The 72,089-nt window shown below is 41.0% G+C and overlaps 2 pseudogenes; both read left to right on the top strand.

The window, feature by feature from the left end:
- Nucleotides 1-7,081: 7,081 nt before the first annotated feature.
- On the top strand, nt 7,082-12,574 carry LOC134597962 (ATP synthase subunit beta, mitochondrial-like; annotated as a pseudogene).
- Nucleotides 12,575-35,042: 22,468 nt separating this feature from the next.
- On the top strand, nt 35,043-35,954 carry LOC134589291 (RNA-binding protein EWS-like; annotated as a pseudogene).
- Nucleotides 35,955-72,089: the final 36,135 nt, after the last annotated feature.

Below are 72,089 nucleotides of genomic sequence, written 5' to 3' on the forward strand. Positions count from 1 at the left end.
CGGGCGAACCGCCATAGACTTCAATAGGCAGGCGACTTTTAAAACCCACAGGAACTCTTTTTGGCCACAATAGTGATGGAAAAGTTGTTTCAAGGGGACTAACACCTGGACTGTGGCATGATGGGGGGGGGGATCCATGGCAAAACTCCCATGGAAAATTACATAGATGATGCAGAGTCTGGTTTTAATCCATAAAGGGCATAAATAACATAACATTCCTAAATTGTTTGAAATAACGTGCTTTAAAACATCAGTCCATTTGCACAACCGCAAACTCCCCATTTGCACAAGGTTGGATACCAAGCTAGCCATGTCCCATTCCTTGTCCTCACTGATGTCATTGAAGGTCTCTTCCTCCACCCAGCCACGTACAACACCAAGGGTCCCCGAAAGGTGACAACAAGCCCCCTGGGACGCCTGCTGTGTTTGGTCTTCCACCTCCTCAAAGCCACCTTCCTCCTCTGACTCCTCTTCTTCAGACTCCTCTCTCTGCGTTGCCTCTCTCTGCGTTATTATAAGGTGTGTTAAGTAGTACTATTCCTATCAGTTTAATCCCTGTTACGTCCCCTATCAGGGGACGTGTATAGGGCATTGATTTTAGGAACCGGGAGATGGAAAAAGATTCTTGGTCGGTCCTCCTACTTCAAATTTGGGCCACTGCACGTGCAATCTAATGTGCCACCAGATAGGAGTGGTGTGTTAAGTAGTACTATTCTTATCAGTTTAATCCCTGTTACATCCCCTATCAGGGGACGTGTATATGGCATCGATTTTAGGAACCGGGAGATGGAAAAAGATGCTTGGTTGGTCCTCCTACTTCAAATTTGGGGCACTGCGCGTGTAATCTAATGTGTCACCAGATAGGAGTGGCGTGTTAAGTAGTACTATTCTTATCAGTTTAATCCCTGTTACAGCCTCCTCATCAGGCCTTTTTTAGTCGAATGTATTGCCCACTGTCAGTCCCTTCGGGATCCATCCCTCATTCATCTTAATAAAGTTGAAGTAATCTAGACTTTTTTGACCTAGGCGACTTCTCTTCTCAGTGACAATACCTCCTGCTGCACTGAAGGTCCTTTCTGACAGGACACTTGAAGCGGGGCAGGCCAGAAGTTCTACTGCAAATTGGGATAGCTCAGGCCACAGGTCAAGCCTGCACACCCAGTAGTCAAGGGGTTCATTGCTCCTCAGAGTGTCGATATCTGCAGTAAAGGTGTGGTAGTCTGCTACCTGTCTGTCGAGTCATTCTCTGAGGGTGGACTCCGAAGGGCTGTGGTGATGCGTACGACTTAAAAAGCTCTGCATGTCCTCCATCAACAACACATCTGTAAAGCGTCCTGTCCTTGCCGGCGTGGTCGTGGGAGGAGGAGGATTACTTTCACCTCTTCCCCTGTTAGATTCCCGTTGTGCTCTGACATCACCCTTATACGCTGTGTAAAGCATACTTTTTAATTTATTTTGGAACTACTGCATCCTTTCCGACTTGCGGTAATTCGGTATCATTTCAGGCACTTTCTGCTTATACCGGGGGTCTAGTAGCGTGGACACCCAGGGCAGGTCGTTCTCCTTCAGCCTTTTTATACGATGGTGTCAGGGTACCTGTGGTCTCTACCTCCAAAAGAGGTAGAGACTTAGCTGTTCCACCATCCAGACGGTCTGATGACTCCCTTCCCCGAGGTCTATCCGGTCATGCAAGGCCGGCCGCGAGGGAGTGACTGCCTTTTACACCATCTAGGCAGGAAGTCATCATCAGGACACTCCCCCGGATCGACCTGTCAGTCAATTGCTGCAGGACCAATCAGGACGTCTCGGAGGTGTGGTTACTGCTCTGAACAGGGTATTTAACAGAGCTTCTTTCATTAGCTCATTGCCCTGTCGTGTTTCTAGCTTGTTCTAGTCACTCAGTGCTTGTGTATTCTATTATCCCTTTTGGTTTTGACCCGGCTTGTTTACCTTACTCTGCTTATCTCTGTTACCCTTGATTTGGCTTGTCTCTCGCTTACCTGTCTTCTGTTACCCTCGACCTCGGCTTGTCTTTGACCATTCTATACTGTACTACTTACGTTAGTCCGGCCATTCTAAGGTCCGGTATACGTATCTGGCTACTGTTTGTACTCTGCGTGTTGGATCCCTGTCCCGATCCTGACATTACGACAGGGCCAATGGATCCTGCAAGTACAAACAGTCAGCTGGCTTCTCCTGATCCTAGGTTTGAAGCCATGGATCACAGAATGGATCAGATGGCGCTTGCACTACAGGCTCTATTATCTCATGCCAATAACCCACCAGAGGAGATACGTAATACCCCTGTTTCTCCTGTCAGTTTAGGTCTAGAGGTAGCCACAGTGGGTGCTTCTTCTCGCATTACCCCCCCAGTACGCTATGGTGGGGCTCCTGAGAAGTGTCGTGGTTTTTTAAACCAAATTAGTATCCACTTTGAATTGCAACCCCGCTCTTATCCTACAGATAGGGCAAAGGTAGGATTTATTATCACCCTACTTATTGAGAAAGCTCTGAGATGGGCCAACCCACTATGGGAGAACGATAACCCATTAGTGTATAACTATAACGCATTTGTAGCTGCTTTTAGAAGAACATTTGATCCTCCAGGTAGAAAGGTTAATGCAGCCAGATTACTGTTGCGCCTGAGACAGGAGAACCGAACACTGGTGGATTATGCACTAGAGTTCAGGTCTCTGGCGTCAGAAGTCAAGTGGAATGAGCAGGCGTATATGGATGTATTTTTGAATGGCCTATCTGAAGTAATCCTTGATGAGGTTGCTACCAGAGAACTCCCTGAGAATTTAGAAGATTTAATTTCGTTCATCTCTCATATAGATGAACGTTTAAGAGAGAGACAGAACACTCGAGAGAGGAACCGGAGACCTTCTTTTAGGTTAGCCCCCGCTTTTCCAAGTCCTGGCTCCACGGTATCTTTGCTTCCTGAACCTATGCAGATAGGTTATACCCGCCTCTCTGAGGAGGAAAGACAGTACAGGAGAAGAGAGGGTTTGTGTATGTATTGTGGAGCCAAGGGTCATTTACTCTCGAACTGTCCTAACCGTCCGGGAAACGCTCGCACCTAAGTCTCTCTAGAGGACAAGCCTTGGGTGTTTCTATTTTGTCCTCTACTCCTAATTATAAAGATCACAGGCTTCTGCTACCAGTTTCCTTAACTTGGGAGAAGGAAGTAGTAAGGGCTATGGCATTGATAGATTCCGGTGCTGCTGAGAATTTTATCGACCAAGCCTTTGCTATTAAGAACAATTTCCCATCCCAGCTAAGGGAGACACCCTTGGCCGTTGAGGCCATAGATGGTAGACCACTACTAGACCCTGTTATCTTTCGTGAAACCATACCCATTAGTTTAAATGTTGGTATCCTACACGTGGAGAATTTATCTCTTTTGCTCATTTCATCCCCTTCCGTTCCCATAGTTCTGGGGTACCCATGGTTGAAGAAACATAACCCTATTATCGATTGGGAGTTAGGGGAGATACTCTCGTGGGGCCAGGGTTGCCAGGATAGGTGTTTATGCAAGGTTTCTCCATTAGCTAATGTTAACATACCTGAGACTCCTATTCAGTCCACAGAAAGACAGATACCAGACCTTTACCTAGACTTAAAGGCAGTATTTGACAAGAAGAATGCCGATTCTTTGCCGCCACACAGGCCATTTGATTGTAAAATTAAGCTTCTACCTGGGACTATGCCTCCGAGGGGCCATGTATATCCTTTGTCTGTTCAGGAAAACTTGGTTCTAGAGGAGTATATTCGGGAGAATTTAGAAAAGGGATTCATTAGGAGGTCTTCTTCCCCGGCCGGGGCTGGGTTCTTTTTCGTTAAGAAAAAGGATGGCACGCTGAGACCTTGAATCGATTACCGAGGCTTGAATAAAATAACTGTCAGAAATGCCTATCCTATTCCACTTATTACCGAGTTATTTGATCGTCTTAAGGGCTCCAAAATCTTCACCAAGTTAGATCTCAGAGGGGCATATAATTTGGTGAGAGTCCAGCAGGGAAACGAGTGGATGACGGCGTTCAATACTCGGTACGGTCACTATGAATACACAGTTATGCCGTTTGGACTTTGCAATGCTCCTGCAGTATTTCAGGATCTGATTAATGAGGTACTTAGGGAGTTTCAACATGATTGTGTCATTGTCTACCTAGACGACATACTGATACACTCTAGGGAGATTGAAACTCACCATAGACAGGTCAGAGCGGTATTACAGAAACTTCTGCAACATGGTCTATACTGTAAATTGGAAAAATGCAGCTTTGATCAGTCTCAGATAGATTTTCTTGGTTACGTGATTTCTGGGGAAGGTTTTAAGATGGACCCTGACAAACTCCAGTCTATTTTAGATTGGCCATTACCTAAGGGACTCAAGACTATTCAGAGGTTTATTGGTTTCTCCAATTATTATAGGCGCTTCATTAAGGGTTACTCGTCTATTATTGCGCCCATTACCAATATGACCAAACAGGGGGCAGAAACTAAGACGTGGTCTCCTGAAGCTCTCGCTGCTTTCAAGAGGCTCAAAGAACTTTTTGCTTCTGCTCCAATATTAGTCCATCCTGATACGACTTTGCCGTTTCTACTCGAGGTCGATGCCTCTGAGACAGGAGTAGGTGCGGTTCTGTCACAAAGATTAGCGGTAGATAAACCATTACACCCGTGTGGTTTTTTTTCCAGGAAACTTTCTGGGGCTGAGAGCAGATATGACATCGGAGACAGGGAACTGTTAGCAGTCATTAAAGCCTTAAAGGAGTGGAGACATTTGTTGGAGGGGACCCTACACCCTATTACGATTTTGACAGACCACAAAAACTTGTCATATATTGGGGAGGCTAAGCGCTTATCCTCTAGACAAGCTCGTTGGTCCTTATTCCTGACTCACTTCAATTATGTACTGACTTACAGACCTGGTTCTAAAAACTCTAAAGCCGATGCATTATCTCGCCAATATGAACCTTCTACTGTACCTGAACCAGTTCTTTCTTCTATAGTTCCGAAGTGCAATATCATTGCTAATACGAATCTCAGGATTCATTCTCCATTACTGGCCGAGATCATTAAGTTGCAACATCTCGCACCTAAACAGACCCCTGCGGGTCGTCATTTCGTTCCTCCTGCTTTTCAACTGGAACTTTTACAGTGTTTACATAATAGCAAGATGGCGGGACATCCTGGTATTCGCAAAACTTACGCCTTGATCTCTAAGGACTTCTGGTGGTCTACTTTACGGAGGGATGTTGAGGAGTTCATCACTGCATGTGAAGTTTGTACTAAAACCCAACAACCCCATACGCTTCCATGTGGACTCCTGCAACCCTTGGAGGTTCCAGAGAAACCATGGTCCTGTTTGGCCATGGACTTTATTGTCGATCTACCTATCTCTAAAAGACAGACTGTTATCCTCACCGTGGTTGACAGGTTTACTAGGATGGCACACTTCATTCCCCTGCCTAAACTTCCGTCTTCTCCCGAATTGGCAGAGATATTCGCCAAGGAGATTTTTCGCCTACATGGGATACCCTCTCAAATTGTATCGGACAGAGGCTCCCAATTTGTTTCCCGCTTTTGGAGGTCCTTCTGCTCTCAACTTGGTATTAAATTACACTTTTCTTCTGCCTATCATCCTCAGTCTAACGGAGCTGCTGAACGTACCAACCAGAAAATTGAACAATATTTACGATGCTTTGTTTCTGAACACCAGGATGATTGGGTCGGTTTGATTCCTTGGGCGGAGTTTGCACACAACAATCTCGTTTGCGATTCTACTCATTCAAGCCCCTTCTTCATGAATTATGGTTTTCATCCGTCTATTCTTCCTTCGGATTCTCCTTCCCAGGGGGTGCCGTCGGTTGATGTTCATGTTGCCAATTTGAGGAAGTTGTGGGATCAAACTCGACAAATCCTTGTGCACAACTCTATGTTGGTCAAGAAACACGCTGATAAACGTAGAAGGGCGGCTCCGGTCTTTGTTCCAGGTGATAGGGTATGGCTGAGCACGAGGAACATCCGTTTAAAAGTGCCCTCCATGAAGTTCGCTCCTCGTTATATTGGACCCTACAGGGTGCTGACCCGTATCAATCCGGTTGCGTATCGTTTAGCTCTTCCTAATACCTTACGCATTCCGAACTCGTTTCACGTTTCATTGCTGAAACCACTCATATGTAACAGATTTTCCTCCACAATAGCCCCTCCTCGCTCCGTTCAGGTGGAGGGTCAGGAGGAGTATGAGGTCAACTCTATTATTGATTCTCGAATCTCCCGGGGGAGAGTACAATATCTGGTTGATTGGAAGGGATATGGTCCTGAGGAGAGGAGTTGGGTACCTCAGGAGGATGTTCATGCTCCCCGTCTCCGCAGGGCGTATCACTCTCGCTTCCCATCTCGTCCCGGTTCATTCCGCCCGGTGGGCGTATCTGAGAGGGGGGGTACTGTCAGGGTACCTGTGGTCTCTACCTCCAAAAGAGGTAGAGACTTAGCTGTTCCACCATCCAGACGGTCTGATGACTCCCTTCCCCGCGGTCTATCCGGTCATGCAAGGCCGGCCGCGAGGGAGTGACTGCCTTTTACACCATCTAGGCAGGAAGTCATCATCAGGACACTCCCCCGGATCGACCTGTCAGTCAATTGCTGCAGGACCAATCAGGACGTCTCGGAGGTGTGGTTACTGCTCTGAACAGGGTATTTAACAGAGCTTCTTTCATTAGCTCATTGCCCTGTCGTGGTTCTAGCTTGTTCTAGTCACTCAGTGCTTGTGTATTCTATTATCCCTTTTGGTTTTGACCCGGCTTGTTTACCTTACTCTGCTTATCTCTGTTACCCTTGATTCGGCTTGTCTCTCGCTTACCTGTCTTCTGTTACCCTCGACCTCGGCTTGTCTTTGACCATTCTATACTGTACTACTTACGTTAGTCCGGCCATTCTAAGGTCCGGTATACGTATCTGGCTACTGTTTGTACTCTGCGTGTTGGATCCCTGTCCCGATCCTGACAGATGGTCCCTCAACAGGCACGACAGCATGAAAGACCCCATTTGCACAAGGTTGGATGCCGAGTTAATCATGTCCAGTTCCTCGTCCTTAGTGATCTCACTGAAGGTATGTTCTTCCCCCCAGCCACGTACAACACCACGGGTACCAGATAGGTGACAACGAGCACCCTGGGATGCCTGTTGTTGTTGGTCTTCCTCCTCCTCCTCAAAGCCACATTCCTCCTCTGACTCCTCTTCCTCACAATCCTCTTCCAGCCTTGCCGCAGGTCCAGCAAGCGATGCTGATAAGGCTGTTTCTGGTGGTGATGGTGACCACAACTCTTCCTCTTCCTCTTCATGCTCATCTATGGCCTGATCCAGCACTCTTCGCAGGGCATGCTCCAGAAAGAAAACAAATGGTATGATGTCGCTGATGGTGCCTTCGGTGCGACTGACTAGGTTTGTCACCTCCTCAAAAGGACGCATGAGCCTACAGGCATTGCGCATGAGCGTTTAGTAACGTGGCAAAAAAATTCCCAGCTCCACAGAGGCTGTCCTAGCACCCCGGTCATACAAATAGTCGTTAACGGCTTTTTCTTGTTGGAGCAGGCGGTTGAACATTAGGAGTGTTGAATTCCAACGTGTCGGACTGTCGCAAATCAAGCGCCTCACTGGCATGTTGCTTCGCCGCTGATTATCTGCAAAGTGCGCCATGGCCATGTAGGAACGCCTGAAATGGCCACACACCTTCCTGGCCTGCTTCAGGATGTCCTGTAAGCCTGTGTACTTATGCACAAAGCGTTTTACGATCAGATTACACACATGTGCCATGCACGTGTCAACTTGCCCAAATTCAATGCCGCCAACAAATTTCCTCCGTTGTCACAAACCACTATGCCGATCTCCAGTTGATGCAGAGTCAGCCACTGATCCACCTGTGCGTTCAGGGCGGACAGGAGTGCTGGTCCGGTGTGACTCTCTGCTTTCAGGCAAATCAACCTCAAGACGGCGTGACACTGCCGTATCCGGGATGTGGAATAGAACCTGGGGAGCTGGGGGGTGCCGTTGATGTGGAGCAAGATGCAGCAGCAGAAAAGGACTCAGCTGAGGAGGTTATGGAAGATGATGGAGTAGGAGGAGTAGAGGAGGTGGCAGCAGGCCTGCCTGCAAGTCGTGGCGGTGTCACCAACTCCTCTGCAAGCCACACATTCCATGCTTGGCAGCCGTCAGCAGGTTTACCCAATGCGCAGTGTAGGTGATATACCTGCCCTGACCATGCTTTGCAGACCAGGTATCAGTGGTCAGATGGACCCTTGCCCCAACACTGTGTGCCAGACATGCCATTACTTCCATTTGCACAATCCAGTACAGGTTGGGGATTGCCTTTTGTGCAAAGAAATTTCGGCCGGGTACCTTCCACTGCGGTGTCCCAATAGCTACAAATTTTTGGAACGCCTCAGACTCCACCAGCTTGTATGGTAAAAGCTGGCGGGCTAAGAGTTCAGACAAGCCAGCTGTCAGATACCGGGCAAGGGGGTGACTTTGTGACATTGGCTTCTTACGCTCAAACATGTCCTTGACAGACACCTGACTGTGGGCAGATGAGCAGGAACTGCTAAAGTAGAGAGACGGAGTGGCGGATGGTTGAGAGGGGGCAAGGTGGACAGCAGTGGTTGACGTGGCTGAAGATGCTGGACCAGGAGGAGGATGGCGGCTTTGAGTTTGTGTGCTGCTTGTACTCATGTGTTGATCCCATAGGCATTTGTGATGTGCGATCATGTGTCTTCGCAAAGCAGTTGTACCTATGTGGGTGTTGGACTTCCCACGACTCAGTTTCTTTTCGCACAGGTTGCAAATGGTATCGCTGTTGTCAGAGGCAGACACACAAAAAAAATGCCACACTGCTGAGCTCTGCAATGACGGCATTCTGGTGGTGGCCACTGCATGCGTTGATTGGCGTGCTGTCTGGCTGACCCCGGGTGCCGATGCATGCTGTCTGACAGTTCCACTAGCTCCTTGCGACGACCTCCCCCTGCTTCCAACTCGTCTCCACCTCCTCTCTGTCTCCCCATCTGAACTTTCCCCCTGTTCTTCTTCTCTTCTAGCGGGCACCCACGTGACATCCATGGACGCATCGTCATCATCAACCGCTTCACTTGTATCTGACAACTCAGCAAAAGAAGGAACAGCGGGTACAACATCATCATCATCACACCGTACGTCCATGTGTGTAATGCTGCCTGACTGAGACATATCCCTGTTATCTACATCCTCTGGCAATAATGGTTGCGCATCACTCATTTCTTCCAACTGATGTGTAAATAACTTCTCTGACAGATCAAGTGAAGCGGCTGTGGTACTAGTGTTGGTGGTGAGCGAGTGGTAACTTGAGAGGTGCCCGAAGCTAAGCTGGAGGAGGATGGTGCGTCAAGGTTCCAAGCGGAAGCTGTAGAAGATTGGGTGTCCTGTGTTAGCCAGTCAAGTATGTCTTCAGAACTTTTCGAGTTCAGGGTACGTGGCCTCTGAACACTGGGCATTATTCTAGGGCCAAAGGGAATCACAGCACCACGACCACGACGACCCCTGTGGGGTGGCCTGCCTCTGCCTGTCATTTTTTTTTCGATTAGTGGTACTATGCGTGCAAGCTACTGTGACAACAGATATGAGTGGCACTCTGCACTGGCAGAAGTGGGCAGAGTAGACGCTGTAGGCCTGACACACACGCTTGCAGACAACTAACTGCTATTCAATCTATTAGAGTCAAAATTGATTTTTTTTTAAATGTACACTACTGTTACATCAAATATGAGTTGCACTGGTGTGACACTGTGCCCTGGCAGGCCCTGAAGCGCACACGTGTGAAGGAAACTGACTACTATTATTTCACAGCGAAATGTATTATTATTTTTTTTATGTACACTACTGTTACACCAGATATGAGTTGCACTGGTGTGACACTGTGCCCTGGCAGGCCCTGAAACACACACGTGTGAAGGAAACTGACTGCTATTATTTTACAGTCAAAAAAGTGTTGTTTTTTTTAAATGTACACTACTGTTACACCAGATATGAGTTGCACTGGTGTGTCACTGTGCCCCGGCAGGCCCTGAAACGCACACGTGTGAAGGAAACTGACTGCTATTATTTCACAGTCAAAAAGTTTTTTTTTTTTTAAATGTACACTACTGTTACATCAGATATGAGTTGCACTGGTGTGACACTGTGCCCTGGCAGGCCCTGAAACGCACACGTGTGAAGGAAACTGACTGCTATTATTTCTCAGTCAAATTTCTAGGTTTTTTTTTTTTAATGTACACTACTGTTACACCAGATATGAGTTGCACTGGTGTGACACTGTGCCCCGGCAGGCCCTGAAACGCACACGTGTGAAGGAAACTGACTGCTATTATTTCACAGTCAAAAAAGTGTTGTTTTTTTTAAATGTACACTACTGTTACATCAGATATGAGTTGCACTGGTGTGACACTGTGCCTTGGCAGGCCCTGAAATGCACACGCGTGAAGGAAACTGACTGCTATTATTTCACAGTCAAATTTCTAGTTTTTTTTTAATGTACACTACTGTTACACCAGATATGAGTTGATATGAGTTGCAAAAAAAAAAAAAAAAAGCAGACTGATGTTCTAGCCCTAAAAAGGGCTTTTTGGGGTGCTGTCCTTACAGCAGAGATCAGATGAGTCCTTCAGGACTGTAGTGGACACTGAATACACTAGCCTAGCTATCGATTTCCCTATTAAATCAGCAGCAGCTACACTGTCCCTCCTCTCACTAAGAATGCAGCTTCCGAATGAATCTAAAATGGATGCTGTCCAGGAGGTGGGAAGATCTGGGAGGGAGAGTCTGCTGCTGATTGGCTGGAATGTGTCTGCTGACTGTGAGGTACAGGGTCAAAGTTTACTCAATGAATAGGGGGCAGACCAAACATCGCATATGTTCGCCCGCCATGGAGAACGCGAACAAGCTATGTTCGCCAGCGAACTATTCGGGATATCTCTATTATGAAACTGATTGTTTCCTTCTTATATATGCAAAGTGGTTCTATTTCAGCAGAGTCTATCACTTCTATATAAGGCTCTTCCTATTTGTTTTTCACCTTTATAATGCCTTCAGTTTTGGGCATGTCCTGTTTCTCTTTCTATAGATCTATAGATATATAATCACAAACATTCTCTCTGCTTTGTTCTCTTTACTTGCTCAATGAAAGAGAATTAATTCATAAGGCACAAGAATAGGAAGAATAATTGTCTAAGGTTATTCTATACATAGAGTCGGGAACTGAAGAATCTAATTAAGGCATGTCAAAATATAATAGATGGAGAAAATAATATAACAACTATTTACTGAAACATTTCTAATATATTTTTATTGACATTTTCAAGAAAATGTATACTTAAAATAGCATGCAAAGCAACAGGAAATTATGTCAATAATTTACATCATAAAATCAAATCTGAAATAGCTTGCACAATAAAGATCGTATATTCTGGTCGCAGAACCTGCTCAGGAGCTCCCCACTAGCATTGCACTCTCTTAGAGACTATGCAAAACAGTCACAGCTTCCAAGCTTGGCACAGCCATACGATGCATTGGTGGCAGTAATTGGTGCTGTTTTGAATGTTTAGCTAACCATCCTAAATGCTCTGGAAGTCCAGACTGGTATTGGAAGTTGCTCAACATTTGGGTGAGAACATTGTACATACAATTGCTATGAATGGTGCAGAAGGCTTGGTGAGAGGGCAGGAGAAGGTAATTTATGCTGGCTCGCCAATCAGAATTTAAGTTGGTCCTTAAACACTTGGAAGAATCATTGATTTCAATGGTGAACCAATTGATGAAAGAGGCCCTGTTACTACAAAAACAATTTGCTGCAATCCACGCAGAGGCTCTAGGGTTTGAGGAAATTAAGGTTACTGGCATTAAAGTGGTAAATCTATTGTCCCCATATGCTACAGGAGGGAAAACTGGACAGATTGGTGGTTCTGGTGTGGATGAAACTGTACTGATTATGGAACTGATCAACAAGGTCAATGGTTATTTAGTGTTTGCTGGAGTTGGAGAGCAAGCCTCTAAAGGAAATTACTTGTACCATTAAACTATTGAGTCAGGTGTCATGAACCTGAAGGACATGACTTTAACCCCTTAAGGACCAAACTTCTGGAATAAAAGGGAATCATGACATGCCACACATGTCATGTGTCCTTAAGGGGTTAAAGGAAGCACCACTATATAGACAGATGAATCAGCTATCAGGTGCCAGAGCTTGTGTAGCTTTGACTTATGCAGTACAAAAGATTCTGCAGGATTACAAGTCCTTACAAGATATTACTGCTTGAATTGTCAGAAGAAGAAACTAACTGTAGCAAGAGCCTGTGAGACTCAACATTTAATGTCTCAGCCATACCAGAATGTGGAAGTGTGTACTGGACATGCTGCTAAACTGGTCCCACTGAAAGATACCTTCATGGGATTCATACAGATCCTTCATAGAGAGTTTGATCACTCTCCAGAGCAGGCATTCTACACGATTGGACCTTTTAAAGAAGCAGTAGCAAAGGCTGAGTAAACTGCAAAAAAAGCACTATAACAGACAAATTTTCCTGTTCCAAAAAGCACTCTCCCAACTTTCATCATAAATGTTACAACTTAAGCCTGCTTTGGTATTGGATCATGTTGGCTATGTGAATTTAAAATATCCAAAAAAACATCTCAGTAAAAAATAAAAAAATAAAAAATTGTTTATTCTGCCATCTGGACATGTGCTCAAAGATAGATCACAATGGTCAAAACAATAGTTCAAGATGAACAAAATGTTTTTTTTTTTTTTTTTTTTTACATTTCTCCACATATACTGGTTAAGGAAAGATAAAAAAGTTAAGAGAAAAAGTTGTGACGGTAGTAATCTGTATCACCGTCTAGTATTCCCTTTTTCCCAATAGCAGATAACCACAATAATCCACAGGGTAAAATAACTCTGGTATCGCAAAATAATCCACACATGAGCCAAAGCTTAATTCTGGAACAAGACTGATTTACTGGGATACAGGGCACACAATTTATACAATACAAAACTCCTCCCCTGTGCCAGGCTAGATAATTGGGTTTGAGCAACATGCAAAACTCAATTATCTACTGGCCAGAAAAATTACAGTTTTTACATTTTTTAAAAACAAATGCTTTCTACATAACATATCAATGTAAATCTTACATCCCTGGGTAGCTGACGGTTTGGGGAGCAACACACTCAAAATTCACAAAAATCAGTTTGGTAGTTTTCGTGTCGCGTCGTGTGGAAGTTTGACCGGCTCACCGCGTGTTGGTATCCGATTCAGAGTTCCACAAAATTGGGGCCAGGAGCCGGTCTCCGTTTGGGTCAATTTACACAAAAACTTCCATGGTTAGAATCCAGAGAGTTAGTGGAAAGTGCTCCTCTCATTCGGTACTTTGAACTTCCCGAACGCCATTCGTGTACAGTTTGTGGAAATAGGTCAGACGGGACTTCCATGGAGGACCGGGATGTGCTGGAGGGCCATGCCGAAAATAGTTACAGGCGTTTGATGCCTAAGTCCCACTGACCGTGTTCGGGAGTTTTAAGATGGCCGCCATCCATTGTTCTCACCACGGGTTCGGGTCCTGAAATGGTGGTCACCCAGAAGCACTCAATTAGCTTGCGGTTTTGTGTAATAACATGGGATTCTACATTCTATTTACTACCCAGGGTGGTCCTCATTCGGTAAAATAGCTATTTTACCGAACAAGGGATTATAACGAATTGAAAATACTGAATAAACCAGCAATAAAGACAATACATTTAACGAATAAAATATCAGGGAGGGAACGAATGAAATGAAATAGATTGTAGTCAATGATAGTTTATTGTATACTGCGCCCAGAGTTATATGTACATACAGCTATAATACGTAGCGGCTGGTTGAAAACCTCAGAAAAAAACAGACAATAATAGTGCAATACAATTTTTTCAGGGTAGGAAGATATTCAATATATTTCTGTAGGAGAGCCACTCACATTTGGAGGAGCTATGCAAGAGCTCTACTTTGTAGCGCCTGGACGGTATAATCCCCGTCTAAGGATATGGGCTGGTATAGATGATGTTGGTCTTCCAAATGCAAATACGGATGTAGGTGGTATATGCAAAAATAAAGAGCAGAGAGAAAATTTGATAGTGTAGTATGTACTGTGAGTTTAAATGCAAGAAGGTAATTTACTTACAATCTTTAGAGCAAATCCCTGCTGTAGTTGTTTCAGCATAGGTGGTATTATCCCCACTTAGGGATGTAGTGGAATCAGGTAGCAATCAGGATATAGAACTGGATACAAAAAGAAGGTGTTCTATAAAAAATAACTATTTATTATAATAAGTATCAAAGATACACTAGTAAAATAATAGGGTACAAAAAAGTCCTCAAAAGAGTCCCACTTGACGCGTTTGGCGCGTTTTATCAAAAGTGTGTAACAGTCCTGCAATTGTCCAATATATATAAATGTTCAGCTTGATTGGAGATCGCTACCTGGTACTTCCTATTTCCGGTTTCGCTAAGCGCACCGGAAGTGATGCGGCAGGGTGAAGGGTAAGTGTAGATGGCGCGTCCATATGTTCCACGATGGACCGCACGCATCATACCTGGAAATGACGTGGCTTAATCCGATCATTGGAAGTCATGTGCAATGTGCTGGAATGCACGTATCGTCAATCAAGGCGTACGTTGCGTTCCAAGCACAGAAACTTGGCAAATAACATATATATATATCAGCCAGCTATCAGTAAATCTGACAATAGGATTAATACATATGCATAATTGTAATAACTATATTAGTCAAATTGTGTAATGATTTAATATAAAGTTAGATCAAATAGATAGGCTTAATAACCATTTTTGGATTCTAAAATTCCAATAATCTATGATGATTTAATATAGGGTTGAATAGGTGGGCTAAATAACCATCTTTAGAAGTATACTTCAAAATATATTAAAGTTATATTATAAATATAATTTAAGACATAGCAATACTATAGTAAGGGCTTAAGAAATCATCATACTTAAAATTATTTAATTATTTATATGTCTATTGTCATAAACAATTAGTAATAATAGATCTCATAGTGATCTAAAATTTGTATAAATATAATTGGAGAATATATAGATAGAAAATGCATAGAATATATAAAAATATATAACCCAACATAGAAAAATAATATAAATGTATAAAAACAATCTAAGGAGGATCTAGATAAAAGTGGAGGGGGGAGACAATAGGCCTTAAAAATTAACTGAAAAATAGTAACTATAAAAAGACAAAAAAATGAGAGTATAATAAATCAGAATACAAAAAAAAGGGGGAAAAGAAAAAAAATTAAATAAATCAAAATCAATATTGAGGCCATTAGGGTGTAGAGTGTCTAGATAATATACCCATTTCATCTCAGTCTTCCCTTTTAGTTTTACCATATCTCCTCCTCTCCAATGTTTATCAATAGTGGCAATACCTGTAAACGTAAGTAATTTAGAATTATTATCATGTGTACAGAAATGTGAGGAAACAGAGTGGTTAGCGAAACCTTTCTCAATATTTCTGCAATGTTCCGCTATCCTCATCTTAAAGGGAAACTCCAGTGCCAGGAAAACAATCCGTTTTCCTGGCACTGGAGGGTCCCTCTCCCTCCCACCCCCCAATCCCCAGTTGCTGAAGGGGTGAAAACCCCTTCAGTGACTTACCAGGGGCAGCGACAGGTCCCACGTCGCTGCTTCCTCCTCCCCCGCCGCTCCTCCTTCTGGTTACGTCGGCCGGTGGGCGAGACTGATCTCGCCCGCCGGCCGAGGAGACCTAATGCGCATGCGCGGCAATGCCGCGCATGCGCATTAGCGCACCCCATAGGAAAGCATTGAAAATGAATTTCAATGCTTCCCTATGGGGAATAGAGCGACGCTGGAGGTCCTCACACAGCGTGAGGACGTCCAGCGACGCTCTAGCACAGAAAACCTGTGCTATGAAGCAGGAAGTGTCCTCTAGTGGCTGTCTAATAGACAGCCACTAGGGGAGGACTTAACCCTGCAAGGTAAATATTGCAGTTTTAAAAAAACTGCAATAATTACACTTGCAGGGTTAAGGGTAGTGGGAGTTGGCACCCAGACCACTCCAATGAGCTGAAGTGGTCTGGGTGCCTGGAGTGTCCCTTTAAGGGGTCTAATAGTTCTGCCAACATATTGGAGTCCGCAAGGACATTCCAATAGATAGATAACCTTTTTACTATTGCACGTAATAACATCTTTGATACTGTATGACTTGCCCGTATTGTTAGATTTAAAACCAGTTGTTAATTTGGGTGTTGGCTTAGTTTTTCTACATGCTATACAGCAGTTACATTTATAAAGCCCTTTTTTTTTCCTTCATCAAATTAAAATAAAATAACATCTTTTTTGCTTCTGTAACACGAGGTCTGTGAATCCCCTTACTGTATACAGCAGCCCTCACTTATATATTGTGTCAGAGAGCGCCTATTTCTCTCTGTTTCCATAATAGTGTATTGATTAATGGAAAGATAGCGTCACAGATATTTTTTAGCTTTGGTAAACCTACATCATATAATACACAAATTGCGATAGAGAATATGAAACATGTAAACAAAATGCCCAAATAGACAGCATCAATTCCCGTCAACTTCTTACTGTACCAAGTGAAGCAGGGAAGACTGAAAAGTCTAACTGTTGGTTTTCAAATGTCTCACCCATATATATGGCTGAAGGTATGGATGAGGTTTTCTCTCTTTTCTCTATAGTGTTAATACCACCATCTAGCCCCACTGCCCTCCCCTCCTTGCCTTCCTAAAAGCAGTAAAATCTTACTTGTGTTCAAGTCTGCAGCTGCTGGCTCTGCCCCTGTCTGCCTCTGATCTGTCCTTGTCTGCTGACATCATCAGAAGTGGTGGTCTGAGCCAATCCTAGTGCTTCCCCATAGGATTGGCTTAGACTGTCAATGGGGCAGATCAGGGGCAGAGCCAGCACAAGTCAAAAACAGCCCTGGCCAATCAGCTTCTCCTCATAGAGATTAATTGAATCAATGCATCTCTATGAGGGAAGTTCAGGAGGTGGAGACACTGAATTGCAGCTACAACTACAAAGGATAAGAAGAAACTATACTGATACAGAAACATTTGAAGAACAAGTTACTCTGGTTTTAAATAATTTTTTGCAGAAAAAATACCCGAATGAGTTACTTGAAAAAGCATTTGAGAAAGTTAAAAAACTAGAGCAGCAAGATAAATTTTTTTACACAAAGTGATTTCAATAATATGTGTGTGGATTCTAGTTCAGTACCTTTGGTTTTTGATTTTAATAATGTAGTAAGAAGGTAAAATCTATCATTAATAAGCACTGGCACCTTCTTAAAAAAAGATAAGGAACTATCAAAGATAATTCCAGAAAAAACTTGTGTTACATTTAGAGGAGCACCAAGCCTCAAACGAATCTTAACTTTTAACCACCCTAAAGCCAAAATTCCTAGTACTTTTTAAAATACTAATAAAAAAGGTTTTTAATTCTGTGGAAAATGTGCAGGCTGCAAATGCAGTAAAAATAAGACTTTGATAGGTATCAATAAATGTAAAATAAAATACAAAGACGAGGATTTTTTTATAAATGAGTTTAAAACATGTTTTAGCAAAAAATATTATTTATCTTTTAATCTGTCCGTACGGATTACAATACATTGGCCGTACTATTCGTCCTCTTTATAAAAGAATTTATGAACATGTTAATAATATCAAAAAAGGCTTTGAACAGCATAGTGTTTCAGCACATTTTAAAAGATATCATAATAAAGATCCAAGTCGTTTAACTTTTTTAGGTATTCAGATGGTAAAAAAATCATGGCGAGGTGGTAATTATATTTTAGATATGGGGAAAGAAGAAAGGAAATGAGTCCAAAAGCTGAAAACCTTGGAACCCAAGGGACTCAATATTGAATTTGATTGATACCATTTGTTATAGTTATATTTTATGAGGTTCCCTTTTGGATTTTTATTAGTATCATTTATAGCTATATTATATATTTTGTATCCATCTTTTTTTTATATGGTACTAATGTGTTCGATTTTCCTTCCTTCTTAGTAGGAGTGTACTATTTTCCATGCTATTTTTTTGTATTTTTTTTTTTTAATTTCCATTTATACTGTCTATAACTTCTAATTCACTCTTATGTGCATTTTAAATAGATGATTATGTTGATAATACACATATATTTTTTTTATATTTGCAAAGAGACATTTGGGTACCATTTCCTAAAATTGATGCCATATACATGTCCCCTGATAGGGGACGTAACAGGGATTAAACTGATAAGAATAGTACTACTTAACACACCACTCCTATCTGGTGGCGCATTAGATTACACGCACACATTAGATTACACGCGCACACCACTGATAAGAATAGTACTACTTAACACACCAATCCTATCTGGTGGCACATTAGATTGCCCGCGCAGTGCCCCAAATTTAAAGTAGGAGGACCAACCAAGCATCTTTTTCCATCTCCCGATTCCTAAAATCGATGCCATATACACGTCCCCTGATAGGGGACGTAACAGGGATTAAGCTGATAGGAATAGTACTACTTAACACACCTTATAATAACGCAGAGAGAGGAGTCTGAAGAAGAGGAGTCAGAGGAGGAAAGTGGCTTTGAGGAGGTGGAAGACCAAACACAGCAGGCCTCCCAGGGGGTTTGTTGTCACCTTTCGGGGACCCTTGGTGTTGTACATGACTGGGTAGAGGAAGAGACCTTCAATGACATCAGTGAGGACAAGGAACGGGACATGGCTAGCTTGGTATCCAACCTTGTGAAAATGGGGAGTTTGCGGTTGTGCAAATGGACTGTTTGCGGTGCGTTAAACGGGGAGTTTGGTCTGTCACTGTGAAGCGGGCGATCAGGGAGGTAAATAGAGGGAACACTCCAGCTTCTGGGTGGCCAATTAACGGAGCCGGCCGGCTTCCCACGGCTCTGGGGAGTCTGAAAAATGGCTGTTTGTTTGGTAGATAGCATCTACCGAACAGCTGTGCAGAAATCGAAAAATAAATCTTTCTGCACAGTAAAATTAACCCTTCAGCTGCCGGTCCATAATCCAAAGGCAGCAGGCCGGCAACCAGGCTCCTCCAATGCAATGGTCTTGTCACATGCACTAAGACTAATTAATATGTTGGGTATTAATGAACTATTTATTTACTTACTTTTAAATTATCTGTACATGTTTTCGATATACATTGTTTTTAAAAGAGAGACATTTAGGCAATGTGCCTTTTATCTTATCTGCATAAGGACTTATAACAAGTTTTAAGCCAGGCCCAATCAGTATGTCATTTTAAGTTATCATGCCCATGGAGGTGGGTATAAATTCAGATGGACGGCAAACCCAAGACGTGATCTGAGGAAGCCAGCAAGGTGAAACTCGTCATCACACAATTCGACGCACAACGTTAGTTCGTTTTATATGAATGTCAAACTCCCGGAAGTGTATCAATTACCCAAGTTTACACAGAGTTACACTATTACCCCCTCCCACCTCCTTTTTTTTTTTTTTTTCATTTTTCCTAATTATGTTTTGAGCTGCACTACCTGTCTCTGGAAAGGTATATTGCCTAATCCCTTTCCTCAAGGTATTAAGGAGTAAGTGCTCTTTTTTTCTTACCACAGAGTGCACAATGGTTGGATACTCCACAATGTCTTTGTGAAAATATTGTATATATTGCATAATCTGCACTAATATAGCATCTTATATAGTGCACTTGATATTACACTTTCACTATTGGTTTGCACTTTATGTATATACTCATGTATATATTTTTACGTATTTTAAAGGCACAGTGCACTTATTTTCTATATAATTTCCCATTTAGTGTTTTATTCGAGCTGTTTTCACTTGTATTAGTGCTGCTTACCTTTTGAATACTCTGAATGTTTTTAAAATAAGTTTCTTTCACTTTAAAATTGTGTTCACAGCTCCTTCTTTACTTTTTTTTTTTTTTTGCATTTTGTAGTGCTGATTACTCTGCAGTACTGCCCAAGGAAGCTCCTCCATCAGTCATCTGAGGAGTGGCAAGAGGAGTCGGTCTCTAGTCGGTCCTCTCACACCTCACCCCTCTGTCATTCCTTACATTGGCTCCCTGTATCCTATAGGAGTCAATTCAAAGTGCTAACCCATACATTTAAAGCACTGAACAATTCTAGCCCCTCTTATATCTTTTCACTGATCCATAGGTATGCCCCTCCTCGTACCCTCCGCTCTGCCCGTGACCACCTCCTGACCGCTGCTCGCACCCGTACGGCCAACTCGCGCTTGCAGGACCTCTCGCGGGCGGCTCCACTCCTATGGAATAGCTTGCCTACTGCCATCAGACTCTCCTCTAGTCTTCAATCATTTAAGAAGGGCCTTAAAACCCATCTCTTCAGGAAAGCCTATGGCCTCCCAGAGTAATCTCTACCTTACATACCTGTCTCTTGCTCTCTCCTATGGAACAGTGCTTTTCTCTTTCCTCCAGGTCTGCTTCACTCCTACTTGATATTTCCTGTTCTAATGTTTCTAATACCCCACCTCCTATAGTCTGTAAGCTCATTTGAGCAGGGTCCTCTTCAACCTATTGTTCCTGTAAGTTTTCTTGTAATTGTCATATTTATTGTTACATCCCCCCTCTCAAAATATTGTAAAGCGCTATGGAATCTGTTGGCGCTATATAAATGGCAATAATAATAATAATAATAATAATAATAATAATGAGTCATCACTACGCTGTAATATAAACACTGCATTTTCTCTGAAAAGACAGTGTTTACAGCAAAAAGCCTGAAGGGAATGATTCTACTCACCAGAACAAATACAATAAGCTGTAGTTGTTCTGGTGAATATAATGTCCCTTCTATATATATTCTTCATTTAAAAAAAATCTATTTTCTTTCAAAACTTTTTGAAAGGATTATTATATTAAAAATAGTTTTGAGGTGACAGTTGTACCATAATGTTCTCCTGCAGATTTGTAGTATATTATGTGACTTTATTAGCAGAGAGATACATTTGAAATGAATATTTTAGGATATATTTTTGACACATATTAAAGAAGACCAAATCAGTATCCAGTGTATTGTTGCATCTGTTTTTATTTCGAGTTGGGGACTTTAAAAAAAATTCCTTCAATCCGTGTGTGATTTATTAACTGCATATGTTCACGAGATGTTTTACTAATGCTAAAGTCAAACAATTAATTTCATAGTCATCATAGAGTGAGGGAGAGAGAGAGAGAGGGAACTTATGACAAGTCTTATATGACTCATCAACCATTCACAGACCGGCATCTCAAATTTATTGCAATATGCCATTAGTAAAGTGGAACTCTGCAATTTATCATCAGCCTTGATTTATTCCACTTGAATGTTTCTTTATTTATTTATTTTCCCTGTAAGTTATAATTCTGTTTAATAAGCTTCAGCACGTGGTTGATTTAACGTTGCTTCAGTCTGGGGAAATAAACAGCTGTTATGATTTCCTCTAGACAGTATAGACAGAGTTTGTTTGAGTATTCATTACACATCTGTGAGAAGGAAAATATTCTATATTTTACATACCGGTAGATGAAATGTCATCCTGTTTGTCTGTATATCAGGAACTATTGACTATACTAAAAGTGAATAGTGTACACGTACATTTAAATCTAAACATTGTGATGAACCGTGTACTAGTTTATTCTTCTTTCTGATCCTTGGTGGGATTTTGTAAAGATATTTAGGGTATACTATTCCCTATCGATATATTGTTATTTCGTCTTGAGAACTGATTGCACAAATACAACTAGCCTGTAATGATATAGCTGTAGTTGATTGCTAGAGTGTTTTATTTTATTGATTTTAGAAGTTTTATTCACTAAACCAGGGACTGTCAGAAATTGACATGTAGCTGCAAATTGTAGACAAAAATAGCTGGGCTGGAAAATTGCTTGGTTAGAGAACTTTTTATAATTTGACTCTTTCGGACTAAAATTTGCAATTCTACGGTCAGTGCACAACTGCCAGTTTAGTGAGTAACCTTGTGTTTTATAAAATTAGCCCTAATCTTAACTAATACAAGCTGATTACAACCTCAGGCACATATTCAATATTGTTTTAAGGCAGGAGAGTTGATTAGCTGCCTCAAATGAAATGTAGAGACAGGAAAGGAGAAGCAGGGGAACAGGATTTGGTTAATTGTATTTTCAAAGAGATGCTGTCATAAAGAATATCATCATTATCTAAGCTTACATTTTAGCTTTAGTAAAACAGTTTTTAGATCAAAACAGATGTCAGGTTAACTGAAAGTGTAACTTCCTCAGTGTTGTTTTCTTTATAAATTGCTGAGATGCCTTTCACTCTTCTGAGAAAAAATATTCAAATCTTATCCGGCAACATTGATGTAAACAATAGAAAACCTAGTTCTAATCACCCGCAAACTTTGCATATCGACTGCCTGTTCGTAACCAGGGCTCTAACTTACTCACCCACTTCATCCACTTCAGTAAGCAACGCCAAAGAAAAAGTGGTTTGCATCTCCATTGCCTGCACAGATAACTAACCATGCTCTCTTAAATAATGGTCTTTCAATAAAAGAACTGTCCAATAAAAATAAATAAATACAAAATAAAATAAAATATCTGTCTGTCTAGTTTAACTGGAGTATTCCCAAAAACATTTAGATGATCACTTCCCCATTTCAGCACAATTAAAATTGCAATCACACCTTTACTCTAGTGCTGGGTGATTACTGATGATTACTGATTACTGATCATTACTGATGACTTGTGCCCAATCAGAGACATTGGGACACACAGTGCATGCACGTCAATCGCCACAATCTTTTAACAAAGCTTTGCATGCTCTATGAGAAGCTCTCACTTTCACTTTCCACTATAATCAAAGCAAGCGAGGCAGGAAAGTTTTGTGGAGGGGAAATACAACAGTACAGATTTCAGGGACAGGTGGCTAAACCCTAACGTGGGTCCTTTTGGGTTTGAGCTGTATGAAACATGTTATTGTCTGTTGTTACTAGGCATGTGCATGGGAAAATTTTAAGTTTCGGTTCAGCATTCTGAAATTCGGGACTTCGGCACTTCGACACTTCGGAACTTCGGCAACTTCGGAACTTCGGCACTTCGACACTTCGGAACTTCGGAACTTCGACACTTTGGAACTTCGGATCTTCGGCACTTTGACACTTCGGAAATTCGGTAATTTCGGAACTTCAGCATTTCGGAACTTCGGCAACTACGGGACTTCGGAACGTCTCTTGCAGCCGCTTGGTAGATAACTCCCTAATTCCCACGATATTAGGGAGTTATCTACCAAAAGGCTGAAAGACCTAAATTGGTCTTTCAGCCAAATCTACTAATACTAAGTAAAAATTACTTAGTATTAGTAAATTGTGCCCCTACTCGATATACCGCGAGTAGGGGCATGACTATTAAACAGTGAGCACCGAGCCACCACCTTTTAAACTAAGTCCCCCCCGTTACTTAATCCAACAATCAGAGAGTTATGAGTCAAATTACACAGCGTGGGGAAATTCCAAAGAACTTTCCCATGCTGTGTAAAATGACACAGAGCACTCTGATTGGTGGATTTCAAACCAACCAATCAGAGTGCTGTGACAGATAAATGTAAAGACTTACCTGTCAGTCTCTTCATTTACCTGTCCGAGCACTCTGATTGGATGGCTTAAACCCACCAATCAGAGTGCTCTGAGCCTAATTGCAGGGCGGGGCAAGGCTTTATAAGCCTTCCCCCGCCCTGCAGAGCTCAGTCTGTGCGTCGTTAGTGCGTCGATTATTATGGCTTTTTATTTGGCCTTTTTTGGGGCTGAAAAAAGAAGATTTTAGAAGAAAGAAAACATCAAATGGTAAGTTTTTTTTTCAGGTACTTAGATAAATGGTCCCCCTTTCATTATTTTCAGGGTGAGGGGGGTAGGTAGGGGTTAATTTTTGGGGGGAGGGTGTGACTAGGGGTTTGGTGACCCCTAGTCGCCCGGGGGAGGGGGGTTATTTTTATTATTTAGGGCCCCCAACCACCGCTCAGGGGTGGGGGTCAGGGGGAGGACATTAGGTTCCCCCCTAATTAGTATTTTAGGGCCCCCACCCACCGCTCAGGGGTGGGGGCCAGGGGTGAGGACATTAGGTCCTCCCCCCTCATTCTAATTCTGGGCCCCAACCCACCGCTCAGGGGTGGCGGACATTACGTCCCCCCCTAATTAGTATTTTAGGGCCCCCACCCACCGCTCAGGGGTGGGGGCCAGGGAGGAGGACATTAGGTCCTCCCCCTCATTCTAATTTATGGCTCCACACACCGCTCAGGGGTGGGGTCCATGGGGGAGGACATTAGGTCCCCACCCTAATTAGTATTTTAGAGCCACCACCCAACGCTCAGGAATGGGGGCCAAGGGGGAGGACATTAGGTCCCCCCTAATTAGTATTTTAGGGCCCCCACCCACCGCTCAGGGGTGGGGGCCAGGGGGGAGGACATTAGGTCCCCCCCCAAATTAGTATTTTAGGGCCCCCAACCACCGCTCAGGGGTGGGGGCCAGGGGGGAGGAGATTAGGTCCCCCCTAATTAGTATTTTAGGCGCCCCCACCCACGCTCAGGGGTGGGGGCCAAGGGAGAGGACATTAGGTCCCCCCTTAATTAGTATTTTAGGGCCCCTACCCACCGCTCAGGGGTGGGGGCCAGGGGGACAGGGGTGGGGGACAGGCTGCTCACTGTTTAATAGACATGCCCCTACTCGTGGTATAGCGAGTAGGGGCATACTTTACTAATACTAAGTAATCTTTACTTAGTATTAGTAAATTTGGCTGAAAGACCAATTCAGGTCTTTCAGCCTTTTAGTAGAGAGCTCCCTAACACCGTGGGAATTAGGGAGTTACTTATTCATTCCTGTCATTGCACTGACTGGCCAAGTAACTTACATTTTATATGAATGTATGTTACTTGATTGTTGTAAGTGTTGCAAATGCTTACAGTTGAATCCTGGCTATGATTGTATACTTTTTATTTAAAATAGTATACAGTGTAACATTCTTCTTCGTCCACTGGGTAAGTATATTAGTACTTGGGCAATACTGTGCTTCGGAACTTCATCAATTCGGCACTTCGGAACTTCGGCAACTTCAGAACTTCGGCACTTAAGCACTTTGGCACTTCAACACTTCGGTAATTCGGTAATTTTGGAACTTCGGAACCTCGGTAATTTGGCACTTCGGCTATTCGGCACTTCGGCTATTCGGACATTTGGAAGTACCCGAATGTCCGAATTGTTCGAAATTCGTCCAAATTCATATACGGCCCGAAACTAATTGCACATGTCTAATTGTTACGGTTCTCCTCCACTAGGGAAATATCAAGAGCGTGGAGATGCACTTGTACATTTCCGTGAAGGTGCAATAAATAGATATAAAACATGTTGAATATTATTTTAGTTTTTCTTGTTGTGAAACCATCTTACACTCATACACACTTAACATTACTTTGAGTTTTATTGGTGTGGACTTGTGTGACACACACGTACCGTATTTCACCACATAATAGCCGCCACTGCATAATAGTCGTACCCTGGTTTTTCAGTCCAAAAATTGGTTCAAATTAAATTTATCACGTAATAGTTTCATACTTGACCATTGCTGTTTTTGTTGTGACACATTCCTATTCTTGAAAACTGATGACGAGCATCCTGCTGATCTTATACTGAAGTGAGGGTGTATTACCTATCAGTTTATTGTATATTATTTATTTAATGCATTAATAATTGACAGGAGGACATGTATCAGGATCAGAGATTATGTAATTACGTTATTAGCAGCTATAATGGTATCAGCAACTGTTAAAAAACAAAGCTTTGCATATATGATATTGCAAAAAATAAAGCTTCACATAATGACCACAAACAGCATAATGGTCGCATCCCCATTTTTAAGGAAAGGAATTAGGCATAAAATCTGCGACCATTATGCAGTGAAATATGGTATTTTTTTTATTCTTTATTTATATCGTGCAAGTGATAACAACAGAGCTTTGTAGGCCACGACAGCACTTCCAAGCAGAGAAATAACATGTTTAAGAATCATAGTCATGGCATTCAGGTAGAGAGCACATTTTTGTATTGTAAAATGCAGGAGAAAGTCTAATCTGGTAGAAAAGGTGTAGGTTGTAGTGTGCTCTGATAGACATTTTGAGTACACAAGTTTTAGAGGAGGAAATGGAAGTAGAGAAAAAGGGTAGGCTCCGCAGACTGACTATTCATGCAACAATAAGTATGTTCATGCTAGGCATGGCCATAAACATAATCTACTGAATGAGTTTAGATATTGGCTCAACATTAGCTTAACACATAAGAGTTGTAGAGATTTTGTTAGGTGGCAGCAAGATTATGAGTGTCTCAAGATGCATATGCCTATCATGGCAGCAAAAGGATTAAGACAAAAATGAATGGCAACATATCATTAAACATACAGTCAGTCAGGTAAGCCAAGGTTTCTGGTAAAGTCCACTGGTGCCCTGCAAGGTGGGTCATCTGGTCTGGCAGCCTGATATCTTTGGGGTATCCCCGCAGGCAGATCCGCTGTGTGGTCCGGTCATACCTCCCGCTGGTGATTAGAAGCCCCTCCGTGCCGTGTGTTCTGGGTACCATGCCCCTGCTGGTTTCTCGTGGTCATCAGTGGGGATCTTGTACTTGCTGATCTTAGGGGCCAGGAAGGTAGTCGCGGCAGCCAAGCCTCCCCATGAGTAGGTAGACAGGGACTTGTGGGTCGTAGGTAGGAGGCATTCTCAGCAAGCTGTTGTTCCTGCCTGCGGGCCAGCAAGGCTGTGTTGCGCGGTTTTGGTCGCATTGACGCCATTTTGTTACCCGGGCGCATGATGTACAGTGCAAGGTAGGCTGAATGATAGGCCAGTGTAAGGCGTTTTTCCCTCTGGTGGGGACCGGGATTACCCCCCCCCCCCCCGGTCCATGGGGGGAAGCGGGGACCCGCGAGGTGCATCGCAAGGCCGCTGCACGGCAGCCAGGTTTGCAAACAGGGCGGCGGCTGTCCACCCCGCTCTTTACCCACATAGGCCACAGACCCCGAAGCCTCATATCGCCCACAGGGGCTCCAAAACTCCCAATCTCGGGGACCGCGGTGGCTCCGGCAGCTGCCCAGATATCTGTGACAACTTGTGGTCGCTGTTATTGCCGTGTTGCTTGGGTTTTGTACCATAGGACGGTCGGGCGGTCGGGCCCAGCCCCAAAATATGGTATTTAAAACATTATTATGAAGTTATTTTGTCATCAGCCTTGATTTATTCATTTATTACACACCACACATTATTGTGAGTTTTATTGATGTGCGTTTAATTAATATGAGGCTCAATATGAAATAATAAAGAAATGAATAAGTTGTCAACACCAGACCTCATCAACTGCTAGTCATATTTATTTACTGCTTCTCCTGTTCTTCCTTATATTGGTTACTTTTTCTCACTTGATCTGTGAACCAAACAGTGGGAAAATGCTTCTATCAGTGTACTGCAAAAATATACAAATTTTCCCACCCTTTTGGTTCGTCTGAGTAGTTTCTGAATTGTGTTTTCAGCAGCAAAATGTTGCCAACTTGAACTGACATATGGATGACATTTGGGCATTCAAAAAAGTTTACATTTTTGGGAGAGAGGTTTGACCTAACCAATTTTTCTCGCCATGCAAAAGTCTACAAATTACTGTCCTGCTCACCTCCATGAAACACACAATCACTTTGCTGCTCAAGCAGATATCTCCAATGTCACTTTCCATAGCATATCTTTCCAAACTCATGTACCCCTCCCCCACCTCCCCCCAATATACATTCTTCAGCTCACAAATAGGGCCCACAGCTTTTAGGGATTGCTGCAAAGACATCACTAAAGATAGTCTATGTGAGCAGTGTCTCTAAGTGCTTGTACAGCCAGGTTCTGGAGAAATCTTAATTAAAGGACCACTATAGGCACCCAGACCACTTCAGCTTAATGAAGTGGTCTGGGTGCCAGGTCCAGCTAGATTTAACCCACTTTGCTGTAAACATAGCAGTTTCAGAAAAACTGCTATGTTTACCTATGGGTTAATCCAGCCTCTAGTGGCTGTCTCATTGACAACCGCTTGAGGCACTTCCGCGCTTCTCACTGTGATTTTTATTGAGAATGCTTTCCTATGGACTGGCTGAATGCGCGCGCGGCATGCGCTTTCAGCCGATGACGTCAGAAGAGGGAGGAGAGTCCCCAGCGCCGGAAAAAAGGTAGCCGATGACGTCAGAAGAGGGAGGAGAGCCCAGCGCTGGAAAAAAGGTAAGGGATTAACCACTTCCTCCCCCTTCAGCGCCACAGGAGATGGACCCTGAGGGTGGGGGCACCCTCAGTGCACTATAGTGCCAGGAAAACGAGTTTGTTTTCTTGGCACTATAGTGGTCCTTTAACAGTTTGCTTTTTCTTTGTATGGGATGGATTTTGACATTTCTCTCCAAGTGCTGCCTCTAGACAATATAGACAGAGTTTGTTTGAGTATTCATACCAATAATAAGGATCATCCTTATCCATACTTGATGTGTGTGACTTTGTTCAAGAAAGCAGTAGAGACCAAAACATAATTAGCCTTTTTGTGAGGCTTTGTTAACCTTGCTAAAATTATATTCCACAAAAAAACTGCTCTTATTTTCCGATGAGCAGACACATTTTTCAAGAGCTATGAACATCAAATACTTCGTTGTAAAAACGGAAAGGGTTTGCAAAACTCTTGCAGATTCACAAAATAGTATATTTCAGCTAAATTAAATACCGAATGCTGTTTTCACAGGTGTGAAATAATGCCTCCCCAGTTTTCAGCACTCCTACTAAAGAATGAGACGTGATTATATTGGGAGGGGCTGCTGAGATGTCTGCTGCATAGGCTGTGATAATGCAATACCTTGCACAAATGTGAAGATAAATATACACTGCACTTCAATAAGCACTGTGGGGAAAATAGTAGTTTGTGTCTAACACAGTCAAGCAACATGCAGGCAGTTAAATAAAATCTGTTGATGAATGCGTTCGCTCTGGTGTCACATGGGTATTTCTTACTGATAAGAGGAGGAGATGCTGTATTGTCATTCCATTTCAACTTTTAATTGTGTTAACTGTTCAACTACCAGAGGAACTAAATTCAGCAAAAAATTATGTGAATATTGTTCATGTCGTATATATTTATATCCAATAAAAGTTTAACAAACTGATGGCAACCATTCAGTGTTTGCAAAGGGATATGAACATGGTCTGCTATAGCCACATGCCCAACCTCACCATCCATGAACTCAAAAGTGGTTCTGTTCTATGTTGTTGGCATGAAATGATGCAAACCACTAGTCAATTTTAAAAGGTATCTACATAACGTAAGTGTGTGGGATGTTGAATGGATTTTGTATCTGTCACCCATGCTTATGATGGTTCATTAACATTTCTACCTATGACCTAGGTATTCGAGTGCCACCTTCAGGCAAAGTGTCCCCTCTTGTTTGCTTTTCCTTTGTGTCTGTTGTGTACACCATTTTGATTTTGCTTGTTATGCTCCCAACTAGCTCGTTCTTAATAACTTCAGCTTAGTGCCTATATTGACACTTGGCTTATCATCCTTCTGACTTCCAGACATGAATGTGTAGTTGGATTTTGTTTTCGTTTATGGCTTCAGGTGCTATAGATTTTTTTTACCATCTCAATGCTTTTCAATTGAACCTGATCATCTCAATCATCAGTAAGAACATTTACTATCATTTCTCTCTTTTTCAATACTTCTTCCTTGTATATTTTGTTGTGCATAAGCCTTCAGTTTAAAATAAGCTCACTCCTCTCAATCCAGAAAAAACCTGGTCTAGGAGAATTATACTTGAACTTAAAATAGTATAAATATATATATATATATATATATATATATATATATATATATATATATAGTATAGAATATATTTTCATGGTCTTGCTAGTGTAAGAATTAATTATATTTACCAGATCCATGGCAAACTCATCCAGCATAGCAATCATAGCATATGTTAGAGGCATGCCTTTCCATCAGGCTATCTAAGTTTTGATGTATTGTTCTGTTTTTATAATGTAAAACACACCTCAAATCTATGGAAAAGCAAAACAAGATATAACCAGAGGCGTACCTAGAAACCACGGGGCCCCGGTGTGAAAATTGTCCTAAGGCCCCCCATACATCTACCTCCAACCCCATATTTCACCACCCCCCATATGTCCCCATCCCCACAAGTCCCCGCCCCCCCACACATGCAGACAAACATATACACATGCAGACACATACATACACACACACACACATACACACACACACACAGAGACCCATACATACAGACATACATACAGACACACATATACACACACACACAGAAATGTAGAGACACACACATACAGACACAGACATACAAACACACACATACACTAGCAGACACACAAATACACTTTACACACACTCACAGACATATACACACATACACTCACAAACACACACTCAGACACACACTCACAGACACACACACATACATTCAGGAACACATACACTCAGACACACACACATACACTCACAGTAACACACACATTCACACACACACACACACACACACATACACACACACATACACTCACAGACACACACACATTCAGACACATACACATCCTCTCACAGACACACATGACGTCATATTCCGGCTCCCGGCATCAGCACCGACGTGTGAGGGAGCAGAGCAGGGAGAACAGAGATCCCTCGCCGTCTCTGCCAGGAACACAGCCACAAAATTAATATATATTTATTTAATATTTAGAACATAAATATATAAATATAGGTTCTTTTTTTTTTTTTTTTTTACTGCTCCTCCTTTTTTCCCTCTATTGGTCACTTCTTAATCTGTGAATAAATGTCCCATTTAGTGGCTGTCCCTTAATCAATCTTTTATTCTACTCCATTGACAGAAAACTGTATCACAATACAAACAAAATGTCTAATTCATTTTTTGTGTTGTTTAACAATTTGGACAAATCAGTTTGTTTGAAACTGAATGCAAATGTCTATATAGATCAGGGGTAGGCACCCTCTGGCACTACAGATATTGTGGACTGCACCTCCCATTATGCTCTTACAGTCAAAGAAACATTAATGTTTTTTCTCTGTCAAATCCCTACCAAGTTCTTTTCATAAAAGATAGCATACAAAATATTTGAAATATGGAATTGATAAGTAGAACATAAATGTGGAGTAATGTTAGATATTGCTGTTCGGAAAAAACACAACTATGCAATTAATTTTTTTTCATTTTTCATTCATCCTGGATTCAAATAGCTGAGAGCTAAAACATTTCAGGAGATTATATAATATACTTTTGCTTTGTGTTGCAAAATTAACATTAGCATGGATATAGAATTTGTTGGGAGTAAAGGGGTTAAACAGGATATTATTATTATTTTTTTTTATTATTATCATAGCTCTGCCACATGTAATAAAAAAATCAAATTTGAAACCAAGAGTTTGTTCTTTTCATGTAACAGGGAAGGAGTACAAGGTGAGTGATTAAATTACCCACACTGGTAATACAATCAATATGCTCCCATTCCCTCATAGCCTAAAATATTGGAACCTTAGCCACACAAGCATAAAATATCAAGAAAATAAAAATATAAATAGATTTAAGTTAAAATATAGACAAACACTGTGTTCAGCACTTTATGCCCCAGGACGCTCATGTTTATGGGTAAGTTCATAAGTACTGTAAAAGCAGGGAATGAATAGTTTAAAGTCTTTAGGATAAACCAAACAGGAATAGATACAATTACACTTGGAAAAAATATCCCCAATGGTTTAAAATGACAATCTTTAACATTCTGACTTTTCATAAAATATTAATGCATTAATTAATGTGTAATAACCTTTTATTCTCTTGTAAATACATCAAGTCATATGTTAACAGGTCCAAATATATGAGAGCCTTTTACAACCCTAGTTTTATATAGGTATATAATTTACATGTCGACTTAAACTAGTGTATGAACAATGCATTTATTTTGTATTATATCTATGTATTATATTAAGGTTTTATATCAGGGCCGGACTGGGGATTCCAAAGCAGCCCTGGAAAAAAAATCTATGCCAGCCCCATAAGTCATTGCGCCATATATTGTCGCATGTAATATGTAAGGCTATGTCTTGCCACCCTAGATGATTGATATATATATATATATATTGCCTTTTCTAATATAAAATATTGGTCCTTTCAGAGTAAAAGTTTTAATTATACGGTAAGCATACTCACATGCAGACACAGACAATCTCAACAATCTCACTGATATACATAAGGTCATTGACATAAAAACACAAGCCCACCCAGTAGCAGGCACACACACACACACACAAGCAAGCCCAATCACTAGCAGGCGCTCACACACACACAGCTTAATGTAGTGGTTCTGGTGTCTATAGCCTGTCCCTGCAGGCTTTTCAATGTAAACACTGACTTTTTTTTGTGTTTACATTGCTTCCTAGTGACAGACACTCAGATGGTCACTAGAGGTGCTTCCTGTGTCAGTGCGGATTGGCTGAAATCATCAAGCTTGAAGCTAGAGGCAGGGCCAGTCGAGGGGAGACCAGCACGACGTGGGGGGAAATAAAGGTGAGTAAAAAAAAACCACATACACACACACACATACCATGACAGACACACACCATGACACAGACAGACCATGACACAGACACACACACACCGTGACACAGACAGAAACACACACACACACCATGACACAGACAGACACATACATACACACCATGACAGAGACACACACCTTGACACACACACCATAACACAGACAGACCGTGACACACACACCGTGACACAGACACACATTACATGACACAGACAGACACACACACCATGACACACACACACACCACGACACAGAGAGACCGTGACACAGACACACACACACCGTGACATAGGCAGACACACATTACATGACACAGACAGACACACACACACATACAATGCCACAGACAGACCGTGACACAGACAGACACACATTACATGACAGACACACACATACAATGACACAGACACACATTGCATGACAGACAGACACACCATGACACAGACAGACACACACACACACACACACCATGACACAGACAGACACACCATGACAGACAGAGACACACACACACCATGACACAGACAGACACACACACACCATGCCACAGACAGACACACCATGACAGACAGACACACCATGACAGACAGAGACACACACACAATGACACAGACAGACACACACCATGACACAGACAGACACACACCATGACAGACAGACACACACACAATGACACAGACACACACACATACACTCACACTGATACACATAATTGCTACCTGTGGTGGCCGCATGGGGAGCTCAGTCTGATGGCGGCCGCGGGGGGGGCGGGGCTTGCTCTTATGGCGGCCGCAGAGGGGAGCTGGCTGTTCTATCTCTGCTCCCCCACCCCAGCGCTCAGCTTAATGACGTCATATTCTGGCCCCGGTCTTATTAAGCTGAGCGCTGGGGCGGGGGAGCAGAGACAGAACAGCCAGCTCCCCTCTGCTGCCGCAGGCCAATGGCCCACTGGGAAATTTCCCGGTATCCTGGTGGGCCAGTCCGGCCCTGTTTTATATGTGTACATGCTTCACCTATGCTGAGCATCTGCTCACCTTATTGCCTAGCTCAGATGACTACATTTAGCCCCAATCTCCTAAAGTATTTCAGGTTCCTATTGTGTTTGGCAGCTCCTCATATGTTGGGATTTCCTTTTTATTTGTCACCCCCTTTTGTCCTTCAGCACCTTCTGGTGAATGTATGTAATTTCACCACACCATATCCTATGTTGAATTATTCCCTCACCTTGCCTCTGTGCCTTTTGTCATTCAACCTCTTCAGACGCAATTATTTTCTCACTTCTCAGGCACATTTCTGCTATCAGATCCTCATCAGACATTTCATTACTTAGCACACCAACTTTTTACTCCATCCTTTTGAATGAACACATACCACTATGCCAAAAACTAGTGTCATGTTAATACTGTTTCTTAAAGGGAAACTGTCACAACCCAGGATTTTTAATAGTATGTTTACTTATCCCCTATATTTTAAAAATATGTATTTGTGAGGTATAAAAATAAATTTTAATTAAGAAAAATCACATCCTTTTATTCTTTAACTTGGGGCTTCCATTTTAACTCCCTGCCAATCATGATGACAACGTTTGCACCTAGTTGTCATCATAGAGAAACTATAAAGAGAAGAGGAGAAATGAAACAATGTTTCTATTTTCTATCTTCATTTGCAGTGGTGTTATTTGCTAAATCTTTGATTTACATTAAAGGACCACTATAGGCACCCAGACCACTTCAGCTTAATGATGTGGTCTGGGTGCCAGGACTAGCTAGGTTTAACCCTTTTTTCTATAAACATAGCAGTTTCAGAGAAACTGCTATGTTTATAATAGGGTTAATCCAGCCTCTAGTGGCTCTCTCATTGACAGCCGCTAGAGTCGCTTCCGCGCTTCTCACTGTGATTTTCACAGTGAGAAGACGCCAGCGTCTATAGGAAAGCATTGAGAATGCCTAGGAGACAAAGGGATGGTCTCTTTTCCCGCGATTTGGACTGGCTGAATGCGCGCGTGGCACCTGCCGCACATGCTCATTCAGCCGATGATGTCGCTATGGAGGAGGAGAGGAGGAGGAGAGTCCCCCGCCCGGCGCTGGAGAAAGAGGTAAGTTTAACCCCTTCCTCCCCCTAGAGCCTGGCGGGAGGGGGACCCTGAGGGTGGGGGAACCCTTAGGGCACTATAGTGCCTGGAAAACTAGTATGTTTTCCTGGCACTATAGTGGTCCTTTAAATAGAAAATAGAGCCATCATCCTCTCCACTGCCCTTGTGGAGAGCGAGCTGGTTTCAGTAAGCCTGGTAGACTTATGGATGACGGACCAGGCCTTAACTTAGGACCCCTTATGGAGCCTAAAGAAGACCCAGAGAAAAACACAATCTGTGTGCAAGGCCTGAATGAAAATGTGACAGTCAGTGAAAGAAAATACTTCTTTGCACTGTGGCAAAGTCAGGATAAACAAGAGAAATGGCCTTCCACTTGTGACCATCTTTACAGACAAAGAGAATAGAAAGGCAAAGAGAGATGAAACAGTTCCTTTTGAAGATACACCTTCAGCTATGACTGCTGTAGAATTATGTTATGGAAAAAACGTTTAAGGTAATAAACTGAAGTCACTGGGTCGCAAAAAAACATCTTTGCTGAGTATGAGAGGTGGCATGCTTTTGTGTGATGGCCGTGGACAACCGCCACTTATATGGGGAGGTCCCATGGGGTGAATGGGAGGCAGAGGAGGTGAATGCGGAGGATTTATGCCAAGAAGTTCTAGAGGGCCGTTTGGAAGTCCAGTTGGTGGTACAGATGTACAAAACAGAGCTTGAGACTGGCAGTGTCAAAACCCTGACTGTGGAAAACAAAACTTTGATTGGAGAACAGAATGCAAACAATGAAAGGCTCAAAAACCTGAGGGCTACATTCCTCCTCCATTTCAATCACCAGGTAGTGAAAGAGCAAGGGGGGGACCAGACATTAAAGATGGTTGTGGAATAAAGGACCGTGAAGGACATGTGATGTTTACAGTTGTTTGGGGGAGGCGACAGGTGTTTCAAAGACCATGGTATGGATAGAGATTTTTGGTGCAGGAAAGAGAAGTGGTCCTCCTGGGCCCCCAAGATACCAAATGGAGCCAATTGGAGGAGGCAGAGGTGGTGGCAGCAGACTTGGTGGACCTGGTAAAATGGAAGATGGTGAGCACTGACAGGAGTGCAGAGAGAGACTCTAATAGAAGTTCAAAGCCTCATTTATTACCAGGGCTGGACTGGCCCACCGGATACCCGGAAATTTCCCAGTGGACCGCGGCACCTGGGGCCGGGCAGACAGTCCTAACAATCAGGCATATGAAATTTAAATGATTTTCCCCTTGGACTGTGCCAGCCTGAGTCAGTCTGAGGGAGGAGCTGGGGGCTGGTGCGGCTACTATTACGCTGCTGGCCGGCCGGAGGGAGATCTGTCAGTCTCCCAGCACAATTTACAGCAATTCAGGCTGAATGCTCCATCCCTGCTCTTAAGCCCTACCCCCTGAACACAAGCCCCTCTCCCGGTGGCTCTATAGATCATCTTCCATGAGGGTAGCAATGAAATCAGCCTTAGGTCGGGTACTGGCTACTTGCCCTCGGGCTGCCAATATCTCCTGTAGCGGTGGCCTCTTTATTTTTGCATAGTCCATTGACTGGTTTGGCTAACAAGCGCTGGTTAAGTCCGGTTGGGAAGTACCATCCCACTCACTGCTGCCACTAGTTGTAGCGGACCATGGTAACCCGGCCGGTTACCTTTGCTAATTTCTTCCTTCTTCCCTTCTTCCTTCAGCCACTCAGGAATCACTTATAGTACTATAAAGATAACCATCCCCCCCCCCCCCCAGTAACTGAATGACACACAGTTCTGGAGGTACAACACAAGTTTATTGAGCCAAACACAGATTTTAAGCATAGCCCCATGCAAGGGGTCTTTGGCTCACACCAACAGGGGTTGTATCCCAGGATTCTCTACACCAGGTAGCCCAAGCATGGGAATGGGGGGTTGCTGTCCCTTTGCCTCCCAAATATGGAAACCCTGCCACTCAGTCGAGGAGTTTCCCACCCAGGATGACAGGGGGGTCTTCATCCCAGGAGCCTCTGTGCCTGGGATCCAAATCGCAGGAAAAGAGACCATCCCTTTGTCTCCTAGGCACAGGATGACAACCAAACCAGTCAGTGCCCCAAAAGTGTCCCCATCAACCCCACGCGACATCACACTGGCATATTCTCCAGGCAATTTCCGTTCACGAGATTCCTGTGCTGAAACCTGCAAGGGAAGCATCTCCTTTTGGGGTATAAATGCTCCCCCTGGTTGGCGTTCGTCTATACTAAATGGCGGCCACCCAGGGGTGCACTCATCAATTACTTCCCTTGCGGTTTCACGTCTACTAGTGAGGGATTTTGTTTGTGTGCCTGCTAGTGAGTGAGCTTCTGTGTGTGTTTGCTAATAAGGGAGCTTCTGTGTGTGCGTGTCTGCTAGTGAGGGAGCTTCTGTGTGTGTGCGCCTGTTAGCGAGTGAGTTTGTGTGTGTGTGTGTGTGCCTGCTAGTGAGTGAGCTTGTGTGTCTGCTAGTGAGTGAGCTTGTATGTGTGTCAGCGAGTTTGTCTACGATCATGCGTGTGTTAGTGAGCTTGTTAGTAGAGAACATGTGTGTGTCAGTAAGCTTGTCTGTAGTGAGAATGTGTGTGTAGTAAGCTTGTCTGTAGTAAGCATGTGTGTGACTGTGAGCTTGTCTGTAGTTAGCATGTGTGTGTCAGTGAGCTTGTCTCTAGTTAGCATGTGTGTTTGTGAGCTTGTCTGTAGTGAATCTGTGTGTTTGTTAGCTCTTCTGTAGGGAGCATGTGTGTGTCAATGGGCTTGTCTGTAGGGAGAGTATGTGCGTCAGTGAACTTGTCTGTAGTGAGCGTGTGTGTGTGACAGTGAACTTGTCTGTAGTAAGCTTGTGTGTGTGTATCAGTTTGTCTGTACTACATTTGAATGTGTGTACCAGTAAGCTTGTCTCTATGTGTCATTGAGATTGTCTGTCAGTAAGCCTATTTGTGTGGATCAGTGAGCTTGTGTTTTTATGTCAATGAGCTAATGTATATCAATGGGATTGTCTGTGAGCCTGTGTATCAATGAGCTTGTGTGTCAGTGAGATTGTCTGTGTCTGCATGTGAGTATGCTTTACTGTATAATTTAATTACTCTAAAAGGACTATAGAAAAATATTTTTTTTTGCAGCCTCCTTTCCCTGTTTTTTTGTTGTTGGTGTTTTTCTTGTTTTTCTTAACTTGAGGGTCCACCACAAAGTTGTTTGTTCTGTTTTTAGATGTTTTCTCTGAAGGTCTAAAGGTATTGCTGCAGTCGCTTTGTAAGCATGAGGAGTATATTGTTGGTAAACATTTCACCAGGAGAGGAGTATGTGTAAAGCACTGTCGTTACTAAGCACTCCCCCTGTATTTGCCCCTTTTTTGGAGGTCGCCACATGTGCCCTCACCCTTCTTGGATAGGTTTATTTTTCTTCTGTTGGGACTGTCAGAAATTGGCTTGCCATGTCTATTTTCTGTAAAAAAAAGAGGAAAAACTAGGTTGGGGGGAAGGGGTCTTATTTTATACTCTGGCATGTGCCAACTTGTTCAACACCACAATAAAATACTATTTAAAAACAATTAAAAAATAAATAAAATTAAAAATAGAAAAAAATAGATATTAAAAAAAAATAGAAAATAGAGCATCTAATGATAAGAGTAATTTTGAATGTCTTATTCAATTGTATAGTTTCTGAAGAAATGGCAGTTCCCTTAAAAAATACAAAAAAATAATTGACAAATCTATAAAACATTTTTGTTACCAACAAGCATATTTCCTTATTGAATACAAGCAAATAACATACCCCCACTACTAATAAAAGATAAAATATGTGTCTGTTATACTGATGCATTGTAACATTATAATGAGCCATACAGACTATATAAGCAGTCACCTTTCACTTAACTTACAATCAAACAGTGATAAATGAACATTTTGTACTTTAGTTCTAATCATGTGAATGTTCTTTCTTTTCTATATTTCTGTCAAGAACAGGTTAGCAGCATTAAGGATATGTGCATATTTTATTCATTACAAGAGTCAGACTGCAGAGACACCATTCCCTAGTCCATTGAAATAGATGGATTGAATGAAAGTTCATGTTTAAATTTGTGCAGTTCGGATACTTAATGTGTAAAGGTTACACAGTCAGAGAGTAGTCCTCGTAGTATATAGGAATGTTCGTTCTAAGTAATTACGGCTAAAAAGAAAGGGAAATCAAAGACAGTTGGACATAACTGTGAGTTACTTGGTGTGTTTTTTTTGTTCTCTGTTCTCTATGTACCCTTTATTTGTTCAAAGCGCTCACCAAGACATTTCACAGGTTTCAGTATGAATTGGGCTGTTCCTATGGGAACACATTTAAGTGAATTGATTAGGAGAGTGGCTTAAGGGAGCAAGTTGAATTGGCTCTGATGGTTAAGATGTATTGTTGAGTGTTATAGCTAAGAAATGATTGGCTGCTTTCTCTAATAACCAAGAAGACATCTCTTAAAAACCAGTCAGTCAAAGCCAATCATTGTTGCTATTGTCTAGGACACTGCAAAGCGATCTCTTTCACAATGGATCTTAAAAAGGAAATAACTGACCTATAACTTTGAACACATGGCCAACACAGAGGTGACTGCAAGTAGACTATTATTTTAAGAGGTCAGTACTTATGTAAAGTGTGCTATTGGCAGTGAATGATTAGAGGTTGTATACAGTTAACTGTAGGTTTATTATTTATTTTTTGCAAGCGTTTTATAGCTTTAGAGCCTAAATAATTAGTGTATGAGAGGTTTGGTTTATATTTAAAAAAAACTAATATGTGGATTACAACTTCCAGAAACCATTGTTCTTTTGAAAAAGTTCTGCTGGGCAGGGATATATGGGATAAAGTTAGCTCTTCAAAAAGTATCACAAGACATTACTGAAGCTTTTTATTGGCTAATAATTTGTCTCTTCAGTGTTATGTGTTTTATGTATAAAGCATGATATTTAATTGTAATTTTATTGTTTTAATTTTTTATTGAATATTTTGGATTGATTGTATTTGCAATTTTTACATTACTTCCACTTTGCATTAAAAAAAAGAGACTTAAGCTAATTGCATCATGGACTGCTTCCTTAGAGAGACATTGACCAATGTTGTTTTGTGTTGAATTACACAGTTGCCTCACTCTACAGGCTGAAAAAAAACCTGGTAAATATTATATTTTTTTCATATTTACCTGCTTCTTCTTTATAATGCTTTTCACACCCAATCTAGGGGGGCACTGATTAAACCAATCAGTGCCCTATTCCTGGGAATGCCAAAAAACTGCATTGGGCATTCCTGACATATTTGGAAGATCACTTCAACTTGTAACATTTTGATAGGGGGAGCAGAAAGGTTGCCTGATCAGAGCATGCTGCTTTTCTCTCTCATACTGCTGTCCAATGGTGCCGTGTTTTTGTCATTAGTGTACTGATCTAAAACTGAGATGGGTAAGTAAGAGGGGGAGGTAGTGCTGAAGCTCCCCTAGCTGAGAGGAATAATAATGCAATCTGACCACGTTTATTTTAAAGAACAGCTTGAAAAAGCTTTGCAAGACCTCCCCTTCTGACCCTGCCTAGACTTTCTGTGGCTGTCCAATCACAGACTTCCCAATGCAGCTCAATGAGAAGTCTTTGCAGGGCAGGTACTCTGGACAAAAAAATGAAAAGACCTTGAATAATATTTAAAAAATATTCAGCATGCCAATGAAATCACAATTTAATAATCATGTTATTTAAATGTGCATAGGGATTTGGGATAGTACACAGGTAACTTTTTTTTAATTAGTTTTTTTACAGTATGTATTGCGGCTGATCTGTACTATATTAATTTCTGCCACCCAGGAGTTTGAGGGTATGGGTTATTTTTTTTTACGTTCTGCTTGCTGTCTAATAAAGTCAGAGTTACATTCTAGGGAGAAGAAGACTGGTGAGGGAAGGATCTGGAAATACTCGAGAATGTATGCACTATTCACACAGCATTTTACAGTTTGGTAGCATTTTCTCAATTGAAGATTATGCTAGCTTTAGTGTATTAATAATCTTAATTTTAATAATGACAGGAGGTGAATAACTTTCTTTACTAAGAAACAAACCAACCAAAGAACCAATAAGAGACAAGGATATGGTATAACAGGCCCCTCCCACTGATGCACTTCCTCTTGTCCAAGCGACATCACAAGTCACATAAGGAAAAAACATTTAACAGTATAACAGAGGTTAAAAGAAATGTCTGTGAAAAGTCTGGTAGAACAAGAAAATCTTAACATTCCACGGGGATGAAGTGTATACACCAGCAATGTAAACCAATCCAACAGCATGAGTGATGAATCGAGTTAAGCTGAAAGAGAGTATAAGAGGTGTCATTCATACAGAAGGTGAACCTTAAACAAACAAGCGTCCATACTAATAGGCATCTGCTAAATACTAAGTTATAATGCAATAGTATATGTATCAATACTAGAATGCAGTAGAATAATGTTAATCGAATATAGTGAGGGAACAAATTCTATCACCAAATAGGAATACAATGAGAGACTAACGACTATAGTAAATAAACTAAGCAAACACAATATATAAAGACAATGTAGAGTAACATCCCAACACATGTTAACAGATAATCCAGAATTAGTGGAATATCAGGATAAAGGGAAGGGATCTGGAAGAGAAACCAGGGGGGGAAATATTTGCCTCCTGTCATTACTAAAGTTAAGATTGTAGCAGACCACAGGTAACCTCTGCTAATTCCTTCACTCAGTCACTCTGGAACCATTAAAACATGCAGACATCCATTCCCCCAATAACCAGACGAAACATAGTCCTGGGAGTCAACTGAGTTTGCTCAGGCCACACATGACTTTTATGCACAGACCCCTTCATGGGGTCTCCAACACACAAATACAGTGTTTTCTATCCCAGGTTTACTTGGTCAAATGGTGTCAGGACAAGCAGTCGAATGTGGTGAAGTACTCTTGCTATCATTGCAAATGGAGGGAAGACGTAGCCTCTCTGAAGTGGCCAAGTTTGTAGGAAAGCATCTACTGCTGCGCTCTCTGGGTCCGGTAACCAGCTGTAGAAAACCAGCAGTTGATGGTTGGTTCGATATGCAAAAAGGTCCAGATGTAGTGGGCCTCGTTGCAAGTTTAAGTGTGCAAATGTGTGAGGATCCAGTTGCCAGTCGCTGCTGTCCCTCCAGTGAGGTCACATAGCAAAATAACCATTTACAATAACCACAGTGGGTTCCTTACAAATACCATAAGTATTTTTCATTCTCGTTTCCCCTACTAAATGTGAGAAAACTGATAATTGTGCTTCTATACTAATATTAGAAGACTGATACAGTATATTCTATTGGAAAATATTTTCTATCACCCAATATATCTGCACAAAAGCAACAGAATAAATTAACACTCAAACTATGTACCAAACATTTTAATGTATTAGGTATTTCTGAAGAGCATCACAGCACTCACTATGTGCTGACCTAAGCCTCTGAACCATTTCTCCTATTGGAGTGCGAGAGAGTGACATCATAGAAGAAGGATTGGACTACACCAAAAACTTGTAGAATCTAAAGTGAGTTTTCTCATATTTAATAAAAAAAAAAAATGAAAATTAAGGGATACTGTACTTGTAATGTTATTAAACCAAAATGCTGTTTTAATTCAAACACTGTTTTTGGTAGTATTAACTCTTTACACTTTATTAAACATACAAACAAAACAGCAAAAAAATATGCTCACTAGTTAATGAAGCTGATATGTGGCATTTTATAGATGAACATTGATCAGGTGCAAGATCAGATTAAATCAGTGATACAGATCAGTACATCAATAGTATTTCACATAAGCTAAGATCCCTACAGAAAGCCTGGGGTTGTAATAGTTGTGTAGTATACATCTAAGCCACTAGAGTGATTAAGTTATCAGTACTTCAATTAATTATGCAGCATGCATTGCTTGACACTAATTTATATAATGCAAACTCGTTGCATATGCATAGCTGTATTGACATGTTGATTAACACTTGCTGATTAACAAATTGTACATTTGCAGTCCATTGATTCAGTTTGTGCTTATGGGTTCTGTGTGCATGTGCAGAGCCATTTTGTTCATGCGCACAATCTATTTGCCTACAGTGTCTTGCATTCCTGGATCCCAGGACACAACTTATTGTAGAAATAACTTGGTGGTATGTGGACAGTCGTCTTTTCAATCACTCTCGCCCTCTCCTTGTGAAACAGCTATCATCATCTTTGTATCTAATTATTGTCATCTTTGTTTTGATATTTCTAGTAAGTTTAAGGGATTCTCTAATGTTAGGAATACAAATCTGTATTCCTAACACGATAGTGTCCTTGGATCCCCCCTCCCACGCGGAGTAAAATCTTTCCTCTAGAATTGCCATAATTCATTTTAGATAAATTTAGGTCAATTTAGTCTCTGTCCTTTATACTTCTTTATATATCACCTAATACTATCATTAAACATGGAATTCTGTAATTTCAAGTAATTTTACATTTTTATAAGTCGCACTCCTGCGGATTTCCATTACCTTCTTATGCCATCATTTAAAATGAGCATTTACAGGTTTTTTTTTGTGTGCAAGGATTAGGGACAGCCTGCTGTACCTACCTCACGCCATGTTCTACATAAAGAGATGATTGACATGAATTTATGTCACCTGTGGTGTATTACTTAATTTCAAGCATGATTTTGCATATTCATTTAATTGCTGCTGCTATCAACTGGTTCTTTCAGTCTCTAATATCAAATCTTTATAATTCCAAATAAAATGTTATTTTCGAGTGAAGAAAAGATAACATAGTGAAGAGAAGAAAAAAAATCTGTACAAAGCTTACTACTGACTTAAATAAGATTAGAATGACCTTTTCAGGGTCTCTCTTGCACTGTAGAAGAGATTTTCACTGTAAATACTTGTTTCCATTTAGAATTTAGATGTAAAATTCCTATTTTAATTGACAGACAAATACTGCATGAGTTATACAGAGTTCATTATATCATAATTTTCATTGGTGATTGCCAACAGAAAATACACTGGGTTTCTCAAGGTAATTATTTCCCAAATTTTTGATGAATAGTAAAGCAGTCAGGAGTCTGTCCAAATGCTTCATGCAGATTCCCAATGCTTGTTCTAGGCTTTCAAAACTATCTAATTAAATTTATTGAGCATATGCTTCATGTCCCTGTCATTTTATTTCTTGTAATTTCTCTAGATATAATGTGGGTTATGGGTGCTATTAAAAAGATCTTCTAGATACAACATTTAACGCATACTTATCCTGTGCCAGAGAAAGGGGATAAATTGAAATACTGACTGAAAGAAAATTAGTTCTTTTATGAAATTGACTAGCAAAAAAAAAAATGGAAAAATAAACAAATGAGAATATTTACTATTTATTAATTTAGCTCTGGTGGGTAAAAATTCACACCTGGGGATCATACTATCACTTGCAGTGGTGGGTAATATTTAAGGCCAGACTAGTATCCCAGAACTTAACATTTTAAGACAGGGAGCCCCCTGGTTTCATATATATGTATATATTTGGGAATCAACTCCTTGGTTTTGCACCCCTCCCTGTCACAGGTGCCTCATATCAGGGCCCTATTTAGCCTTGTACTGCAGAGAGCCCCAGATGGAATTTTTTCCCCAAGTAAGTGGATTAATCTCATAAGAGCAGACATTAGGCTGTTAGAGAATGGCCTGCCAAAGATGGGGTACATTGATGTTGTGGCAGGCTTATGTAATGTATGATCATATAATGTAACTAAACCCCCATTATTTTTGCCTAGATTAGGTGTCTAAAAAAATAAATAAAAAATATACAATCTGTCAACATTAGGTTGCTGTTTAGTGGATAAGTGAGTGCGCTGGATCTTGCGTATTGTATAAATTGGCCCACCAGCAGCACCCCATTTCTGCATGTTCAGGTGAGTGCTGCCCCCTGGTTTCATATACACCCTGTTCCAAATTATTATGCAAATTCTATTTAAGTGTCACAAAGATTAAATATTTTGTTTTTCAGTTTAACTCATGGATGGCATTGTGTCTCAGGGCTCTTTTGATCACTGAAAACAATCTCGGACACCTGTGATAATTAGATTGCCAGGTGAGCCCTATTTAAGGAAAAACGAATAAAGGAGGGTGTTTCACATTATTAAGCAGAGCACCATTTTCATGCAATATGGGGAAGAAAAAGGACCTCTCTGCTGCTGAAAAGAGTGAAATAGTTCAATGCCTTGGACAAGGTATGAAAACATAAGACATTTCACGAAAACGTAAGCGTGATCATCACACTATTAAGAGATTTGTGACTGATTCAGAGCACAGACGGGTTCGTGCAGATAAAGGCACATTGAGGAAGATTTCTGACAGATCCATGCATTGGATCAAGAGAGCAGCTGCTAAAATACCATTACATAGCAGCAAACAGATATTGGAAGCTGCTGGTGCCTCTGGAGTCCCACAGACATCAAGGTGTAGAGTCCTCCAGAGTCTTGCAACTGTGCATAAACCTTCTATTTAGCCCCCACTAACTAATGCTCACAAGCAGAAATGGCTGCATTGGGCAGAAAAATACATGAAGACTAATTTTCAAACAGTCCTGTTCTCTGATGAGTGCCGTGCAACCCTGAATGGTCCAGATGGATGGAGTAGTGGGTGGATGGTGGACGGCCACCCTGTTCCAACAAGACTGTGACATCAGCAAGGCGGTGGTGGAGTCATGTTTTGGGACGGAATCATGGGAAGAGAGCTGGTCGGCCCCTTTAGGGTCTCCAAAGGTGTAAAGATGACCTCTGTAAAGTATGTGGAGTTTATGACTGACCACTTTCTTCCCTGGTACAGAAGGAAAAACTATGCTTTCCATAATAAAATCATCTTCATGCATGACAATGCACCATCTCATGCTGCAAAGAATACCTCTGCATCAATGGCTGCTATGGGGATAAAAGGAGAGAAAGTCATGGTGTTGCCTCCATCCTGCCCTGACCTCAATCCTATTGAGAACCTTTGAAGCATCCTCAAGCAAAATATCTACTAGGGTGGGAGGCAGTTTACATCCAAACAGCAGCTCTGTGAGGCTATTCTGACATCTTGCAAACAAATTCAAGCAGAAACTGTCCAAAAACCCTAAGTTCAATGGATGCAAAATGTGTAAAGCTGCTATTGTCAGGGTACCTGTGGTCTCTACCTCCGAAAGAGGTAGAGACTTAGCTGTTCCTCCATCCAGACGGCCTGATGGCTCCCTTCCCCACGGTCTATCCGGTCATGCAAGGCCGGCCGCGAGGGAGTGACTGCCTTTTACAGCATCTAGGCAGGAAGTTGTCATCAGGACACTCCTCCGGAACGACCTGTCACTCAATTGCTGCAGGACCAATCAGGACGCCTTGGAGGCGTGGTTACTGCTCTGAACAGGGTATTTAACAGAGCTTCTTTCATTAGCTCATTGCCCTGTCGTGGTTCTAGCTTGTTCTAGTCACTCAGTGCTTGTGTATTCTATTATCCCTTTGGGTTTTGACCCGGCTTGTTTACCTTACTCTGCTTATCTCTGTTACCCTTGATTCGGCTTGTCTCTCGCTTACCTGTCTTCTGTTACCCTCGACCTCGGCTTGTCTTTGACCATTCTATACTGTACTACTTACGTTAGTCCGGCCATTCTAAGGTCCGGTATACGTATCTGGCTACTGTTTGTACTCTGCGTGTTGGATCCCTGTCCCGATCCTGACATTACGACAGGGCCAATGGATCCTGCAAGTACAAACAGTCAGCTGGCTTCTCCTGATCCTAGGTTTGAAGCCATGGATCACAGAATGGATCAGATGGCGCTTGCGCTACAGGCTCTATTATCTCGTGCCAATAACCCACCAGAGGAGATACGTAATACCCCTGTTTCTCCTGTCGGTTCAGGTCTAGAAGTAGCCACAGTGGGTGCTTCTTCTCGCATTACCCCCCCAGTACGCTATGGTGGGTCTCCTGAGAAGTGTCGTGGTTTCTTAAACCAAATTAGTATCCACTTTGAATTGCAACCTCGCTCTTATCACCCTACTTATTGAGAAAGCTCTGAGATGGGCCAACCCATTATGGGAGAATGATAACCCATTAGTTTATAACTATAACGCCTTTGTAGCTGCTTTTAGAAGAACATTTGACCCTCCAGGTAGAAAGGTTAATGCAGCCAGATTACTGTTGCGTCTGAGACAGGAGAACCAAACACTGGTGGATTATGCACTAGAGTTCAGGTCTCTGGCGTCAGAGGTCAAGTGGAATGAGCAGGCGTATATGGATGTATTTTTGAATGGCTTATCTGAAGTAATCCTTGATGAGGTTGCTACCAGAGAACTCCCTGAGAATTTAGAGGATTTAATTTCGTTCATCTCTCGTATAGATGAACGTTTAAGAGAGAGACAGAACACTCGAGAGAGGAACCGGAGACCTTCTTTTAGGTTAGCTCCCGCTTTTCCAAGTCCTGACTCCACGGTATCTTTGCTTCCTGAACCTATGCAGATAGGGTATACCCGCCTCTCTGAGGAGGAAAAACAGTACAGGAGAAGAGAGGGTTTGTGTATGTATTGTGGAGCTAAGGGTCATTTACTCTCGAACTGTTCTAACCGCCCGGGAAACGCTCGCACCTAAGTCTCTCTAGAGGACAGGCCTTGGGTGTTTCTATTTTGTCCTCTACTCCTAATTATAAAGATCACAGGCTTCTGCTACCAGTTTCCTTAACTTGCGGGGGGGAAGTAGTAAGGGCTATGGCTTTGATAGATTCTGGTGCTGCTGAGAATTTTATCGACCAAGCCTTTGCTAGTAAAAACAATTTCCCATCCCAGCTAAGGGAGACACCTCCCGTTGAGGCCATAGATGGTAGACCACTACTAGACCCTGTTATCTTTCGTGAGACCATACCCATTGAGTTAAATGTTGGTATCCTACACGTGGAGAATTTATCTCTTCTGCTCATTTCGTCTCCTTCCGTTCCCATAGTTCTGGGGTACCCATGGTTGAAAGAACATAACCCTATTATCGATTGGGAGTTAGGAGAGATACTCTCGTGGGGCCAGGGCTGCCAGGATCGGTGTTTGTGCAAGGTTTCTCCATTAGCTAATATTAACATACAGGAGAACCCTACTCAGGCCACAGAAAGACAAATACCAGACCTTTACCTAGACTTAAGGGCAGTGTTTTACAAGAAGAATGCCGATTCTTTGCCGCCACACAGGTCATTTGACTGTAAAATTAAGCTTCTACCCGGGACTATGCCTCCGAGGGGCCATGTATATCCTTTGTCTGTTCAGGAAAACTCGGTTCTAGAGGAGTATATTCAGGAGAATTTAGAAAAGGGATTCATCAGGAGGTCTTCTTCTCCGGCCGGGGCGGGGTTCTTTTTCATTAAGAAGAAGGATGGTACGCTGAGACCGTGTATGGATTACCGAGGCTTGAATAAAATAACTGTCAGAATTGCCTATCCTATCCCACTGATTACCGAGTTATTTGATCGTCTTAAGGGCTCCAAAATCTTCACCAAGTTAGATCTCAGAGGGGCTTACAATTTGGTGAGAATCCAGCAAGGTCACGAGTGGATGACGGCATTCAATACCCGGTATGGCCGTTACGAATACACTGTTATGCCATTTGGACTATGCAATGCTCCTGCAGTATTTCAAGAGTTGATTAATGAGGTACTTAGGGAGTTTCAACATGATTGTGTTATTGTTTACCTGGACGACATACTAATACACTCTAAGGAGATTGAGACTCACCATAGACAGGTCAGAAAGGTGTTACACAAACTTCTGCAACATGGTCTATACTGCAAATTGGAGAAGTGCAGTTTTGATCAGTCTCAGGTAGACTTTCTTGGGTACGTGATTTCTGGGGAAGGTTTTAAAATGGATCCTGGTAAACTCCAATCTATTTTAGACTGGCCTTTGCCCAAAGGACTCAAGGCTATCCAAAGGTTTATTGGTTTTTCCAACTACTATAGGCGCTTCATTAAGGGTTACTCCTCTATCATTGCGCCTATTACCAATATGACCAAACAAGGGGCTGATACTAAGTTCTGGTCTGAGGAAGCTCTTGTTGCTTTTAAGACTCTCAAGGAACTTTTTGCCTCAGCTCCCATTCTAGTTCATCCTGATACGACTCTGCCTTTCTTGCTCGAGGTCGATGCTTCTGAGACAGGAGTTGGGGCTGTTCTGTCTCAAAGGTTAGGGGTGGATAAACCGTTACACCCTTGTGGTTTCTTCTCTAAAAAATTTTCTGGGCCTGAGAGCAGATATGACATCGGGGAGAGGGAACTGTTAGCGGTCATTAAGGCTTTAACCCCTTAAGGACCAAACTTCTGGAATAAAAGGGAATCATGACATGTCACACATGTCATGTGTCCTTAAGGGGTTAAAGGAGTGGAGACATTTACTGGAAGGGACACTACACCCTGTTACTATTCTAACGGATCATAAGAACTTGTCTTATATTGGGGAGGCTAAGCGCTTGTCCGCCAGGCAGGCTCGCTGGGCTTTGTTCCTCACTCACTTTAATTATGTTCTTACGTATAGACCTGGTTCTAAGAACTCTAAAGCCGATGCTTTGTCTCGTCAATATGAACCATCCACTATAACTGAACCACTTCTGTCCTCCATAGTTCCTAAGGGGAATATCATCGCGAACACGAATCTCAGGATTCACTCTCCATTGCTTTCTGAGATCATGAAGTTTCAGCATTTGGCACCCAAACAGACTCCTGGGGATCGACACTTCGTTCCTGCCGCTCTCCAACTGGAGGTGCTACGCTGTCTCCATAACAGCAAGGTGGCTGGGCATCCTGGCATCCGCAAGACTTATGCGCTGGTCTCTAAAGATTTTTGGTGGCCTGACTTACGCAAGGATATTAAAGAATTCATCGGGGCATGTGAAGTTTGTACCAAGACCAAGCTACCCCATTCGCTTCCATGCGGATTTCTGCACCCTTTAGAGGTTCCTGAAAAGCCTTGGTCCTGCCTGGCAATGGACTTCATTGTTGATTTGCCTATTTCTAAAAAGCAGACTGTCATCCTCACTGTGGTAGACAGATTTACTAAAATGGCTCACTTCATTCCCTTACCTAAACTCCCATCTTCGCCCGAATTAGCGGAGATATTCGCCAGGGAGATTTTCCGTTTGCATGGGATACCTTCCCAAATTGTCTCTGACAGAGGCTCCCAATTTGTTTCCCGTTTTTGGAGATCATTCTGCTCCCAACTAGGCATCAAATTGAATTTCTCCTCTGCCTATCATCCTCAGTCCAATGGAGCTGCTGAACGCACTAACCAAAAAGTTGAACAATATTTACGTTGTTTCGTTTCAGAACACCAGGACGATTGGGTCGGTTTGATTCCTTGGGCGGAGTTTGCACATAACAATCTCATTTGTGATTCTACGCATTCTAGCCCTTTTTTCTTGAATTATGGCTTTCATCCTTCCATCCTTCCTTCGGAGTCTTCTTCTCAAGGGATACCGTCGGTGGATGTTCATGTTGCCAATTTAAGAAAGTTGTGGGATCAAACTCGACAAATCCTTCTGCACAATTCTACGCTGGTTAAAAGACACGCTGACAAACGTAGAAGGGCAGCACCGGTGTTTGTTCCAGGCGATAGAGTATGGTTAAGTACTAGAAACATTCAGTTAAAAGTGCCGTCTATGAAGTTTGCTCCTCGATATATTGGACCTTACAGGGTACTGTCTCAAATTAACCCAGTTGCGTATCGTTTAGCGTTGCCTAATGCCTTACGCATTCCTAATTCATTTCATGTTTCCTTGCTAAAACCATTAATATGTAACAGGTTCTCCTCCACGATCGCCCCTCCCCGCTCAGTTCAGGTGGAGGGTCAGGAGGAGTATGAGGTCAATCCCATCGTTGATTCTCGAATCTCCCGGGGGAGACTGCAATATCTGGTCGATTGGAAGGGTTATGGTCCTGAGGAGAGAAGTTGGGTACCTCAGGAGGAGGTGCATGCTCCCCGTCTCCGCAGGGCATTTCACTCTAGATTCCCTTCTCGCCCTGGTGTATTCCGCCCGGTGGGCGTATCTGAGAGGGGGGGTACTGTCAGGGTACCTGTGGTCTCTACCTCCGAAAGAGGTAGAGACTTAGCTGTTCCTCCATCCAGACGGCCTGATGGCTCCCTTCCCCACGGTCTATCCGGTCATGCAAGGCCGGCCGCGAGGGAGTGACTGCCTTTTACAGCATCTAGGCAGGAAGTTGTCATCAGGACACTCCTCCGGAACGACCTGTCACTCAATTGCTGCAGGACCAATCAGGACGCCTTGGAGGCGTGGTTACTGCTCTGAACAGGGTATTTAACAGAGCTTCTTTCATTAGCTCATTGCCCTGTCGTGGTTCTAGCTTGTTCTAGTCACTCAGTGCTTGTGTATTCTATTATCCCTTTGGGTTTTGACCCGGCTTGTTTACCTTACTCTGCTTATCTCTGTTACCCTTGATTCGGCTTGTCTCTCGCTTACCTGTCTTCTGTTACCCTCGACCTCGGCTTGTCTTTGACCATTCTATACTGTACTACTTACGTTAGTCCGGCCATTCTAAGGTCCGGTATACGTATCTGGCTACTGTTTGTACTCTGCGTGTTGGATCCCTGTCCCGATCCTGACAGCTATCAAATAAGGGGTCCTATGTTAAAATGTAATGTGACCTGTTAAAATGTTTAAAAAGTTAAAATGTTATAAGTTTGATTGAAATAGCTTTTGATTTCAGTAAATATGCTGTAAACACAACAAATGACAATTTCCAGGTCATTACAACCTATAAAGTGCTTTGAAACTTACTGTGCATAATAATTTGGAACAGTGCATTGTAAGTTGTTTATGCTTAAACAAATACTGTTATCATTAGGAGGTTTGTTCAATAAAATTTGAATTGTACTTTTAATAGTTGATAACATGAGAATTATGCTGACTGTTATTTACATCAATTATTTAGGTAAATGAGAAAAATATAATTTGCATTATAATTTGGAATAGGATATATATATATTTATATTTGGCTTATCTTCCTGTCCGCCCGCACCTCCCACGCCTCACCCTTCTGTCAGTCCCTACATTGGCTTCCTGTAAGATATAGGGCTCAATTTAAAATGCTGGTCCTTGCTTTCAAATCTCTACATAATGCTGATCCCACCTATCTATCCTCCCTAATACACAAGTATGTCCCGTCTAGGCCCTTACGCTCTGCTGAATACTTACGTCTATCTTCTGTTCGTACTCCCACCACTGATGCTCGCCTTCAAGACTTCTTGAGGGCTGCACCATTCCTGTTGAACTCCCCTCCTTCCTCCCTTAGATGCTCACCCATTCTCCACTTCTTCAAAAAAATCATTAAAAACTCACTTCTTCATAAAAGCATATCAATTAAACTATTAATAGCTCCCGACTGATCCCTCTCTTGCAACTGTCATTAGTCTAATACTATCCTTACCTTTTGTGTCACTTTACCCCACTCCCTCTAGCATGTAAGCTCATTGAGCAGGGCCTTCAACCCTTCTGTCCCTGTGTGTCCAACTTGTCTGGTAACAACTACATGTTTGTTCATCCACCCACTGTAAAGTGCTGCAGAATTTGTTGGCGCTAAATAAATAACATAATATTTGGGAGTCTAGCCAACTCCTTGGTTTTGCACCTCTCCCTGTCACAGGTGTCTCATCCCAGGGCCCTATTTACCCTTGGACTGCAGAAAGCCCTAGATGGATTTTTTTTCCCCAAGTAAGAGCAGACATTAGGCGGTTAGAGTAGGACCTGCCAAAGATGGAGTACATTGATGTTGTGGCAGGCTTATGCAATGTATGATCATATAATGTAACTAAACCCCAATTAGTTTTGCCTAGATTAGGTGTTTTAAAAAAAAAAAAAAATAATACAATCTGTCAACATTGAAGTTGCTGTTTCGTGGATAGGTGCGTGCACTGGGTCTTGTAGTATTGTGTGTGTGTGTGTGTGTGTGTGTGTGTGTATATATATATATATATATATATATATATATATATATAGTGAGGTGAAAAAGTATTTGATCCCCTGCTGATTTTAAACGTTTGCCCACTGACAAACGATTAGTCTATAATTTTAATTGTAAATGTATTTTAACTGTGAGAGACAGAATAACAAAAAAATCCAGAAAAACGCATATCAAAAAAGTTGTAAATTGATTTGCATGTCAATAAGTGAAATAATTATTTGATCCCCTATCAATAAGCAAGATTTCTAGCTCCCAGGTATCTTTTATACAGGTAACGAGCTGAGAATAGGTGCACTTTTTGTTAAAGGGAGTGCTCTAATCTCAGCTTGTTACATGTATAAAAAACACCTCCTCACAGAAGCATTCAATTAATCAGATTCCAAACTCTCCACCATGGCCAAGATCAAAGAGGTGTCCAAGGATGTCAGGGCCAAGATTGTAGACCTACACAAGGCTGGAATTGGATACAAGACCAGCACCAAGCAGCTTGGTGAGAAGGTGACAACAGTTGGTGCGATTATTCGAAAACGGAAGAAACTCAAAATAACTGTCAGCTTTCCTTAGTCTGGTGCTCCATGCATGATCTCACCTATTAGAGTTTCAATGATCATGAGAATGGTGAAGATCTTGTTAATGATCTCAAGGCAGCTGGGACCATAGTCACCAAGAAAACAATTGGTAACACACTACGACGTGAAGGACTGAAATCCTGCAGTGCCCGCATCTATACCTGGGAAGTGTCTTCTTTATGAAGTGAGAATAATTCTATCACTATTTTAAAACATAGACTGTAGAAACTTCAAGAAAGCACATGTATAGGCCCGTCTGAAGTTTGCCAATGGACATCTGAATGATTCATAGGAGAACTGGGTGAAAGTGTTGTGGTCAGATGAGACCAAGCTCTTTGGCATCAACTCAACTCACCGTGTTTGGATGAGGAGGAATGCTGCCTATGACCCCAAGAACACTATCCCCACCATCAAACATTGAGGTGGAAACATTATGCATTGGGGGTCTTTTTCTGCTAAGGGGACAGGACAACTGCATCTCATCAAAGGGACGATGGACGGGGCCATGTACCATCAAATCTTGGGTGAGAACCTCCTTTCCTCAGCCAGGGCATTGACAATGGGTTGTGGAAGGGCATGACAATGACCCAAAACACACAGCCAAGGCAACAAAGTAGTGGCTCAAGAAGAAGCACATTAAGGTCCTGGAGTGCCCTAGCCAGTCTCCAGACCTTAATCCCATATAAAATCTGTGGAGGGAGCTGAAGGTTTGAGTTGCCAAACGTCAGCCTCAAATCCTTAATGACTTGGAGAGGATCTGAAGAGGAGTGGGACAAAATCCCTCCTGAGATATGTGCAAACCTGGTGGCGAACTACAAGAAATGTCTGACCTCTGTGATTGCCAACAAGGGTTTTGCTATAGTACAAAGTCAAAGGGGTCAAATACTTATTTCACTCATTGACATGCAAATCAATTTTTAACTTTTTTGACCTGCATTTTTCTGGATTTTTTTTTCTGTCTCTCACTGTTAAAATACACCTTCAATTAAAATTATAGACTAATCATTTCTTTGTCAGTGGGCAAATGTTCAAAATCAGCAGGGGATTAAAAAGATATACCCAATATATATATATATATATGGTTCAACTGCATGACGTTTTTTTTTGTCATAGCTCTATGTGAATATATATATATATATATATATATATATATATATATATATATATATATATACACATAGAGCTATGACAAAAAAAACGTCATGCAGTTGAGCCAAGCCATGAATCAGGCTCTCATTTTTGGATTCCAGTGTTGAGAATATTTTCTTCTCGACAGAGAACTTTACATGTTTTGGTTAATGGAGATTCCCTTGGGTTAAATTGAGCTTATAGTCAGGTTAGAATCCTTTGCTCATCGTGTTCTCAACATCTATACCTGGGAAGTGTCTTCTTTATGAAGTGAGAATAATTCTATCACTATTTTAAAACATAGACTGTAGAACAGCAAGGACAGGGACAACATCTCATTAGCTTTCCCCGAGTAACATGCGCCACCCTTGATAGTCTTCATTACTAATAACATATCTTTACATCAAGGTAGCACCATTTACCTGCTACAAAAAAAAAGTATTATAATTTTTAGCCTCTTTTTTAACTTCCTCTATGTTATCATTAGATACCACTTCACAGTCTGAGCTCCAGGGATTATCTTATCAACCAGTGAGACCTCATTATCTTCCATGTGCTTTCAGAGTGAGTTTTGCTTCTTCGACTGTGAAATCACTGAATCAATTAACTCCAGATTCTTCCTCTGTGATGCAGTTGCTAAAACAAGTTTCTCAGTATAATATTATATATTTTTTTCCCTTTCGCTATCATCCCCCTCCTTTCTACTTTTCTATGTTAATGGTGATAGTGGCACCATGTTTTAATTAGGTCCGATTTAGTGACATTTATACTTCAGTTAGGAGTGCAGCCATCCATTACAGACTAACCTCTGCTAGCAGACCGCACACAAATCCGAAACCGATATGAGCAAAGCTGCTACGGGGCGTGAATAAAAAGAAGGAAAATCTAGCATCTCAAAATAATCCTTACAACTCGGATTCCGTTTGTAGAATATGAATCAGGGCCTTTGGAATAAAAAAAATTGCCAGCCCTCTGTTAAAATGAAAATATCCTGTAATGTCAACAAAGCATAAAGAATATTGCTCTGCACATTTGCTGTTGTCATATATAGAGCAAAGAGTGCTGACTCAGAAAGCAGTGCTGTTTTTTGAAAACATGGGCATGTAGGGCAGACCTTTCATCGCATGTTCCCTTAGGTGAAGAATCTTTGAAACTGCTTATTCTCTGTAGAAAAAGTCCTTCTAAAATGTTATAAAAATGATCCAGGGAAACTATACCTTATATGCATAATAGCATTTTAACAGGAGTAGGGTTATACCTGCAAACTTTTAAAAATCAGTCTAATTTTATTCTTGTTAGATGTTACATTAAGTTAGCTTCTCAAACACTAGAGGTATATCCTTTAGCACCCCCGTAAATTGCTGTGTATTTTTATAATAGAGGAGCGTGTAGCAAAAAACAATTAAGGGGTGATTTACTATAAAATTGTGTTAAGAAATGGAAAAATGAAATATGTACATAAACTCTCATATATTAGGAATTGAAAAAGTGCAATTTAAAGGTGTATATAGCAAAAATGCAGTACAAATGTGCCACAGTGTATTAGTGGAAAAATGTATGACTCACACAGTAATACTCAACTACAGGCTTAATCTAGCTTGGAGTGTTGTAGAAGAGATAAAACAAAAAAAACAAAAAAATTCTAGAGCAGACAAAATGCTCCAGTACACATGAGTGTGACTAAGTTGCTACCTTTTAATATTTATTTGCTTGGATATTCTACATCATATGTTATTTTCCCTCTTACTTATGTATACTGTCATCATATAGGAAGAAAAGGTCCGTCAAAGGGAAGGTGTCCCCTATTAGAGATTTTAAAGTTTCAGAATTAAAGCCAATATTTATGCTCTATATATGTGATTTGGCATTTATATGAGTGCTGTAAAAAGTGTATTTTCTTGCCTCAGATTGTCTGCACTATTGTTTGTTTTGTTTCATTTTATCTCAGATGTTCTACAAGGAACATTCAAGGAAGATTAAACCTGTAGTTAAGTATAACTGTGTGAGATATAGGTTTTTCCACTACTACACAGTGGCACATTTGTAAAAGTTCATCACTGCATTTGGCTATATACACCTTTAAATTGCACTTTATCAATTGTGTATATATGAGAATGTATGCATATATTTCATCATTTTATTTACCCTAAAGTGTTTTTGTCTGCATGCACTTTATTGTTTTGCACTTTTTCTGTGAATGTAAGACAAGCATGCCAAACTTGCGGCTCGAGGGCCACATGCGGCCCACAATGAATAAATTTGCGGCCCACCTCCCCTGGGGCCACTGAGGGATGTGGCTGCAAACAGCCACAAGACAGGAAAGATTTTTCCTGTCTAATTCTTGTCTTCCCTCCCATGGCCACAAGAGGGCTGTGGGAGGGAAGACAAGAATCAGACAGGAAAAGTCTTTCCTGTCTTGCGGCTGTTTGCAGCCACAGCACAAAGTGGCCCCAGGGCTCGCAATGTCAGAGGAGTGTCTGACCTGCTTTAACAGAGAAGAGCAGAGCTGGAACTGGAGGACAGGTGGCTCATCTTAAGGTAGGGGAAGAGGGGCTTTGGGGACCTTCCTGTGTAGTGTGTTAAATGGGAGAGGGGGGCAGAGTATTAATTTGAGGAAGTGATGGGGCAGTGTTTTAATTTTGGGGATGGAGGAAGCAGTGTATTAATTTGAGGGAGGGGGCACTGTAATAATTTGAGGGAGAGTGAACGGTATTAATTTGGGGAGGAAGGGGGGGCAGTGTATTAAATTGGGGAGGGGGAGCAATGTATTAATTTGAGGGAGCAATGAATTCATATGGGTGAGAGAGGGGTCAGTATATAAACTTGGGGGAGGGAGGGGACCAGTGTATTAGAGTGGGAGGGAGCAGTGTGTTAAATTGGGTGGAGGCCAGTGTATTAATTTAGAGTGGTGGGAGTGGGGGCAGTGTATTCAATTAGAGTGGAGGGAGGAGGGGTAGTGTATTAGATTAAGGGGCAGTGTGTTAGATTGGGTTGAGGTAGCAGTGTATTGGATTTGGGGGCAGTGTATTGGATTTGTGGGCAGTGTATCAGACTAAAGGGAGGGTGGGCAGTGTATTGGATTTGGGAGCAATGTATTAGAATGGGGGAGGGGCAGAGTATTAGATTAAGGAAAGCGAGAAAGAAATAAGGAAAGCTTTTCAAAGTTTGGCTTTGTAAATTTGATGCAACAAGTGTGTTTTTCTTTAATACCTTTTCACCCTCTTTGCATGAACCCGATTTACATATATTACTAATATGTTTCTGAACATATATATTATATTATTCACTCACTCACTCACTCTCTGGGCAGGCCTAAGACATCATGCTGCCTAGGTCCAACGATAAATGACTATGGGGGATAATGTATAATACACACAGGTTACTGGCTATGGGGGGGATAATGTATAATACACACAGGTTACTGGCTATGGGGGGGGGGGGATAATGTATAATAAACACAGGTTACTGGCTATGGGGGGGATGATGTATAATAAACACAGGTTACTGGCTATGGGAGGGATAATGTATAATAAACACAGGTTACTGGCTATGGGGGGATAATGTATAATACACACAGGTTACTGGCTATGGGGGGGGGATAATGTATAATAAACACAGGTTACTGGCTATGGGAGGGATAATGTATAATAAACACAGGTTATTGGCTATGGGAGGATAATGTATAATAAACACAGGTTACTGGCTATGGGGGGATAATGTATAATAAGCACATGTTACTGGCTATGGGAGGATAATGTATAATAAACACAGGTTACTGGCTATGGGAGGGATAATGTATAATAAACACAGGTTACTGGCTATGGGAGGGATAATGTACAATTAACACAGGTTACTGGCTATGGGAGGGATAATGTACAATTAACACAGGTTACTGGCTATGGGGGGATAATGTATAATTAACACAGGTTACTGGTTATGGGAGGGATAATGTATAATAAACACAGGTTACTGGCTATGGGGGGATAATGTATAATAACCACAGGTTACTGGCTATGGGAGGATAATGTATAATAAACACAGGTTACTGGCTATGGGAGGGATAATGTACAATTAACACAGGTTACTGGCTATGGGAGGGATAATGTACAATTAACACAGGTTACTGGCTATGGGGGGATAATGTATAATTAACACAGGTTACTGGTTATGGGAGGGATAATGTATAATAAACACAGGTTACTGGCTATGGGGGGATAATGTATAATAACCACAGGTTACTGGCTATGGGAGGGATAATGTATAATAAACACAGGTTACTGGCTATGGGAGGGATAATGTATAATAAACACAGGTTACTGGCTATGGAAGGATAATGTATAATAAACACAGGTTACTGGCTATGGGGGATACTGTATAATAAACACAGGTTACTGGCTATGGAGGGATAATGTATAATAAACACAGGTCACTGGCTATGGGAGGATAATGTATAATAAACACAGGTTACTGGCTATGGGGGGATAATGTATAATAAACACAGGTTACTGGCTATGGAGGGATAATGTATAATAAACACAGGTTACTGGCTATGGGAGGGATATGTATAATAAACACAGGTTACTGGCTATGGGAGGATAATGTATAATAAACACAGGTTACTGGCTATGGGGAGGATAATGTATAATAAACACAGGTTACTGGCTATGGGAGGGATATGTATAATAAACACAGGTTACTGGCTATGGGAGGATAATGTATAATAAACACAGGTTACTGGCTATGGGGAGGATAATGTATAATAAACACAGGTTACTGGCTATGGGGGGATAATGTATAATAAACACAGGTTCCTGGTTGTGGGGGGATAATGTATATTAAACACAGGTTACTGGCTATGGGGGAGATAATGTATAATAAGCAGAGGTTACTGGCTATGGGAGGATAATGTATAATAAACACAGGTTACTGGCTATGGGGAGGATAATGTATAATAAACACAGGTTACTGGCTATGGGAGGATAATGTATAATAAACACAGGTTACTGGCTATGGGGGATAATGTATAATAAACACAGGTTACTGGCTATGGGGGGATAATGTATAATAAACACAGGTTACTGGCTATGGAGGGATAATGTATAATAAACACAGGTTACTGGCTATGGGAGGGATATGTATAATAAACACAGGTTACTGGCTATGGGAGGATAATGTATAATAAACACAGGTTACTGGCTATGGGGAGGATAATGTATAATAAACACAGGTTACTGGCTATGGGGGGATAATGTATAATAAACACAGGTTCCTGGTTGTGGGGGGATAATGTATAATAAACACAGGTTACTGGCTATGGGGGATAATGTATAATAAACACAGGTTACTGGCTATGGAGGATAATGTATAATAAACACAAACACAAAAAAAATAATAATAAATAAAAAAAATGAATGCAGCTTCAGAATTAATCTAAATTGTATGCTGTCTAGGGGGCGGGGGGGGTCTGGGAGAGAGGGTCTGCTGGTGATTGGCTGGAATGTGTCTGCTGACTGTGAGGTACAGGGTCAAAGTTTACTCAATGATGACGAATAGGGGCGGACCGAACATCGCATATGTTCGCCATCCGTGGCGAACAAGCTATGTTCGCCAGGAACTATTTGCCAGCGAACCGTTCGGGACATCACTAATAAGCATACATAATATCATCTCAGTTATGTATTTTAATGCTACATATATAAAGGAGTGATAATACAAAGAAACTGTTGTTCAAGGGTGCAAAAGACAAAAGACAAGACTTAAAGGAACACTACAGCCTTAGTTATAAAAAAAAGCTGTGCCTCTGTCCGTACTCTTTTTGAGGTCTATTCCAGCTAGAGACTTAAAATTAAAAAATTAAAGTTTTACTTACCTTTTTCCAACTATGAGGCTCCCTCTGAGCTGCTCACCTCTCCACCTCCCGCTATATAATGGAAGAGTCATGGTCTCCTACGCTGATGTCTTATCCAATGTTCCTCATAGGGGAGCATTGGGGACGTAATACACATGCATAGTAAGTGCTGCACGTGTTCAAATTTCCCCAAAGATAAGCATGTAATCAATCCTTTTCTATCGGGCTTCCGCGTCACGTTACTTGGACATTGCCGTGAAAGAGCCACTAGTGGCTGTCTGTGGCGGCAGCCGCCTTTTAGTAACCTGTATTTTTATTAAAGCCTGTATGTATCCCTTTAAGAACCAAGAGTACGCAGGAGTAATGCAATGTATATTTAATGTGTTCGCATGTTGGCGGTGTAAAACCCGTCGGCATGCAGGTAATTGTTCCACGAACAGAGATTTCCATCCCTGTTCGTGAAACAAACAAACTGCCGAATGGAGACCACCCTCAGAGGATCGTGTGGCTCTCATTAAAGTTTGTAACATTGTTGCAAACGGTAAATTAAGAGGATTCCGGGTGGCCGTCGTTCGGCTACCGACCATGCGGCGGTCGGCCATCTTGGATCCTTTGTTGGTCCAGCGGTGTTCGGTCGTCGAGTGTCTGGAACTGAAATCGGACACTCGGCGGCACGAATACCGCTGGACTTCCAAGCCGTTCGGGAGCCCCGGTCTTTCGGTAGTGGGGTCTATGGGCTCATTCGGTAGTTTAGGGAGAACTTGGAAAATAAATGTAAAATGTGCGGCGTTCGGTTATTTAAGCTGGGATCGGAGCGGCACTTTCAGAGACTGTGCGCCCCGACGCCAGCTATCTGCCAAACGCCTGTTCGCCCAAATCTGCCGAATAATATTCTAAATATCTATTTTAATGTAAAAGTATGTTTCTGCTGCACGAGGGGATAATGCACTTAACGGTATATTCTGGTGGGAGGGTCCCTCTCGTGCAGCAGGGTATTATGCGGGAAATGTCTCTCTGTTCCAGTCCCCCACGTAGTCCCCTGTTCCCTCACCCCTAAATTGTCTGTTGGGAAACCCCTTGCATGGGAATTCCCATAAATACTGCAAGTCTGTGAATAAAAACTCAGTTGACCTCCAAGCTATGTGTCGTCTAGTTCTTGGAGGGAAGGGACTGTATTGACCTGTCTTGGATTGCTGTTCCTGTCTACCAGCGGAGATACCTTGGATCATACCTCTACTCCGCTACACTGTCATACTGACATAAAAGGACAGGAACATTGTACCCAGGCACTTCATTGAGATGAAGTGGTCTGTGTGACTCTAGCATCAGAAATTCATAGGGAAATTTAATGTTTAAATAAGAACTTTTGCTGCTTTTATTTAAACGTAATATCAAACAAAAAATAACTATGGGTTGTGCTATTGTTTTCCAAAATATCAATATTTTCTTATATCTTAATTACATGCTATGCTGCACAAAGCCTTACAAAGTATGCACATTTACTAAGTCTTTCATGTGTGTGCATGAAACGGCTGCAGAAAACATCTTTAAAGGACCCCATAATACCTCCATCTCAGTAAAGTCATTATGGCACTGGAGTCCCGGGGCGCCTTCTTCCCCCCTCCAGTCTTTAAAGGGTTAAAACATTTTTAAGCAATTTAATCCCAGAGTTGTGTCCTCGGGCACCCATCTGCACTGCCTCTTCTCTCATCCTGCATGTGACACCCTGATCATGAAGAATTGCCTTGTGTGCCAGTGATAAGCTGAGAACAACTGCTTATGTTCTCAGCCTATTGCGGAACACCGATTGCAAGTAGCAGTAAGTTCTTTATAAAGCAGTTACATGTTTACCCTTCAATGACCAATGAAGGTCAAAACCTTCATAACAATTTGGTCCCTACGGATGCTATGCTGTCATGGAATGTCCTTCTCATTTAGCGTAAGCAGGGCACTGTAGAGAAAAATAAACACATTATTGAATATGAAAGAAATGCAATACTTTCATAAATGAAGGCTTGTTTCAAGATATTTCCATTACATTGAAGTTTCATTGTTCAGTGTAACAGTATAACAGTGCAGCAGTACAGTATGTGCATCTGATTTCAATGTGTTAATCACACTGAAGCCCTGAGACACCCTATATACCACTAGAGAGAGACTCGGGCCCTTGGGGAATGTCTCTTCTTTATCTATTAGTAAACGTCTACTTTATAACTGTTATTTTAAGCCCAGTGGCAATTGCATTGTTATATATTATTTTGTGGGAATAATAAAAAATCATAGACTAAATATTAAAGGGTTACTTTATGCATCTTGACCGGTTCAGTGACATGGAGTCTATATCAGTAATAAACTCTGCACTTAAAGAGATAATTAATTTAGGTACTGGAGGTGCAACTCTACCTCAAAGGGCATCATTAGAAGCCTACAATGAGAGTCCTGGTGATGAGTTATCATGATGAACAAGAGGTTAGCCTCTTGTTCATCTGCATCTATTGTCCATTCAGGAGGTGAAAAAAAGATGACTGATGTTAAGGGGCAGCCACTAAATGTTGATTTTATTCACAGATCAAGTGACAGGTCACGGATATTTTTTCAAGACACCATGATTTCAGCTATTAAGGGAGACAGATCAAAGGACAGGGATTGCCTGGTTTTAGGGTAGAAAATGTGTGTAGTGAGGATATACAGATGTACAAAACATCCTACAAATAGTAATGTGCAGTAAGAAAACCTGGCACCTGGGTAAGAAAGCTCTGGTGTGATGAATCTGATGGATTGCGCTAAAACAAAAACAAGAAAACATACATAAAATATCTAAACATGCATAGCCCCCAAAAAATATCACTGGAGCAGAACAGACACATGAATAAGTCAAATGAATAGTGCATATGGTGAAATAGAGTGAAATAGAGAATACAATGAATGTAATAATAATAATAAACAGCAAAACTGACAATATATTGAATAGAAACAGATGGATTGAAACCAAGAATAACAGGAATGAAACTATAATCATCTGTAGCTGAGCAGTGTGCTGGCTCATTCAATCTTACCTTCAAGAGGTTGGGTTAACCTATGCATGGGTTCTAGCTTGGTTTCCGTAGACTACAGACTAAGTCTAAGGTATGAAGGCTAAGTGTACCAACAATTGAATAGGAAAGGAGTAAATCATGAGGACATTCAGATGTGAAGAACAAGGAATAAATACCAGATATTGCAAGTAGAGACTTATCCTAAGTCAAATCTATAGTGGAGCTATATTCTCCACAGAGGTGTACAACTTTTGCACTGGCGATCTGATACAGAAAATAAAGAAATTAGGAACATAAATTTCCAGCATGAAAATTTGATATTAAATATCTCTATTTAGGAGGGACAGTCCACATTTTGGGCCAAAATCCCTCTGTGTTTTCCACCCTAATGTCCTTCTTTTTCAGTAGCTCCACATTATTGGAGTGTCTGATTGTATAACAATCCACAGCAGTAATTTTCAGTAATATGCCTTTCAACTACAATAAATGTCAGTCTGTTTCAATAAGATACATTGTTCTTATTTTAAATTGCATTTCAGTTGTATGCTTTTTTATTAGTAAGCATCTTCAAATATCTCCTGACCACACCCCACTCACACCACTAAAATTAAAGGGACAATATGGTCATCAAAATAACTTCTTTGTTTTTTGTATTTTTTTGTAGTCTGAGTGCGCTGCACTATTTTTTCATTCATGACATTTTGGTCACAGCGGCAGCACCTTTCATGCAAAATTCAGGTCTCGGGAGTGCCCCCTATCCTTTCTCTGTTTATACTATATTTGGAGTCCAGACCAGATTCCTTAGGAGTTAAGCACCCCGCCCAGGCCCCCCCAGCTTCAGAGTCTCCTTTAGAGGTGGCCACAGGTGTGTATATTAAGGAGGAGTTTGTCATTAGTCAAGTCACTTTTATTATTTTTTCCAGTGAACACAGTCATCTGCATTAGTGAGTATACTCATTTTCAGCACTAACACATTAATTATTTAGTTTTAACACTGCTTTTAATTGCTTTCATCACTTTTGTTTGTATACTCACTATGCTCTTACTAGTATTTAACACTATTTTATTTATGACACTATTACTATTTATTTGTCTCCCACATTGTAGTGTATGACCCACCGATAATGGGGTACTTTGAAAGTAGTGGTGGGCTTAACAACATATGGCCATATGGTGGAACCAAATCCCCATATTTATACTTAGTTAGGCATTTTAGTAGCCTTCTTTGTTTTTTGTAGTCTGAGTGCGCTGCACTATTTTCTCATTCATCAAAATAACTTTGGCTTAATGGAGCAGTTTTAGTGTATAAATCATGCCTCTGAACTCTCACTGCTCAATTCTCTGCCGTTTTAGAGTTCAATCACTTTTGTTTCTGTCCAGCCCTAGCCATACCTTCCATGGCTGTGATTGACAAAATAGTGATCAAAATACAGATCACGTTATTTTACGATCTGATTTTTTTTTAACCCCTGAGGGTTAACTTTTATTTTAACCCTCTGGAGTTAAAGTTATATTATTAATTAATTAAAATATTTAAAAAAAAAAAAATATATATATATATATATATATATATATATATATATATATATATATATATATATATATATATATATATATATATCTAGCTGGGGTGGGTGGAAGATAACGTTACAAAACTTTTTCTTTTAAAAAGCTTTAAGTTAAAACAAGTTTTTTAAAAAAGTTTTAATAATGTTTAAAAAAAGTAAAAGAAATCCCTCCCCCTTATCCCAGTCCTAATAAAAATTAACCCCTTCCCTGCCAGTTGATTACTACTGACAGTGATCACAGTATAATACTGTATCTGTATTTTTATCCGATTTTTTTCGAACCCCTGAGGGTTTACTTTTTATTTTTTTTTAACCCTCAGGGGTTCAATTTATTTTCATTAATTAATTTAAATTTTAAAATTATATATTTTGCTAGCTGGGTGGGTGAGAGTTATGGGAAATTAAGGAATTTACTGCCAGTGCTGCTTACTGCTAGTTAGGGGTTAACGGTATAAAAAAACTTTATAACAATTTTAAAAGTGTAAAAAAGTTTTAGGAAAGTTTAAGAAAGCAAAAAAATGAAATAAATAAACAAAAAAGTTTAAAAACAAGTTTTAAAAAGTAAACGAAGTTTAAAAAAAGTAAAAAAAAATACATTAAAAAATGTTCATTACCACTACACCCGGAACAAACTAGCGAAAAAATTATCCCACGCTAAGGTTCAAAATATGCCTTCTGAGTTAACCCGTGGTGTATACTTTAATAAATAGTATGTGCTTGTGGGGAAGTTTGAATAACCAACCAGCTAAACTACTCTGAAATGAAACATGAACCCAGCGTAAAACTTCAAAGTTAGAAAAAAACTGAATGGCTGTGATTCAAATGTGCCCCTTTAGCATACACATATACCTGGCAAAGGTACATACGGTGGTATTGTTGTATTCAGACGACATAGCTGAGCAACAAATAAAATATTATACAGCCATTGCTCACATAAGAGTTGCAAAATACACTGTGCAAACTCACTTTGTGCGTCAAAAAGGCAGAAAAAAATAAATGCTTATTACCACTACACTTGGTACAAGCTAGCGGAAAAATGATCTCATGCTAAGGTTCAAAATATGCCTTTTGAAATACCCTGGGATGTCTTCCTTAAGAAATTGTATGTCTTTATGGGATAGTTGGAATATATCGCCTGCTAAAATACTCCAAAATGGGACCTGGATACAGCGTGAAAATTCAAAATTTGAAAAAAAACTGGAATGGCTTTGTCTCAAATGTGCCCCTTCGATATCCACGTATACCTGGCAAAGTTACATATGGGGGTATTACTGTACTCAGACAACATAGCTGAGCAACATATGAAGTAGTATACAGTCGTAGCACACATAAGGTTTGCAAATATACAGTGCAAACTCACTTTGTGTGTCAAAAAGGCATACAAAAATGCTTATTACCACTACACTTGACACAAGCTAGCAGAAAAATGATCCCAAAATATGCCTTTTAAAATATCCTGGGATGTTGTCTTTAAGAATTTGTTCTCAAATAGAAGCCCTTTGTTTATTATAACATGTAAACTGCTTTAATGCCACAAAAAGAGACATAGGCCCATGAAATCAATCCGTAAAAATTCTAACTATAGAAACTGAAATAGCCTTGTCTCTTATATGGCATTGTAGATTCACAGAATAGTGCCAAAAGCATACAATGGGGGATAGTTGTACTCAACAGATATAGCTGAACACAATATTGGGATCTGTACATGAATAGCACGCACCAGCTTTGCAAAATACACTTTAAAAAAAACCTTGTTATATGTGTATATGCCAAAATAGAGAAAAAACTAAATTTTACTCTAATATTTAGCAGAGATTAGCAATTAAATGGCTACGTAAAAAGTGTCAAAATAACCTTAGGTAAATAGCCTGTGATGTCTACTTTATATAAATATATGCTTTTCTTTGGCCATTTTGTTTTTTGTGATGGCTACTAAACTTATAAGACAAACTTACTAACTTCTAAAATTGTTTCACATTGAAATTTTATTTTAGTCCTTGAATTTTGTGACCTGCAACTTTCAAAATAAGCTAAAATCCTATACATATTATGTATTCTATAAATCAAGACACATAAATGAATTTATTTTGAATTACTTTTCCTAAGCTGGACATATTATGCACACATTATTATTGCTTAAACTGAAAAAACTGAAATTAAAATAATTAATAAGAATTTATATATGCATATGTGACCTCAAAGTAAAGCCTTTTTTGTCCTCTAAAAAACTGTATTTTATATGTGTTGGTGCAATACATTAGAGAGATGCAAATTGTGGTTGAACACAAACTGCAAAAAATGCCAAAATTGCTTGTGTTCTTAAGGGTAAGACAAGTTTCCTTAAGGGGTTAAAACAAAAACATGTATCCTATTCACTTTATATTACTAGGTAATAACTAAAGAAAACAAATGTAGGTCTGGATTGAGAATAAATAGTTATATTTTCATTCAATGCCCAATGGGGATTACACACAACAAGAAAGTGAACCTGCAGGTCTCTCTGCGTAAAGGTACCATTCTCTTTGTAAACCATGCTTTTGGTGTAAGATCTATAAAGCCTGTGCATGCCATTTAAATTCAATACATTGATTAGCAAAGGTGTGACCCTGCTGGTTCTAGAATAACCAAGCAATTCACACACAATACAAAACAAATCGATTGTAGCAATTACAGAGCTTTAACATACTTTAGTTTTCTACATTTGCCTATTATTAAAATTAGTCTTATTGTAAAATGAGTCTTTACAATATTGACTTTTAGGTTGCTATGGACTCTAGAAACTGCACTCTTTATTTACAATAAGCCAGCTTGGCCCCAATGTTACCTGACTTTTATATTGCAATGTAGTGTAATTGTATTTTGTGTACAGAGTTGCTGCATTATCAACTTTATATAAATGTATATAATATGTAACATATAATATATATATATATATACATTTAGATAGTATCCTTTTCTTGGTCATCTTGATTTTACATTGTGTTCACCCTATAACCTTTTATGGAAGGCAGATCAGCATACTACTGCATAGAAACGATAGTCTGATCTGAAACAACACGCAGAGCTTTCCAAGTGCTTTCAAATGACTTTTAGGGAATAGATATTCATTTTTTTTAAACCTCCAAAGTACGCTCTAAGCACCCCAACCACTTACCTGGATCCAGCCCTTTGCCAAATCTGTTGGAGCACAGAACAGTGAATGCAGAACCATGCTTAACTTACTCACAGTTAAAAAGTCTGCTTTTACATGACCCTGCTTTGTTCTATATAGCGATACAAGCTGGATGCTGTCATACAGCCCATGCACCTAGCGGGACGTACGCAATTTTCAAACAATTCTTAAATGGTTTAACATCTTACCGTAAGATGGTGCCTGGGTACTCCTGGCACCATAAACACCATAAACAGACTATAGTAGTTATGGTGCTTGGTGTGTTTCTTTAAAAGGCATGCTACATGTCCAAAGCATGACAGCATATAATAATTAAGTTTCTGTTTTTATGCGTTGTCCCTCCAAATTTAGTCAAAAGTATGGATGAACTGATATTTATAAATATTTTATATTATACTGCTTTATATTATATATATTGGTTCTCTTTCCATGTCCAGGAAATACCCAAAGAATGTCCCAAAGATGAACTGCTAAGGGAATGCTTGAGACTTCCACAGATCGAGGATGCAGAAAAAGAGGAGGATCTTTGGCAAGACAATGTTCTCCATGGGGTGTACCACCGGCAGATAGTGGATGTGGCTCACATGACAAAATCCTTCCAGTGGTTGGAAAAGGCAGGACTGAAAGACAGTACTGAGGCACTAATCCTAGCAGCACAGAAGCAGGCACTCAGCACTAGATCAATAGAAGCTGGAGTCTTCCACACCAGGCAAGACCCGAGGTGCAGACTGTGCAAAGAGGCCTCTGAGACAGTCCAGCACCTAGTAGCTGGATGCAAGATGTTAGCAGGAAAAGCAAGTTGCTGGGATTGTGTACCGAAACATCTGCACAGAATATGGATTGGACCTGCCTAAGTCCACATGGGAGATACCACAAAGAGTAGTCGAGAAGGAAAGGGCTAAGATCCTGTGGGACTTCAAGATCCAGACAGACAAGAAAGTGCTGTCCAACCAACCAGACATCGTGGTGGTAGACAAGGAATAAAAGACTGCAGTCGTGGTGGATGTGGCAATACCCAGTGACCATAACATCAGGAAGAAGGAACATGAGAAGGTGGATAAATACCAAGGACTGAAAGAAGAACTAGAAAGGATGTGGAAAGTGAAGGCAGTCCAAGTTGTGATAGGAGCACCCGGGGCTGTGACTCCCAAGTTGGGGGAGTGGCTTTAACTGGTTTTTAGGTGGGACATCTTTGATCGCTGTCTAGAAGAGTGCAGTTCTAGGAACAGCTTAGATACTGCACAGAACCCTCAAACTCCCAGGCCTCTGGTAGAGGACCCGCGAATGAGGAATAAACATACCACCCAGGAGGGGTGAGAAAATATATTTTATATATATATATATATATATATATATATACAGCCTTGCCTCTAACAAATTAATAATCATCAGATTTGCATTGTTTAAAAGGTGGTAGAGGTAGGGGTTTAATTTAAGCCTTCCCACTGTGTTCAAACAATACAGAAACATTACACTTATCTTTTACTTAAAAGACATGCCATTGATTAAACAAGGTTGATTATGATGCCCTGTGCTGTTTGAAATAACACACAGTATGGAGATTAATTAATAAGAGGTAAATTGACATGTGCATGCACAGTGTGTTTTGATGATTTAGGCTGTGATTAATTGTACGCTTTCTAGTTTTTTGTGATATGTGGCATATTCATGAATAAGCAAGTAATCGTGCATAGTGCATCATACATTACACTGCTACGTCCTAACAAAAGCTCATTCATTCTGTTTTGACATCTGTGAAATGGAAATATGACTGTGTATAATTTTTATATAGCACCAAACAACTCACGGTAATGTATTGCAGCTGCTCACATCATGATTATCAACAAATCTATTTTTTCATGTACAAAGCGTGGCACAGTATTTGGCACCAAAGCATTTAACCCTATTGTTCAAAGTTTCTTCATTCATTTCCCTATGGACTGAACAGAGTTATTCATCAAAAGTTGATAGAGGTAACGTTAGGATTATTTTTACATTATTTCCCTCTTAAAACTTATTTTTTCTTTAGAGTTTTTCTTTTTATAAATGGCGACCTAAGTGCATTGTGCTCCAATAAGTCCTGTAGCGAAAACATGTTCAGCACATATACTATTACACTACTCTCACTATGTCTGTGACCCTGACTCGACCATCCACTAACAATTGTAAGTACAAGAGAAGGTCCAGCACTAGTGGGTCTTGGCCATTTGTAAAATCCAGTACTTATTATCCTGCATATAATATTCTTGTATTTTTGTTTACTGTTTCTAACAATGATGTTAGTATTTTCTATGAAGGTGCACACTATTCAGTTGTACTGTAAAAAAATACATCTATTACTGAAGAGATAATGTGTTTTACACATTGTCCTCCAATATATGGATTGTTTTTGTATGCTCTAGTTACCTGGTTATCAAGGTCACAAGAAATGTTGGGGTATGCCCTCTTAATTGATTACATGTTCATGTAAAATTTTTATTCTACTAAATTTGAGTTTGACAAAAACTTGCTTTTCTGACACATCTATAAATGTTTTTCACAATTGTATTGTGCTGGATCAATGAGCCATGCAGGCTGATTAAAATTCACTCTTTGTAAATAAAAATGATATTTGGATAATTCAGAAGGCTTTCGGGAATGTTGCAATGAGTGGAACGCAAATAAACGTGTGGCACAAATGCTTCAAAGATGGTCGAGAATCTGATTAAAGTGATCCATGTTCTGGAAGGCCTGTGACTTCTGGCTTTTCCCAAAACTAAAGTCACCCTTGAAAGATAAGGCCAGGGACTAATTATAGTATTTTAAAAATTGGGCGGACTAGATGGGCCGAATGGTTCTTATCTGCCGTCACATTCTATGTTTCTATATGTTTCTATGAAAGGGAAGTGATTTTGAACAGTGAATGAGATTCAGGTAAATATGATGAGGCAGCTGATAGCGATTCCAACAAAGATTTTTGCAGGGTGTTTTAAACAGTTAAAGAGATGCTGGGATACCTGTGTGAGGCTTTATGGTGCCTACTTTGAAAGGGACTGAGATGTCCTATGTAGAATGTTTCTTGTATTTTGCATGTTCTTCAATAAATTATTCTAATTTTCATATTACATGGCTTGATACCTTCTGGACAGACCCTTATATATGATATAACTTTGGATATTTTGATATTCTGAAAAAATATTTCTAAAGGTTTATTCAAAAATATTCAATCATTTGAAAAGCTTATGCAACAATATTAAATTGAGACCTAAGTAAGAATTCATCTAGACATATGAGAGTTTAGGAGCTGGATAAAAGAGCACTAGTTTGTTCACGAACACCTTTGAATTTATACCTCATTTCCTCAACTATAATTACCCTGAATCTTTATTCCCACTTATGATGTTCACCTCTATCTCTAAGGTATCAGTGTTTTGTAGACTAGAACACACATCTGCACAGACACTGACTCAAGTAATTGATTGACATATATGAACCAATAGCTTAAATATTGAAAAATAGTACAGGGTTATCCAAGACATAGTACAAAAGGACAATACAAAAAATGTGGATGACAAAACAAAAGGTCAAGATGGGCAAAACATCAGGGAGCTCAATAACAGGGCAGTAATGAGATCTCAGACTTAAGGAGGTTTACAGCACTGGATGTGGAAATAAAGCTGTGTCCAGCATTGTTTGGAATGATACATGAATGCATGTTGGTAGAATGATGCAGTAAGCCTAAAGTACAAGTACGTTCAGGTTGTCTCTGACTTGCATTATTAGTGATGATATAAGATGCTGTACACTTGCTAGAATAATGCTGAACATGAGATCCCCTTGGTACCAAAATAGATTATGGTAATAATATGATCCTTGACATAAATATACTGTCTAGAAGTTCAGCTACCCTGGTTTATC

Source organism: Pelobates fuscus, chromosome 1, assembly GCF_036172605.1.
Source record: "Pelobates fuscus isolate aPelFus1 chromosome 1, aPelFus1.pri, whole genome shotgun sequence".
Lineage (NCBI taxonomy): Eukaryota > Metazoa > Chordata > Amphibia > Anura > Pelobatidae > Pelobates > Pelobates fuscus.